Source organism: Beta vulgaris, chromosome 3, assembly GCF_026745355.1.
Source record: "Beta vulgaris subsp. vulgaris cultivar EL10 chromosome 3, EL10.2, whole genome shotgun sequence".
NCBI classification, from domain to species: Eukaryota; Viridiplantae; Streptophyta; class Magnoliopsida; order Caryophyllales; family Amaranthaceae; genus Beta; species Beta vulgaris.
Window position 1 is genome coordinate 44,305,137 of NC_079204.1, and position 72,089 is coordinate 44,377,225.

At 33.4% G+C, this 72,089-nt stretch overlaps 2 protein-coding genes across 2 annotated transcripts; one reads left to right on the top strand and one right to left on the bottom strand.

Annotated features, from left to right (window-relative positions):
- Nucleotides 1–3,895: 3,895 nt before the first annotated feature.
- Nucleotides 3,896–11,365, top strand: LOC104888739 (inosine triphosphate pyrophosphatase). The gene is made up of 8 exons (XM_010673788.3): nt 3,896–4,141; nt 4,238–4,302; nt 4,387–4,450; nt 4,608–4,617; nt 5,484–5,515; nt 5,613–5,725; nt 10,627–10,703; nt 11,002–11,365. The coding sequence occupies exons 1-8, from the start codon at nt 4,009–4,011 to the stop codon at nt 11,117–11,119; spliced, it is 612 nt and encodes a 203-aa protein (XP_010672090.2). The 5' UTR covers nt 3,896–4,008; the 3' UTR covers nt 11,120–11,365.
- An 8,599-nt stretch (nt 11,366–19,964) lies between these two features.
- On the bottom strand, nt 19,965–24,805 carry LOC104888738 (probable pectate lyase 1). The gene is made up of 7 exons (XM_010673787.3): nt 24,637–24,805; nt 24,378–24,431; nt 23,303–23,374; nt 21,451–22,093; nt 21,249–21,352; nt 20,884–21,022; nt 19,965–20,760 (listed from the first exon to the last, which is right to left on the bottom strand). The coding sequence occupies exons 1-7, from the start codon at nt 24,711–24,713 to the stop codon at nt 20,539–20,541; spliced, it is 1,311 nt and encodes a 436-aa protein (XP_010672089.1). The 5' UTR covers nt 24,714–24,805; the 3' UTR covers nt 19,965–20,538.
- Nucleotides 24,806–72,089: the final 47,284 nt, after the last annotated feature.

Below are 72,089 nucleotides of genomic sequence, written 5' to 3' on the forward strand. Positions count from 1 at the left end.
ACTAAGTTTCTATTAATCAAGACTAATGTTGGATCTACATTATGTTTCATGTTATAAAATGTTTAAGTTTATGATTTTATGTCGCCTTGTATTTTCCTTATGGAAAGTACGGTGGTAATGCGCCGACTATCTAGGCTCCGCTGCTAATAATCGATTAATTAACTTAACAACGGTGATTAGAGGTCGGGGCGTTACAGTAACATGATCTTCAATCACAACTTCATTCTCAACCCCGACATTCGACATATCAATCTCTAATGAGTTACTAGTGCCAACATCAACACTAATCCTATCCTGAGTATATTTTCCCTTCTCACCATGTCATAACCAAATATAATACTCAACCCTAAATCCATGGCGAATAATATGATCCATTATTGTCCTAATATCAGAACTCATATTCACATTGTAGCAATTAACATATAGACAATAAAGCTGAGCATCGCAAGTAAGTTGTTGATGTTCTACAGCACGTTTACAAAACTCATTGACACCTTGTATGAATACCAACTTATTCCACTTTCCATATATCCAACTTCGATCCATTTCGGAAAAAAACTCACACATACATACATACATACATACATACATACATACATACATACATACATACATACATAAAAATTTATTATCAATTAAAAAATTCACATAAATATAATGCAACAAACTAATATTCAATGCATGCTTCCATTGGGTCCTTATCACTCCAATCTAACCCATCCTTAAATGTCCAATCCCACTAGTGAATGCATGTATCATCATTGATTCTAAGTAAAATTCGGCAGCATTTTCCTTCAGTTCTCCAAGTACACGATAAAGATAATTGTTTATCTTATATGTACCCGGAGAACAAATTAGGGAAATGACTAATCGTATTTCACTTAGAATTACAGAATCAACACACATTCACCACCTAATTGAGATGTGACATTTAAGAACAGTCCTAAAACGGGGACTATTCAAGATTTACTCCTAATGATTAAGTCTTGAGCCGGTATCTAGGCAATATGATGTACATAAAACAATCGCATTCAAGCGATTCCAAGTCATCACCAAACAATAATCACATTCAAGCGATTTCAAATTATCACCAAACAACAAGTACCAAACCATTCCTTAGATTTCCCTTCCCCTCCCATTGGTGAGTCTATCAATATAAAGGCATTGCATATCACTTGAAATAAAGAATTGCAAAAACATCGCAAGAACTTAAGCAAAAACAATCCCGTATAACATTTTAGGGCATACAAAAACTTAAGCAAAATCATCACAAAATCAGTTTTAATACTCAAATCTTATAACTAATCATATACATACTTTATGTAAGCATTTTAAACTACAATTTAAGCCAAATTTTTCACTAAAAACACTATTAATTAAGAAAAAATAACAAAAAAAAAAACTAACCTAATATGATAAGGAGAGGGTGGCGCCGATGGTGAAGGAGTGGCGCCGGTGAAGGAAAAACGGAGGAGAGGCGGAGGAGAAACAGAGGAGGAAAAGTGAAGGAGATATCACAAACCCTCACCGGAAATTCGAAGCGATCCTTTCACCAAAAATTCGAAACAAACCCTCGCCGGAAAAGCACTGCAATCTCGCCAGAAATTATTGATACCCTTTTGCCGGATTATGAGAGTAGAGTGTGAGAGTGTGAGAGGAGAGAGAGAGTGTGTGTGTGTGTGTGAGAGGGTCAAGAATTGAAAGACTAAGGGAAAATGAAACCCACATGTTTTTTTTGGGAAAATGAAAGCATGATATATTGTTGCGGTTTCTAGGTCAGAAAATTTCAAAAAATATCCGTTGCGACCATATTGTTGCGTATGGGTAAAACCATAGCAATAAGCAATTATTCTACTAGTGATAATATATATATATATATATATATATATATATATATATATATATATTATATATATTATATATATATATATATATTACACGGTACACACACAACCTCTCATTTGAAATATGAGCACACTAACCACTAGTGTTGGTTTTTATGGGGATAAAAAAATTATAATATACATCTAATAAAAGCATTTAAAGATATGAAAACTAAAAAAAATAAAAAAATAAAAAATAAAATAAAATCCTACGTACAATATGATAATTTACAAAAGTTTTAAGTTCCCTCCATTAATTCCGTCGTTTTAATTTACTTGTCTACTAATTTATATAGCTGATTTTTTGTTTCTATTCAACCTTTCTACTATGGTCTTGCATTCGTTCATTTCCCATAAGTGAAGCCTCCTCCATTTCATCGTCTATAATACCATCTTTTGTAACTGATGTTGATACTATTTCCTTGTATACTAACTTATATATCTGATTACTTTTGGATTCACTATACAGTTGCTACATGATCTTAGCTTATTTTCACTTTAACTTGTTGGCTACGGTTTTCAAAATTGGTTTCCAAATTATAAATTGTCCGGTTTATTGTTTGCTACCGATTTTCTTATTTTTGTTAGGATTTTGATTGAAGTTATTTTGTCCTGGGTATCATAAAGTTAAAAAGTGTCACACATCTATATAAATATATTAAAAGGTGTGGTTGGCAACGTTTGTATGCCACGTGGTACCCTCAATTTGTCACTAGAAATTTGCCACGTGTCTTAACCAGCAATAAGTCAAGTGATCATTATTTAAAATAATATATATGTTGAAGTCTAGGCTCGAACTCCTGACCTCAAAGGATTTCCAAAAATTTACCATCCAATCTAACATTATTTTAGTGATTCATATTTCCACAAAATTATAGATATGTGTTATAAACAGTAATGTGGCAGTTAATGCCTACTTCTAGCCATAAAGTTTATTTTTTTTATTTTGATTTCTTTTTTGTAGTCATCTCCTTGCTCCATCTCTCCTTTCGAAATTCACCATGATCTTTAGAGTCCTGTACTTCATAATTAATGGGGTTGTGTTACAAATTATTCTTGATGCTAATCAAATTGTATTGTTGTTGTTCGAGAATACGAATCAGAAGATGAAGTTCAAAGGACCTATTAATAAGAATTAAGATACATTTACCACTACACCAAGTGATATATGTTGTAATCATTTTAAAATCAAATTATTAATAGATGAAAAATATAAGTACCCGGGGAATAGTCAGGGCCTAAAAACTAGTTACTCTTTACACTAGAGCAATGAAAATAAAAAATCATAACGCTCATCAATATTCACCATAAATATTACACTTTTAAGTTAACTTTTTAACACTTTTTAATGTTAATATATTGCGACACGCATCGCATGCATATAGTGCTAATCTCTATTTTATAAGGGAAGGGGGCTATGGTGTCTCTGAATGAAGAGACTATTTTACCCTCCTTCCCATTCTAAATTACAAATTCACTTACAAATCAAAAGGGGCTTCAAACAAAAATACCAAAAATATAATTATAACAATCACTCACAAGTCAAAAATCATAAAATTGCATAATTTACGTTATGCAGATCACTCAAATGAGGATACTTTACAAATACTTAAAAATTCACTTACAAATTACAATCTATAAAAAAATTGACTTGAAATCAAAGTGTCCACTTTCTTCACAATCTTTGAAGTAGTGTACTTAATTCAAAAATCAACTAAAATATTATAATATTATATATGATAAATAAATTCAATAAAATTTCTATTTTGTTCATAGAATTTACCTTTGAAAGTAAAAAAAAAAAAAAAAGAAAACTGGTGAAAGACTTAAGTGACAAAAACTAAACCATTCAAATTTTGCAAGTAAAAATAATTATACATCGTACGTCTCATGTTCAAATTTTGACTCTTATTTATATTTAAAAAAAATGAGTTTATATTTGGAAAAAAAAAAAAATCAAACACGCATCACGGACAAAAAATGCTAATATCCATAATACCTTAATAACATTCAAAGACCAAACTCCTTGGCCCAATAATGTTAAGCCTCCAATAAATCTCCTCTTCTCCTTCCATGCAACATAAGTTCGAGTCTTCTCTTCTAGTTGTAGCATAGCAGATAAACTATGGCGGGTTCAGCAGTAAGAGGGTTGATGTTACCAAAACCAGTAACTTTTGTTACTGGGAACCCTAAAAAGTTGGAGGAAGTTAAAGCAATTCTTGGCCAAACCATCCCTTTTCAATCTGTCAAACTCGACTGTAATTTCTGTTTTCCTGAAATTCCCACTTCTTTATCTCTTGAATTGTTTTTTTCATCGTTTTATTTTATTAAATTTTTATTTAAATTGAATGCAGTGCCAGAATTGCAAGGGGAACCTGAAGATATTTCTAAGGAAAAGGCTCGTTTGGCTGCTATTCAAGTATGTAAATCTCTTTTCCTCTTTATTTTGATTTCTGGGTATGAATGATTATGTGTTAAATTGTTAATTATGGTGATTTGGTAGGTTAATGGACCTGTTCTTGTTGAAGATACTTGTTTATGCTTCACTGCTCTTAAAGGGCTTCCAGGTATGCTCTTCCAAATTTCTTATTGTTAAATTAAAAGAAGAATCCCATTGTCTGTTTTTGTCTAAGTTTTATTTTTATGGATATTCTCAGTTTGGTTTAAATTTTAGTATTTTTTGTTTTATAATACCCTAATGTTTGCTAATTAATATAATTGCAGGGCCTTACATGTAAGTTTCTTCAATGATGTTGTGGAGTTAAGGTGCAGATTTCTTTCTCCTCCTTGTAATCTAAATGCTGTGGGTTTTTTAGGTATTGCATTTGTAATGTTGGGGTGGTGGGAAAAATGGGAATTGGTGGCGAGAACATGGTTAATTGGTGAAGTTGCTTGTTTGATTGGAACTTGGAAGATGTGAAATTTGTAGTTTAGAACAAGTTAGGGTGCATTCTTTCACCTTATTTTCCTCGAACCTATCTAGATTGAATTTATCGGAACATAATGGAACTTATCAAAGCTTATTTTGTATGTTGTGAGAAATTTATTTCAACTTATTGGAACTTATTAAACCTGATACTTTTTTTAAAAAGTGAAGAGAATGCACCCTTGGTTGGATTTATACTTCTTTTTTAATGTAAATCCTGCAAACCCTTGTGAAAGTTTTCAAATTACATTGATTGGTATTGCTAATTGCACAGTCAGACAGGTAAAAAAATCGAATTACTGATGTGTGTCAATGTGATTTTGAGTTTTAGTGAATTTCAGTCTTGTTTATAGAGTAGATGTCCTAGGCAATAGAAAGTGTGTTGTCTTTTGAACAACAAACACAGGTTCTCAAGTACACCTTAATAAATTGATCTAGAGATGGAATGAGACAAGTCTTGGGATTTAAATAATTTTATGTGGCCTGGCTATGACTATCCAGGGGTTTATGGTGATCTTCCTCTGCTTAGGATCATTTTACTAATACATAGCTGGTTGATCTCTTAGTTTGGAGATATTACATCTGACATTGCTGTTCTGCGTTCTTACTTGTTTGCCTTTTGATGTCTTTTTTGCTGATCACTCTGTGGGGCTCTTCAAATTATGCATCTGAAGCAAATGGTTTCTTGAGAAAATTGGTCATGAAGGTTGTTGATTCTGTCTCAATATGTTTATTTATTTTGTGCTCCATGGTCAATTTTATCTGGTTAATTTTGTTTATATTATGTTGGGAATTTCTTGTAGGTCTGAATAATTTATTGATGGCCTATGAAGATAAATCAGCATATGCTTTATGTGTATTCTCTCTTGCACTCGGACCAAGTGCAGATCCTATCACTTTTGTGGGTAAAACTATGGTATGTGCTTCTGTTTATTGATCTGCTGAAGTTTTAATCTTTACCACCTAAGATTCATGATTAATATGATTTAATTCTTTTTTACCAATATTGATGTTTAAGTGAACTAGATATCTACTACTCCACGGACATCTATCACTGTAGCTCTCATTTTTTCTTCGTCACTGATAAATTGTGCTTTATCTTTCTAATTCCAAGTGTTGTACTTGCTGAAAATCTGTTTTCTAAGATCTTAAGAAGCACTTGTCATTTATCAAATGGATATGTTACCTTTTGTTTTCTGTTAGAGCAATTCAGGTGCATCTGCATCAGAAAAAATGATGCTTTTTAAATGCAACTATGAGTTGATGCTTTTATAATTTAGAACGTATGACTTGATGATTTTCTAATTTGGAATGCTTCCTGATTTGGTTACATGCACTGTCAGTCTGTCAGACAGTTCTAATGCCCATGCGAAGCTGAAATGAACATTAGATCTATGTTTTTTTGGTCTATCCCTAAAGTCAACATAATTTCTCACAGTATATGTCGGTTTTTTCGACCCAAGAGTTTGTCACCTAAATCGGCAATTGCGATTAATTTACAACTGCAATAAGGTAAGTTAAGTTCAAATCAAATTCAGATGTAGCGTAAAAAGAAATTGAAGTGGATAGAGAAAGAACGTAGGTTAAGAAGGTGCTTAAATGATGGGAGAAAAACACTCAATTTGATAGCGAGGAAAAGTAACTTTAGCTTTTTAAAGAACACGAAAAGATTATTTTGAGACACCTTAAAAAGGGAAAGTGGGAAGATAAATAGGGGACAAAGGGAGTATAATAGAAGAACCTTTATGTCCCTTGAGAAGTACATAGACACAACTACTTTGTTTCTTTTTATTCTTTCTTTTTGAGTTGAGACACAATTGTTCACAAATTATTCTTTGTTTACATTCCTTGTGTCAAGCTCTTTGATCATTAATATATAAAGTAAAACACATTTTAAGTGCTAGTATGGTAATAATGTTGCTCTTTATGTTACTAGAATTACTTTCGCAATCACATTGGTATTTCCATTTCTTGATCAATATATATTGACAGATTTGGTGGTTGAAATTCACATTTGAAAAGTGGTGACAAATATTATGAACTAGAAAGAGTATTAATTGATGGTTATTCCTAAGATAGTGTAATAGATTTTTACAATGTTGGTCTGGCGGTTACTTTATAGTTACTGTACTAATTGTTGCTCTCATTTCAATGTTAGAGTAGTGTATATATATATATATATATATATATATATATATATATATATATAGAAGTGAGTTCATATGAGAATGCATACTTATATGAGAAATGAGAATGAACTTTACACGCTATAACTCTTATGAATAAGTGATGTAACTCTAATGAATAAGTGATGTAACTCCAAAAACAAAATATTTGAATTTTCAAAATTCAAAAAAAACAAAAAAAATTTGAATTCAAATTTTTTTTAGAGGGATATAACTCTAATGAATAAGTGTTGTAATTCTAAACCAATCGTGTGGTTGAGATTCATTCTCATTTCTCATGTAAGGAGCATTCTCATGTGATCTTGCCTCTCTCTCTCTCTCTCTCTATATATATATATATATATATATAATATGATGATGATGATGATGATGATGATCTGAAATGAACATGACGCCATGTGCGTTGAACCCCCTTAGCCTCTTCGGGGTGGGAGCCTCTTTTGAGTTTAAAGTAACATTAGTTTTGATTTCAAATGATCAATAGCAAGTATGACTATCTTTTAAAACATGCTATTGATTTCTTAATGTGCAATGAAATCTGTTTCTTCATTTAAGGTCAAACATAAACTATAAGCTTTACAAATACGAAAAGAAAAAGGCTAATAATATGAAAAAATGAAACACTCTGACACTGGATTTCATTGAGATAGTCCGGAGGGAAATACGATAGGATCAGTGTGGTAAAAAGTTGGGGTTGGCGACAAATAAATTAACCGTCTGATTTGCTTTACCCTCCGCCTCCAAAGGGGAATAGGGGATCTATTTTCAATAGGCGGGCTAGTTACTCCATGTCCAAACATTTTGGTGTCTCCCTGTCTAATCCTCAGGTTAAAGGGCCACTCTTAAAACACCAAATTTTTATGCACGTTGAGTTGAAATACACAGGGTTAACTTTCTATCAAAAATTTGAAAAAGAATTAATCCGTAACACTCCCTGAACCCAATGGCACTCAAATAGTTAGGTAATAAGCATCCTACCTCATGACCGATGATCATGTAGATGATGGCTTGGTCGAGCCTGCCCCGCGAGTCTACCGCAGGCGTGATCATCATAAGGCTGTAGGTTCTTACACGAGCCCACCTCGTTTTCGATCCTCTCCTGAAGCCGACTATGCCCGTATCTATGCTTATATTGATAGGTGATATGATAAAAGCACAAAGGTAGTGGAGTCCACCAACCAAGTCAACCATAAACTAATGATGAAGGGGAATTATTTGGGTTATGATTAAGGGGCGAAAATCATTAGATTATTCTCTCGGGCTAATTAAATAAGCTTATCATCATGGCATGAGCAATCAATTATGTCTTAATACATATTGATAGTCCGAAAACGTCTCTAGACTAGGAACTAAGAAGTCCTGGTCTTTCTAAGCTTATCATTTAACTTGGGTCAAACCTTAGTTACATCTCTGGATCCTTCACTAAAGGAAGCCTTTTAATGCTCAAATGGTGATTATCTATTTAAACATTCACTAAAATATTACGTCAATCAACCACTCTTTACCCAAAATTATATCCCCAGTACGACCTAAAGGTTCATGATTTTATTAATGGCTACATCCCGAGCTAGGGACTGCTGGGCCTTTTGTGTGAGAGGATTATAATGATAAGAGGATGGGACAAGGATAAGAAATTAATGGGAGAAATAAGGTGAAGATGAAGTATTTTCCTTGTTTTGTGGGGGTTGAGAAGAAGATTGGATGGGTGGCAAATTAACCAAAATACCCTTACTAACTATCTCCTTCCTTTTCATAGAGGGTAAAATCGTTTTTAATTTCTTTTTGTATCCCTCCCCCTCATAACAGCCCCTCCTAGGTACAGATTTAGTGGGATAAGGGGGTGTTTTGTTCCTATCTCTATCACAATCCCTATCCCCCCCCCCCCCTAATTTCCATGCCCCTAAACAAACACAACATTCCTTCTAATGAAACGCTCCATCATGGTAAAATAACTCAAATGCAACATAAATCAGAACATCAAGCAAATTTCCAACCTTAATTATTATTGAACTGCCTTTTCCCTCTAGAGAAATAAGTGCTTTCCTTTACCCAACAATACCAAAATTTCATCGAACTGCCTTTTTTTTTCAAAGTTGTTGCTCCAGAAGTACTTTGTTGTTGATATGTAAAGGTCAAAGAAGTTTGTTAAAGGTTTGATCTATGGAATTGCTTTTGCTCTAGCAACATCTTCTTATTGATTTGTAGAGCAAGATTTGTCAGCACTAGGCCACTAGATTCACATATATGAACTTTTTGCCTCTTAATAGAGAAGGCTAATAAAGGTTTTCTCCAATCATAATTTGTGGGATCATGTTGTGGGAGGCTCAGAATGCATTTTTATTATAATTATATTAGATATAGCTATCTTGCAACCATGCCCTACTGCAGAAAATCACTAGAAAAGCAAAAATCTTTTGTATATCCTTCATTGTGCTTCATTTGAGCTTATCGTTCTTCTGATTTGTCTGTGATGCTTATAATGTAATAGGATAATGATATCACGTAATGTTTGAACTATGTTGAAATGTGCGGAACTGGAAGTTATTTGATGATCCATCCATGGTCACTGAAACTGACAGTTCAGTTGCAGTTAGTGTTGCCCACTTGAACTGTGCTGTGTTGGATTGGGTGGAACCCATAATTTTCATCTCTTTGGTAGTACATAATAAAAGGTTGAGGGAGACGTGCTTTCCTATCTTCCTCTTTATAGACGGAAACTTAACCTAGTTGCCCATTTGAGAATAGGTAATTTTGAATTTTCCTCACCCTTCGTTTGCTGATATAGTTTCCTAGTAAATAAATTGTATCTCACTCCTTTGAGAAGGGTTATGTCATCAATCCTTTGTACAAAATGCATTCAGTTATCTTTTCTTTACCAGTTCAAAATTCATGTTAAGGCAGCAAACTTGGCTTCAGCTTAAGATCTATGATTTGTAATGTATTGGAAAATTCATGAGAAACAACCTAATAAATCACTTTTCTTTAAAAACTACTTTATAACAAAAATTTGTGGGAAACAACCTTTTGTGACATTTTCTTGGCAAAAAGGTACCAGTCACAGATTTCCAGCGCTAACTTTCTTTACTCTCAAGTGTTTCTTCCTTGTCCCTCCCCTTTTCCTTCACTTTGTCATTCCTTTTCACAAAACTTCTTCGGTCGCGGGTCCTTGCAGTTATAGTAGCCAATGCAGTCAATGTTGCAGCAATGCCTGTCATCGAGACAATAACATGGAACTAAAAATTATGCACTCTCCTCTTTCTTTCTTCAATTGCAAAAGAGAAATGAAATTTTAAAAAAAGGGAGGGAAAAGAGAAATAATAAGAATTCAAATGCCGGAGAGTATGGTCAACTGGCCAAACCGGTGGGTGATACATTTTTGCCAGCAAAATCACATAAAATAGGCAGTGTTCCACAAGGCTCTTTTAATAAGGTAATTTTTGACAAAACGAATGTTTTATATGGCTGTTTCTCACAAATTTTCCTTTAATCAATAGACCTTTTCTGCCACAATAAACTGTAACTTTGATTATTTTTTTTAACTCAGTAGTAAACGTGTAATACCTACTTAATAGTGAAAGTTTGGGCATTTCAGAAGACATATGACTTATATCTTGTTGTTGGCTTATGGCAGGGGAAGATTGTTACAGCCAGAGGGCCACACGATTTTGGTTGGGATCCAGTCTTTCAGCCTGATGGATATGAGCAGACGTAAGCTTCCTTTTGTCTGTTACATCTTGAGATTCTTTTTTGCAATTTATGCTAGATAACTATATCCTGTCTCAATATAGAAAGCTGTCTTTCTTAAACATGGATTTGATTGAAATTGGACTAAGAGTGAATATGCTATGTGTTCAATGTTCATCATAATATTTCATACGTATGATACTCATTATAAATAAGAATTATGTTCATTTGGAATAGATGCATAGTAATTTGGAATGCCATAGAACGATACTTTTATACTGGCTGTTTAATTAGCCTTTAATTGTAATTTGGTCGATTGCAGTTACGCTGAAATGCCAAAGGAAGAAAAAAACAAGATTTCTCATCGCTACAAAGCTCTTGCGTTGGTTAAATCCCATTTTGCTGAGGCTGGATACACTTTTCTCCCAGACTTTTCTTAGAATGTATTAGTTAACAAATTGCTTCTGTTGAGCTTTTTTGGGGTTGTCCTCCTTTTTTGGTCAAGGGTGTACAATTTGTTAGGTACACCTAGATGTACCTAATTAGATCAACACTATATTTATGTTTCAGAAGATGAATATAGTGATTTTACATCATAGAAGGTACATGATACATCCAAAACATTGTGTCTAACGTACCGGATAAATTGGGATGTACTCTACTATAAGAGATCGTATTTTGACTCATGCAGCCGACCACATCAACTCTAACATTGTTGTGGTTGCAATAGTATAGTGCCTCCTTTTCAGGCCAACAAGTATGCACCGACAGAAATCATTTGTATTTTGTGCAAAAATGAGCCCCAACACACTGATTTCATTATTATCTTTGTATCCTTAGAAAATACTTTTACTTTTAATACAGTTAAAAGGTACGAAAAGATGAGTGCTTCTTTTGTCCTCTTTAACTACCTTTTTTCTTTCCCTGCTTTATCTTTGCCTCTACCGTACCAGTTACCACGAGCTCGTGTGTTTAGTTTTTCTTGGAATAATGCTTTCTTACTAATACCCGAATGGCCAAAAGTCTCTATCGATCCAATTAGGTATCCGATAGACCCTATAGTGACCAATGAAGATAAATATTAAATCAAGCGAATCATTTGATGAGGAAATGAAATAAGGCTAACTTCTTGTATCTATATTTGATTTTGTTTTTAACAAAAATTTGGATTTTTTAAAAGATCAAATACCATAATACTTTTTCTTACAAAATGAAAAAAAATATGATGAAAGTTCAATTACTCTATAATGTTAGATCGAATCAAGTTAGACTAGATTTAATAATACTACAAAGCATAACACCTTATTTTGGACAAAGAGAAGTGAGGCTTAGCCATAAAAGGTGTTTTCTAATTAGTAATGTGAAAGGGATTCGAATTAAACAACATACATCTTTCCAAAAGTAATAGTAAATTAAATCGCATCATCCAAATATGTGGTTGTAAAAATTAAATTTATGATAAGTTTTGGGTTAGCTTGGTTTCATGGTTGACCTAATCACATAAATTTACTGCAAAATTTAAAATTCACTCGAAAACATGCCACTTGCCATCGTTAGATATCATGAATTATACTCCTTTATATTCTTTTTTATTTATACTATTTCACAACAATACATCATTTAAGGTTGTTCACTAAGGGTTTGGTAATTATCTTGGAACCCATATGATTCCATTAGAAATGAAAAATGGTTGAAGTATTAATAAGAGGTGCATTATTGACAAGTACAATAATTTTGTCATTAATGTGGGGAAAAGTTAGTAAGATAACCATGTGGTAGAACCATATAATTATATCCAAACAATCCAACAAGAACTTAATTAAAAACGTAACGAATAAATAATTTAAGGATAATTTTTTTGATTGTAGTCTTTGTTGTTAAAAGAGGGGTTAGGGACTTAGGGTGGTAAGAGGAGTTCCCTTCACACTCGACACCAGATATCAATTGACATCATAAGCGCCCCCTGGGCGTATGACCCTCCCACTTTCGAATATAGGCTTAGGGGAATGGGGCCACTATTGTACTAAAAGAAATTGTAGGTTTTATTTTTTTCAACATACAAAAATCTAAATTAATTAACTTAGATGAGTGATAATAGATTTAGATTAATTCTAATAAGACAATATCATATTAGCTAAATGAGGATCATTAGTATCTATTAGTCTCACCTTGAAGAATTGTCTTTCAAGAGAAACAAAATTCAAATTTATTTGTAGATTGAAGCCAAAGTTCATTTTAATTCTAATATGTTCAGATTATGGTTACAAATAAGGTAAGACATTGTCGGACATGTTCAAATACTTGAGATAAGGAGCAATAGTTCAGTTTCGTTATAGTATAGGTTCAAAACGAGAATTTACTTGAAAAGAAACCAAAGTTCAAATAAGTTCATATTAGGATTTTCAGTTCAAACCAAAATAATACCTAATCGCGAGAAAGCAATTAGCTCTCAATACGTTTATATAAGAAAATTCCTAAGTAGCGAAATCTCATGCAAATTAATTTTATCTTGTGTAAAACCCAATCAACTCACTGAAAAACGCAAGATAAAATTACAACTATCAAAAGTTACAACAGTAAAAATTTCCTATATAAATAAAGAGAATTAGCTAAAAAAAAAAACTAATTATTAGATATCTAATAATGAATCTATGAGATATTTTTGAGAATACACAATATTTTCTATCACACATTTAAATTTATGACAATCACTAGTTAAGGCTTGTTCATAAATAAATGAAATAAAGGATGAGGAGCTAGCTCATGTGGTAGAGCACTCCCCTCTGATCCTTGAGGTCAGGGGTTCGATTCTTACCCCCCAGCATTATGTTGGGGGTATTTCCTTAGCATGCTTTGCATGCTTTACCAGCCAATGTGCTGGTAGTTCCTACAAGGCTAGTAGCCTTGGTAGGGGTTAGCCTTTGAGCTGACTTAATTTCCCAATCAAATAAATAAATAAATAAATGAAATAAAAGTAGGCAAAAAAAAAAGTACCATATCTACTCAAGTACTCCACTCATTTAGTTCTAGGGGCCATGCCATGAGAAAGCAAGTTTACTTGATGAATCTCTTCGACTGTTGACTGTTGTGTGAACATACTGGACCCTCAATCCATGTGTAATTGGAAATTTGAAGGACCCATTTAATCAATCATCCTATCCAATAATCCAATCCCTCCATTATTTTCTCTTGCCGCCATCTGTATAATTGTCGCGCCTTAACTTGATCCTTAGAGAATGTGACGCATCGTAAGCTTTGAAAATAACTCATGCATGCATGTTGTGTTTTAATTCTTCTTCTTCTTTGTTCCTTCCTTGTTCAACAGCAATTGTATCCAAATGTTTGGTCTTCCAAACGAACTTTTTTTTTTTTTTTTTTGTTCTCGGACCATGATCAAACCTCTTACACCGAATTGCAACAATCTAAGGCTTCCAATAAATTCAGTGGCAGATCCTGGACCAAACACTTACTAGAGTCAATTTTAAAATACCCAACTTCTATATAAAAGTTGAATCTTTGACGATTATATCTCATTATATAAGTCAAGGGGGAGCAATGGTGTCCCCCTATGAATTTACATATTCAGGCTATGTTTAGTTCACCTGAAATTTTCTAATCTGAACTTATCTGATCTGATCTGAACTTATTTTTTCTGATCTGATCTGATCTGAACTTATTTTTTCTGATTACAAGATCTTATCTTTTAGATTTTTCTCAATATATAAGAAAAATATAGTCATGTGGGGTCTTGTTTGATTCGTCTCAATGAGTACTTTATTAATATTCAATTATTATAATTTTTACTAATATGTAATGAAAGTTATAATGATTTTTAAATATAAGCATGATCTGAACTGATCTGATCTGAACTTATTTTTTCTGATCTGATCTGATCTGATCTGATTAGATCTGAAATAAGCAAAAATAAGGTGAACTGAACATAGCCTCACTCTTTCACAACAAAAAAACCTTTACACGCATAAACTTAACAAAAAAAAATCATTCAAATCTCTATTAAACCCAATTAAATCATGTAATGGTCAATTACATAAACTTGCCAATAAAAAAGATTCAATCAAATTAAATTTACATCCAATCAAATAAAAAAAATCGTAATAAAAAACATACCAAAAATTAATACCACAAACAATAAAAAAACATAGCACTCTCATCACAAAGATAACTCATATACAAAATTATTCTGAAACATAGAACTCCAAAAAAAATTCAGTTTGCTTCATTACATAGATATGCAATTTCATCACTTATACTTATTTTTAAAATATTTTTAGATACTATTTGTAAGTATATAAATACTTCTTACTCACCAAACAGAGGTGATCTTAGATATATACTTTCATAATTTCATTTTTTATTTTATTTATTACTGAGCAATAGTTATATCTAAAACGTCAATACATACATAACATACAGAAAAAGCGAGTATATACATAATCCAGGATCTCAACTAAATTTATTTTACCAAAAAAAACAAAAAAAAATTATCGAATGTCAGTCCCCTACCAACCCTAACTAAGATTATCCCTTGCCAATAATTATTCTAAAATCACGAATATCAAACTCATCGTCGATTTTAACCTCGTCTATAGACAATGTATAAAAAAGTTATCGAGTACCGTCCCTAACTAAGATCGTCCCTTGCTAATAATTATTCTAAATTCACAAATACTCCCTCGGTTTCTTAAAGATCTTCCCTCTTTCTGTTTAAGTGCGTTTCCAAAAGATCTTCCCTCTTTTACTTTATTCCTTATTTGGAATTTTTTTTCCCCTTTTTACCCTCTTATGTCCCTATCATATGGTCCACCATTACATTATTAATTCAATTTTACTCCCTTTCTCTCTTCTACTTTAACCCCTTTTTATTTGTTTATTCATTTTAACCTCTTTCTTTCTCCTACTTTACCCACCCTACACCCCATACAAATTGATTCTTATTGGTATCTATAGTAACGGTAACAAAGAAGATCTTTAGGAAACGGAGGAAGTATCGAATTCACAGTCGATTTAAACCTCATCTGTAGACAATGTACCAATTAGTCTACTACGATACCTTGATAACAAACATTTTTGTACAATTGTACCCTTGTAGAATAAAACAGAACGCGGCAAGTTACCAGAAAAAGGTATAACTAATAATCATATCCATGATTTTATACCAACAGTCGACCATACTGTTTCATGACCCATAACTCGGGATAAAAACAAGCATTCGAAGCAAAATGAGCGCGGTTAGATATCCCATTCTTCATCATGGAGATCAAAGCTAGAAATTACATTGTTATGCTCCATGACAAAATGTAACAATTGTTTACAACGATACAGTAATTATGTTCCAACGTGTTCTTACATTTTGAGGCTCTAAGGGTTATCCACTTTCCTAAATTGAAGCAATAAATAGTTTTTTGAATTATTATAGCAGGATTTTTTGTCATATTTCCATGCCCAAATATACACAATTTTGAAATCGTCGTTTCTTTTCATCATAACCGAATCCTTAAACAACAGGGACAAAGAGGATGGTATTAAGCTTAAGATTGCTTATCTCATTGTCATTGGACAGTGAAAGGGCAGTGATTTTGAAACCGGTTGGGTTGATCACAAAATATGACCTAAAACACAACCTATCTCAATGCAGAATAGGTCGTTGCATGAGCTTACGAACGAACGTGAAGCAAGGTTGATAGGGTGAGGCAATGATATGTTAATGTCAAAGGACCAACTCAACCAAAAGGTTAAACTTATGATTGAGGTTCCAGGAATGGATTTATACTCTATCATGCTCCCTCACGCAAGAGCCTGTTAGCTTGAAGTGTGGATGCAGCACAAGCCCCCTCATACCTGACACTAAATATTCCACTGAAAAATGGATGAGATTCGAACCCATGACTTTTTTTTGTCACGTTGGCTCTGGTACCATGTCAAAGGACCAACTCAACCAAAAGGTTAATTTATGATTGAAGCCCTAAAAATAGATCTATACTCTATCAGTTAAGATCATTCAGTCAATAGTATTGTTGTCGAGCTCGTTGTGAATCATGACAGCATAAGGTTGAGCAGACAAACAGTAATTAGTTAATGTCATTGCTGGAATTATTTGTAAAGATATTCGATTATTGATTTTCTTGGTGTGCATAGTAAGCCGCAAAAAACAATGATGTAGATGAGGTTTGGACTTAAGTTTTGAATGTCCATTATTTAAACTTTACCTACTAAATTAGATGATATATTCTTGACATGAATTAAAATTAGTTAACTGATATTTAAATGACCCTGTTATTGTGGATTTACAGCCATAACGCAGATTCTGTTAAAGGTATCTTATAATATGCTGCTTTGAGTAAATTGATTATATAGATTAACCTAAAAATCTTCATCACATAATAGAGTAGATTTATGAACATTTCAAAGATGGGGTCAAAAGTGTTCTTTGATTACTGCTTTATAGCGGTAATTAACACTTGAAGTACTCAATAGAAAGATGAGAGGGATTACAAATTTGGGAGGTTGTTTATGACTTTATGGAAGTACGGGACACAATTTTTTTTTTTTCTATTACTAATTATTATAAGTGTGATTTCTGTAGGAATGTGCTAGTGATTTAATAACTAGAACATCTTTATAACTCCAAAATGTTTCAGTTTACGTTCCTAACTACTTTATTATCTAGACGATATATCAAGAAAGATGTACAATTTAATGAGACTAAGAGAAAATCAGCGTCGGTTGATGAGCTGGGATCTAAAGAAACAAAATGTAGGGAAGATGCCAGCGATTTTAGGCACATGGAATGATGGAAGGAGTTAGAAAAAAAAAATTCCATTATCGTGTCCAAGCCTATATAATTTTATCCTCTTAAGAATTTATTGTTGAACGGGATGGATGTCTGGTAATAATAGTTGAAACTTGAAATTGAACTGAGATTTATAAGTTAGCTCAATGATATGATAATTGAATTTGAGTCGGATTGGATCAGGTTTACAAATTTTGTATCTAATTTACTTTATACGGGCACAAAATTTTAAAGATTATTTTTCAAACTTGATTATATTTATTGGATTTATATCGGCTTTTTTTTTTGTCTTAGATAGAGTTAATTGAGTTGAATTAAAACTTAAGATCATGAAGTCAAAGTTTTAGATAACACTTGCAATATATTTAGGTTGATGACATTGTAAAATTATACTATTGACGTAAAATTAATCTCTAAGTTGATGGGGTGGTAGTAACCAAATTCATGTTAGATTTATAAGATCTTACATAACATCTACCTCCTATTAACATACATATCATATATTTCACTTTTCAGACTCCGTCGAACCAAGTCAGACTCAGATTCTAATTGATACGAAATTGTCATCCTAATTGAAATTACTAACGGCCCGTTCGTTATCGTTTTTTGTTTTCAGTTTTTTTTAAAACTAAAAACCAAAAACAGGAAACTAGAAAAAGTGGTTTTCACTTTTTAGTTGTCAGTTTTCAAACTCATCATGTTCCCAATAAATTTGACTAATTTTTTTTTCATTATTAGACATATATCATATAACTTTGTAAATCAAAAAACTAAAAAACAGAAAACCACAGTAATACCGAACGGACCCTAAGTTGCTGGAATTGATCGTTTTTAATATTTATATTTAGAAAACTAATTGTCAACCATTACAATTCGTTTATTTTTCTCCCCTAAAGACCCTTTATCTCAACTCATTTAGATACATGTGTGTTAAATAGAAGTTTAGAACTTATTTTGGTTAGTTAAATTATTGGATTGTTTTTCTGTGTACTGATTTGGAACTCATTCCAAACTTATTTTATTGAACTTTAATAAGGTGAAAGGAACGGGACTAATATGCTTGTTTAGTAAACTCCAAAATATCACCTCAAAAAGATATAATACTTCAAAAGATTTTAAGCTCGTATGTTATCTGGATTTTATATAAATCTTTTATGCAGCTCCTCAAGGTTTTTCTCTTCCTTTTTTCTTGGAGAGGAACTACGTCAGTTCTGTTTTCAGCTTTCATCATATCAAAATAGAAGTAGATCATTTTGTAATATTGATTCTAGGATTGGGATAAAAATAGAAATCTAGCACTACATGTTTACAATGTAATCGCTGAAGTTGGATTATAAACAAGGAACGAACGAATGAAAATGATAGCCAATTGCCAAAACCCAGAAGAGCATAATATCCAGAATTGCTGAGACATTAAGAGAGAATAATAAGGGACGACCTTCAAATACACACATTCAACACAAAATTATTAACACTTTTGAGCACACAACCTTAGCTTGTTATTTCTTAGCTTAAAATCATCCCACATTGACACATTCACATGTCAAATTGGACCTACCTCACATGCTGAGGAAAATTTTGAGGTTTCCATAACAAACTTTGCTGAATTCATCTGTTCACATCCCAAATAATTTCACCCACCTGTGTATTCAATACTAACATGCGGAGGGTGTGTTGAACCCATTAATTTCTCTCATCTCCACACTCTGATATGATCAGTTGTTATCGAGGTAGGTAACTAGACAAGATCTCGTTTAGCCCACTTACAAGCTAGGAGGTTCCATCCTAAAACCAATTGGTGATAGGAAGAGTAATTCCTAATCTTATAAAGTAGTTTATTCTCTCCTCTTTCTCCAATGTGGAACACTCATAAGTGGGTTTTCAATGGATTTCAACAACTACCTTATCTTTTCCATAATAAGGGGGCGTTTCATTCGCGTATGGGTAAGGGAAAGGAATCCCAAAAGGGTTACAAGGAGAAAGGAATTGGTGTCGGATTGTTATTTAAATATGTCGAATTGTGTCTTGTTAATGTGCTGATAATTTTGTGGTTTTAATGGAATTTATATCTCTTGTTTTCTTTTCTTAGTTTAAAAGATTAAATCAAGTCCCAAATTTATCTTCGTCATATAAGACCTCCATAATAATTGAACCACCCTTGTTCGTTGTGTTAAACAGTAAACACTGCCATACTCACATCCATGATCTCCTTCTCTGTCTTTCTCTTAAATGGTGTGGGGTGCCTAGTGCCTACCTGCTATTGATACAGACTGACTACCAATTTTTCCGAATACTTGTTTGTTTTCCTCTGAATACTTTTATTAAGAAAAGCAATTTGGCCTCTTTGAAATACTTCAGCATGGAGCATCAGTTGTTCAGCAGTATAAAGATAAATAAAACCCATCAACAGCATATTAGCCCAATTAATTAATTAATGCTGCTACTGCTATAATTTTCTGCAGTACACATTTCAATCTCTGAAAGTTTCTTCACATTCATAACTTTTTATAATAGAACTTGTGTACCTTGGACACTTACACAGTTACACTCACCAAAGAAAAGGGATAAAAGATTACAAACAATTCCAAATTCCTATGAATTAAAATGAGGACTCGGAAAAAAAAAAAGGCAAAGGTAGTTAAAATTTTGGATGTGGGTTGTTGTGTTTGGGAGGGAAAAGAAGAATATGAAGGGTAAAAAAAAATAAAAGAAGAAAGGAACAACGCTTCTGACCTTACTGTCATTACGAAGCTTTCTTCTGGAATGAAGCAGGTCGAGGTTGAGAAAATAAAACACACAATTGATTCAACAATAGATATATGAGGCTTCAATCATATCATATGATGACAATGTGTAAAAAAATGTACACTTGCCAAGATATGCAGAATGAACTGTGGAAACTGGTTCAATAAGGTATAAAAGGGTGACTTCATGGATCAATGCTATATGGTGGTAGATTCTATGGCAGGAAAAACCAAAAATGGCAAAAAATTAATGGGACAAATGGACTCTTTCCTATGAACACAAAGTAGTTCTAACTTGTATTGGCTAGCATTGGCGGCCCCTGCGGCAGGAGAGAGGGCCTGCATTAGCGGTGATAGTTCCAACCATGGAAGATGACTTAGCTCCCAAGCTTGAGGCTCTTGCATAACTAGCCGAGGCTCCAGCTCCAGATGCGGTGAAGTATGCACCATTCAACATGAGATCTCCCTCGGACCTCCAATTCCAACCCTTCCACTTATTGGCAGGCGTTTCCACCCTCTTTGTCACCTAAAAGTTCAGGAAAATATAACCCATTTTTGGTAAGGCATCAAAGTTGATATGCAATTCTGTGTCTCAATATTCATGAATCTTGTGTAAATCCAAGTTCATTTCAGAAATCAATGAGTTTACCTCCTTTGCGAAACGGTTAGCTGGGGCTAAATATCTGTTACCCTGGCTATTGATGGTGGGCTCTGCACTTCCACCAATTGCATACATTTCCCAGTGGGTGTAGTCATTGTTCACTACATGGAAATAACCATGACGACACCTGCATTTTCAAAGCAGCTTTCTGTTACTACTAAATATCATCAAATTCATTCACCATAAATAGCTATCATGACTTGAGTTACATCCTATGAAATACTGCAAGAAGCTATGTAATTCCAATGTTCTTTGCTGCTTTATCTCATGGATATTTTCTAAGAAACAAAACAGAAAATCAGGTTCACACACTACATAAAATGGAAACATCAGTGTATAGCTCCGTGCAGTACCTTGGCATTCTTTGCATTAGGCCTTTGCCAAAATGGTTGAATGCAATTGTAACTTGCATCGCCTTGTCTCTCACGTAAGAGTCACTATGCCCCAACAGCATCACCTTATTTTTCATAGCAGAAAAAAATATTAGCCTCCCCACCATCATGAATTTCCAATTTAAAGGAGAAGATAGAAGAAATATGCAGAATCTATATATACCTCATTGTGGTGTGCAAAGTGATTGTTGGAAATAGTGATGGCAGTTGAACCCATCACAGCATCGATAAGGCCATCAGCACAGTTAGAGAGAGAATTGTGATCAATCCAAATATGACTAGCACCAAAGATTGAGATGCCATCTCCATCAGCCATTGTTCGCCATCCAAAATGAGTAGTAGAACTTCTCACCATAGCATTACCAGTGGGTTTGCAGTCATGGACATGAATGCCATGGATGATGATGTTGGTCACATATTGAATTGTGATACAAGCTCTATTAGCAATGTGAACATTGGCTCCACGACCATCAATTGTTTTAAAGCTGTTCATTATGAGCTCTTCCTTCAACTGAATCACCATGTCACGCTGAAAAACAATCCAGAGTGGCTCTTCTTGGATAACTGCATGGCGAAGAGTTCCAGGCCTAGGGTTGACTGGGTCATCATCACGAGGGTCTGTCACAACATAGAAGCGGCCATTTTTGCCACCAATGGCATTTCTTCCAAACCCAATACCACAGTCAGCTAGGCGTTTACGGTTTTTGTGCCAATTGCGGTCACAACGCCAGCAATCATCTACAGGATTTCCTGTCCCACATGAGAAATAACCCAAATTCCTTCGCTGAGTGCTGTTGCGGATACTCCTGTAGAAAAAGACTATGTAATCAGCACAATTTGCAGCATGACAGCAGCGACACGTCAGGTTATCCAGTGTGACCCTTGACAATATTTGAAAATTTTTCATGATTTTTCTTATATATATTTCAGCCAATTCACGAACTATATTTATCCCACAATATTGACAAATTCCATGTTGCTCTTGCCTTGTAATGATCAGATTTACACGGCTTAATGTATATATTATTGCTCTTTACTTATTGGGGACTGTGGCTTCAGTTTGACAGTTATCACATTACAGTACTAACAGAACACAAGCACTTAATGAGCATGTATAGACAAATATTGCAATTATTGACAACATTCCTACTTCACCAAGTAAGATAAGATCGTATAGTCTAGGCGCATTGTAGAATACTCTTCAGATCAACAATCATATATCTAGTGAGTGACAAGATCATGTTAGACTGGGATAAAAAAAAGGCTCCATCATAATCAGTTACAGATCTAATGAAAGATTGTAGAATAAAGTCCAGAACAGCAATTATCAATCTAGTGAATGTGTTTTTTTGAGACAAGACACCTCCCATATGCTGATTGACTCCACCCACTTCTTTACAGCTACTGATCTGTACCATTGTACCCCCAATATGCACAAACAGCATCAATTCTTAATTCCTTTAACCCAATGAATTCGGTGGATCTCGTAATGACAAATCATAGCAATCAAAATATTTTCTTACTACATTTTCTTTCTATAGTCTTAACAAGAAAGATTCGCTTTCTAAAATCCGAAATCTACCACCGAAATTGAATGGAGGAACACATCGAATACGAGAATATGCAGTTACAATGTGGGTGATAACTGATAAAGGGATGACATTAAAACCATGACAGTCTGTTGGTGCAGAAATCACACACTACCATAAGCATAACCCAAGTACAAGGAACCCATTATGGACCATTTTTACTCCCAAAAGTTATGAAAAAGGCAAGTAAAGTGAAGAAAGTCATAAATCAAAACAACCAAGTATGAACAACACTTATGTCACCGGCAAATGAGTAGGTCACAATGTGTGATTATATCAAACAGCAATTATTTTAACCCCCAAGAATGGCAAGCTTTTTCAATTACCCATTACATCATACCAATCACCAAAAATAGATGAATTTCTGCAAAAAATTCTCCACAATAAAAAAAAAAAAAATTGTATTTAAGAGAGAGAAAAACATACATGTGTACCAAGGCAACAACCTCTTCAGGATCAGCAACAGCATGTTCGTTATATATCTCAACTTCATTCAACCTTGAAAAATAACAACAATCATAAAATGAAAGATTAATAACTCATTAACATAAAATTATAAATTATTTATATAATTTACTAAAAAAGGGCAAACAAACAAAGTGAAATCATCATTCTAAATCTCTAATGAGTCAATTAAAATTTAAAGCTAACCATACACATGGTGTGAAAAACTGAAAAAATCCCCATTTCTGTCACCATTAATGCAACAACCTAAGCTAGAATTTACCCACCATTGAATGAAGTGATAGTGACACCATTTTTGTTTAAAACCTTCAAACCCAGATTTTGTAACAAACCCATTTTTACAACTTCTTTGTTCTCCACATTCAACTATAATTACACACCCAGAACCCAATTTAAACCCACATTGAGTTTTTTTTTTATAAAAAATAAAAAAAATGAAAATCTATGGATTTCAATCCCCCATTTTTTTTCCCAAAAAAAAAACATAAAAAAGAAAAGGGAAAAAGAGGGGGGAAATTCGGAGGAAGGGACAAAATTGTCATTTAGGGTAGACACAAAATGATGGTAAAAAACAAAGGTAAAGTACGCAGGAGATTGCCACAGTGCTCGATAACAACTAACAACATTCACTAATCAGAAAAACAGGGAAGTACAAATTTTGCATTAACTCATACAGAAATGACAAAAATACCCTTGATTAGCCATCCATAACAAAAGCTTAGAATGTGATTAGTACTTTTAAGTGAAGGGTAATTGAGGAAAGTAGGAGAGAGAAAAAAAAGAATGAAAAAGGCAATCATACTTTTATTCATTAATATTTAATTATATTATGGTTTAATATCCAATGGAATCCTAAGAAATGGGGTAACAGTAAACTGAATAAACGGGTGTGATTAAGAGAGGAAGTTAAAAGATCTTAACGGTCACTGTTTGTTTTCAGAGAAGAATCTAACGGATGTGAATGATTTGACGTCGAGCTTATTATAACTGAAATGAATAAAAGTTGAATGTAATAAAAAAAATTAATACTACTCACTTTTCCGCCATTGTTATGTTCTTCAAGCTCTGTAACTCCTCTGTTTTTTCAGACCTGTAAGAATTGCACAAAAATTTAACCTCCATTTTCGTATTTCGCCATTATAGAAAAGAGAAAACAGAGAGATTTTGTAACGAGATTAAAGCAAAAATTGAGTAGAAAACTGAAATTTGAAGCTAAATTCGAAGTAAAAACTAAAATGTAGGTGAAAAACTTGAAAATTTGAGTGTTTCCGACAATGAGGAGAGAGAAAGAGTACCTAGGAGGAGTACGAAGAGCGGTGACAAGAGTGATGAAACAAAGAAGAAAAAGAAGAGAAACAGAAGAAACCGCCATTGTTAAATTCCTTAATTTCTTCAACTCTGAAAGTAGAATGTGAAAAATATAGAGAGAGATGAAGAAGAAGAGTATGTATAGAGTCAGAGAAACGGTTTAACGGAACGATTGATTTTATAGACTGGAAAAAAATAAGAGAGTGAGGAGAGAGAGAGAAAGGAAGATGGGCCCACATGCTGCTGTTGGTGCTCTTTTTAGTGTACTCACTCTTCACCTGCTAGTGTGATACTACTGCTGCTGCTGCTCTTTCTTTTTTCTTTTTTTTTTTTGAATTTACCTTTGGGAGGGAATTAGGGTTGTTTTCAATATTAACTACTTCCAACTAATCTAACTTTTTATTTTATTTTATTTTTTACTATAATTTTAGGTTTAGTTACTCTGAGATTTTTACACTTTTTTGAATGGGGGTAAAATTGTGAATGTGTGTTGTATGGTAATGTTTCCCCCGTTTTATTTATACAAAATTTAAGAATGTGAGTTTTGGAAAACTTAGGGATTATAATGTTGTTATTTTCTTTGATGATCAACTAATCTAGGATTGTTAGAATGTTAGCTATGTAGGTTTTTTTCCATGCAAATAATTTGGATATGGATATTTGAATCTGAATTTTAATTAAAGTATTTCAGAATTCCAACCTATTCAGATTCAACATAGTCGAATTATTAAACTAGTATTTTCATTTTTATGTGTATTTTGAAACATATTGGTGAATTCAAATCTAGTTCACTCTAATTAGTGTAGGTTGGACTATTGACTTTTTTCATTTTACTTATATCCTAACAGGCAATAGCTCATTTGTTTTTCTTTATTATTTTACAAAAATGCACAACATGCTAAGATATTTACGTTATTTTTACAGATTAATTTTTGTTCCAAGGTGTACAGTAGTGATGGCCACTGGTGCGGGTTGGGCGGGCCGTACCGTGGGCCGTAGTGACCGGCTCGTGAAATTCATGGGTTGTGTGGGCTGGTCCGCGGGCTGAAAATTTTTGGCCCACACCGGTCTGTTACCGGTTTTCACGATTCGTGGGTTGGTGGGTTGGACCGAGCTGACGGGCCAGCATGAGAATTTTTTTTCAGAATTATTTAACCATTGAAATTATTCATTATTGTTACATAAAATCTTTAAAATAAATTAAAAATATATACAAATATTAATATTAATGAATAATTTCATTATTTTTAAATTTGATTGAATTATAATATATGCAATTTGATTAAAATATATACAATTTGATTATAATATACACAATTTGGTTCAATATTTAGTTTGATTGGGCTGGTTTGGTTCATGGGTCGGGTTGGACCGGTTTCATGGTCCGGGCTGGGTGATTTTAGTAGTGGGCTTTACTGGGGTGGGCTCAACAAATTTGGCCCACGGCCCACCCACCAATTTCACGGTTCGAGTTTGGCTGGACTGGGCGTTCTGCTGGCCCGGCCCCACACGACCCACGAGGTGGGTTGAGCTATCTCTAGTGTATAGTGTACTCTTTTTTTTTAGGGAAAAGGTGTATAGTATAGTGTACTCAATATGGCCTAGATGTTAGTACATTTAATTTTTTTGGAGGCCCCTTTTCGAAAACTTATTAATGATAAGAAGAATTTGCCTTTGAGCTTCTCTCATATAGGGTCACAGACTCACAGGCCCAACAAGCCTAAGGCCCCCCTCCCCCCTTCCCAGCCACAAATCCACAACATTGAAATTATGCTTCCACCAATATTTCAACCTTGGTCTTCAATATCAGATAGAAAGTCGTATCATTGGACCTGGTTAAGAGTACTTGTGGCTTAGATGCTAGATGCCTTCTGGTTTTTTCTCATAGTGTAGAACATTATTATATACTCCATCTAATTTAAAATAAAAGTTTATAGTTGATATAAGTATGTCTGTGAAGGAAGAAAAGAGAGCTCAAAAGAGAAGGTTTTGTGAATAATCATGTGCCAATATATATGGTATGCATGTAAGGTTTTCTGTTTAATATCTATACGAAATATATTAAAAGACATTCTTAATGAAGCCTATGTGCCACGTCACAACCTGAATGCAAATGTTTTATGTTTATTTGAACTCTTCTTTTAAAAAATACTAGCATTTTTTGCACGCGATGTGTGCTTAGATTTCTTTCGAGATAAAAACTCGATTTTCTTCGGCATAAGTAAGAGTCAAAATTTGAGACATACGAAATATAATTATTTTTAGTCGTAAAATTTGATTGGTTTAGTCTTTGTTACTTAAGTCCCTCACCAGTCTTTTCTTTTTTTTACTTTTCAAAGTTAAATTCTATGAACAAAATAGAAATTTTATTAAATTTATTTATGGTTTCTAATATTATAATTTTTTTTGTTGATTTTGAATTAAGTACATTAATTCATAGATTGTGAAGAAAGTGAAAACTTTGATTTTAAGTCAATTTTTTGTGAATATTTTTGTGAGTACGTCTTGACGTTGTGGTGTATTTCATGTGAATATTTTTTGTGAGTATTTTTGTGAATATTTCATGTGAATATTTTTTTTTTAATATTTTTGTTGAAGTTGTGGTGTATTGGTTGCAGTTTGTAAGTGTATTTTTTAGTTTTTGTAAAGGATCCTCATTTGAGTGATTTGTATAATGTAAATTATGTAAGTGTATATTATGAAATTAAATGATTTTAGTTGATTTGTGAGTGATTGTTATACTTCCTCCAGTTTTTTTACATGTTACACTTTCCTTAAACGGGAAGGTGTAAAAATACATGTTACACTTTTTTTCCTTCCCCAAAATAGAAAGTTTTATGCTACAAAATCACCAATTTACCCTTACATATATATAACAATTGACCAAAATTAAACGTAATTAATTTAACCTTATTATATATACTAATTTTAATTAATTAAATCTCGTCTCTCTCTTCCACCACCCCTCCCCAACCCACCCCAGCAGCCCAACCCCTTCTCCCATCCTTTCCATCTCCCCTCCACCCAGCCCAGCCCCCACCCCTCCCTCTCCCCTCCACTCCACCGCCGCAGCCCCTCCTTGTCGATTTTCCCCTCCCCTTCCACCACCGCAGCCCCTCCCCGTCGATTTCCCCCTCCCCTTCCACCGCCGCAGTCCCTATAATCGATTTTCTCCTCCCCTTCCACCGTCGCAGTCCCTCCCTGTCGATTTCTCCCGTTGAATTCATTCATTTCAAATCAAAATCTGAAATCACAAAACCTAAAAAAAAAAACTTCACGAAATCAAGGATTGGAGTGCGAGGGTTGAGGAGGCGAGGTTAGATCTGGAATTCGAATGCGAGGAGAGGGGATGCTGCGGTGGAAGGGGAGGGGGTGTGGTGGTGCAGTGGTGGGGAGAGGGAGAGAGTGGGGGGCTGGGCTGGGGTGGAGGGGAGAGGGAAGGGATGGGGGAAGAGGTGGGGCTGCTGGGGTAGGTGTGGATGGGTGGTCCTTACTCCCTTAAATCCCCACCTTACTTTTACTAATCCCCAATTAAATTTTTACCTAGGTAACCACAATTTTCAAAAGTGTAACATGTGATAAAAAACGGCGGAAGTAAGTCTATTTCCAGTATTTTGTTTGAATCGCCCTTGGTTTTGTAAGTGATTTGTAATTTAGAGAGGAAAGTGGGATAAAATAGTCTATTCATTCGGGGACACCATATAGTTCCTCCCTTCCTCTATATAATAGATATAAATATTGTGTAATTGAAAGGTATCAAACACGTAACTCTGATAGGAAAAATGAGTGCTTATCCATCAATATACTATAACTTTATAATGGATCAAAAAATATACTAAACTTTATTGTCTAATATTTCAATTAAAAAATGATAAAATCTTATAATAATTATATTTAACTAAAAAGACTTAGACAAGTATTTAGATTTCTAACACTCTTATGACGGCATTACCGAAAGACTATTGATGACATACATTTTCTTACACCAAAATTTTTAATACATTATTTTCAAACTCAAACCTCAAATGTATTTTTTTTACTTATCATGTCATGACGCTAATTTTTCGATTTGTCAATAAACAAAAAATACGAAAAAATAACAAATTATAAATAAATTTTAAATTAATGAATAATAACATACTTTTTATTGTAATTGACCACAAATATCGCCTGGGTCAAAATTGCGGTTTTTTTTTCTTAATTTGGGATCCCACCCATTATTCGTCCACTATTTTTTACCCACTTTTGATTTTTCAGTCTTCTGCACCTTCTCGTCATTCATCATCCATATACTACCATTTACACCCATCTAACACCTTGCAAAAATGACCACTATATGTTTACTCTTTTATTTAATTAAAAAAGGGTAACCAATTGGTTGTTTGTACCAAAGCATTTTCCAGATGGAAAAACAAGTTTAACTTAATTATTTCACTATATGTTATTTATGAACTTATTTTGACTAAATTGAACTAAAATTAATTAAATTGAACTGAAATTAACTGAAAATAAGTCCAAAAGAATGTAGCCTAATTATATCCTTCATTTCTCTTGATAATGCACGCCTATGTTTTCTCGATATTTTTAACAGCTTAAATTTATAAGACACATGAAAGATAAAATTAGGAATAATTCAGCGGTACAAATTGATTTCGTTATAGACAATTTTCTTATAATAATATCAATTATTAATTATTCTTCAATAATTACAAGTATGAAAGATACCTTTCCACATTTGATTGATAGAATGTATAACTGGAACTTTTTTGTTTTGTTTGTAAAATATATAGTTTGATTCTTCATGCCATAATGTGGAGGGATTAAGTCATTCCTAAATAATTTAAACCAATCACCAAGTATATTAGAAATCACGTTTTATTCCCATCCATCCTGACTTTATTAAAAAATCCAAACTCGTAAACTTTAGTGAATCAAACGCATATACGCAAAGAAAATTATTTGTACTCAGCTTCCATCGACACTGACCATTAAAAAATCACCAAAACTAGTACAAAATTGAGCCAATCTTTATGATTATTATCATTACAAGACATTAAAGTGATTTATCTTAAGTTTTAAGTGAAATATGTTTTTGGGCATAAGAGAATTTAATTTTAGCCAAAGCTAAGGTAAATTGGTTATAATACTCCCTTGGTATGTTTTTCACTTGCAATCAATCAATCAATAACAATACATATAAATAAAGGAAGAACTTTTCGGGAGTATATAGAGCTCCTTGAGATTTCGAGACCATAGAGCGCGCCACGTAGGATTGTCATGTCATCAAGTTTTATTTTAATCTTTTACAAAAATAGAGTTCTACATAGATTTAAACACATATAAGGAGTTCTAGAAAAGCTAAAATTAGAGTTTGATTTTGCATGAACAGCCTAAATTATTATATTATGTAAATTGTGTATAACTTATGCTATGTAATTCGGAATATTATAATATTTGTTTCATTGGATAATGTTCGAAAAATGCTATGAAATAATATCCATTTACAATATAGTTCATGTCATCAAATTTTATTTTAATCTTTTACAAAAATAGAGTTCTATATAGATTTAAACACACCTCAGGAGTTTTAGATAAACTAAAATTAGAGTTTGATTTTGATTTTGCATGAACAACCTAAATTATTATATTATGTAAATTATGTATAACTCTTGCTATGTAATTCGAAATATTATAATTTTTGTTCCATTGGATAGTGCTCGAAATATGCTCTGAAATAAGATCCATTTACAATATAGTTCTACAACTTATGAAATAGAAAGCGTTGTGTAGGATTGTCATGTCACTAATTTTTTATTTTAAATATTTTTAAAAATAGAGTTCTACATAGATTTAAATACACCCTAAGAAGTTCTAGATAAGCTAAAATTAGAGTTTGATTTTGCATGAACAACCTAAATTGTTATATTATGTAAATTGTGTACAACTTTTGCTAGGTAATTTGGAATATTATAATTTTTATTCCATTGGATAATGCTCAAAATATGCTCCGAAATAAGATCCCTTTACAATATAGTTCTACAGCTTATGAAATAAAGAGCGCTACGTAGAATTGTCATGTCATTAACTTTTATTGTAAATATTTTACAAAATAGAGTCCTACATATATCTAATACATAAAAGAAGTTTTGGATAACGAGAAATTAGAGTTTGATTTTGAATAAACAACCTAAATTATTATATTATATATATTAATTGAATATAATTTTTGCTATCTAATTCAAAACGTATAATTTTTCACCATTTGATAGTGCTTGAAATATACTTCAAAATAAGACACATGTACAATATAGTTTTACAACTCATAAAAAAATATTTAAATAGATGAATGGTAAGCATTATTTAGTCTTTCTTTTAGATAAATATAATAATAGTTATAGCTATAGTGTACTATATGTGATTGTATCATTTCATCATAGGTTCAACTTACAGGATTAAACATTTTATCTTTCAAAATCTCAGTCTTACGACACTAGTAGAAAAAGGACGATTTGCGTCGCCCCATTTGCAAAACGACGCAAAAACATAATTTGCGTAGCATGCTATGAAGAGTGCGACGTAAAACATCCTTGCATAAGCACCAGATACGAGTTATATGCGTCGTACCCTATTGTTGTGTGACGCATATAACTCATGTGCATCGGACACTAAGGCCCATCCGACGCACATCGTTGCATCCAGGTGACAAAATTTGAAGCCCTATCTGCATCGCACTTAACAAATGTGCGTTACAAAAGGCAAATTTGCATCGGACCCCTTGGCCCATCCGATGCAGATCATCCCAAAAGCCCAACCCACTTTTTTTAAACCCTAGCGCATTTTAAATTATTCTCTTGTCTCTCTCTCACCCTCAAACCCTGAAAAACACGAGCAACGTCTCAAACCCTCTCGTCTCTCTCTCTCTCACACCCTCAAACCCTCTCTCTCTCTCTCTCTCTCTCTCTCACACCCTCTCTCTCTCTTCTCTCACTCTGAACAGCGAACAACAAACAAATAACAAAAACTATTAGAAACACTCTTTCTCCGGCGAACAACGACTATAATCGTGAACTGATATGAACGAACACTCTCTCTCCGATGACTTCGTCTCGCGTATTCCATCACCATGGATGAAACTCTTTCTCTCTCCTCGAAAACTAGCAGATCCAAATTCTTCGAGTTTGATATGAACGAACGCTCTTTCTCTCTCACTTTGACAGGTTCGTTTTTTTTTTCAATTTTTCAATCTGATTTTATAATTTCCCAGTCTACAATTTTCTCTTTTCAGATCTACAATTTCGTTTTTTTCATTTTTTAGATCTAATTTTCTGTTTTATTTTTGGCGTTTATTTTCGTTTTTAATTTTTTAGATCTAATTTTATGTTTTAACTTTAAATTATCAGATCTGAAAATTCATTTTTTCATTTTCATATCTGAAAAATAAAAACGTTCTAGATTCAATTCATGCATCTGAAAATTATGATCTTCTGTTTTTTTACATTTTATATCTGGTTTTTTATTTACTTTTTTTTGGCATTTCTTCTTGAAGTCTTCTTTGTCGGAAAATGTCGGCAACTGCTCAATTTCGTCCTCTATTATTTTCATTTTAGTTTTACATTTTTTTTTACATTTGCAATGTAATTTGTTTATATCTAGTTTACATATTTTTGTCTCTCATTCTAAATTTTGTAATACATATTTGACATTATTAATATAAAATACGTCTCTTCACATTACTAATGTTTGACATTTCTTCCAAATTCTTTACATTATTAATTTTCGTTTAGTTTAAGCATTAGTATATGAAAAAAAATATATATAAAGCTGAAAAAAAGCCAAAATATGAAGCTTAAAATTCATCTGCGTCACATGTTGTGTTGTGTGCGACAAGATGAATGCTGATGGTTGGCATGGTGTGTTGTGGCGTGGTTGGCATGGTTTCCTTGTTGGTACTTGGGATTTGCATCACATCTTGTGTAATGTGCGACGCAAATAGCTCTCTACGGTTATTTGCATCGCACCGTATGCTATGTGCGACGCAAATGGTTAAAAGATCTGCGTTGTTTCCTAATACGACGCAAATCACTTATTGGTCATTTGCGTCGAGACTTGTGCCCTCGGACCTATGTTCGACGCATATAGGGGTCCCAGGTCCGACGCAAATCGACCTTTCTCTACTAGTGTGAATCCATATCCTCTAGAGTTTTAATAAAATTATACAAGGTAGAGTTGTATATGAAACACACATTTAAAAAATTAAGAGCGTGTAGTGGTAAAAAGAGTGAAATAAGGGGGTTGATTTTGATGAGAAAAAATAGAGTGGGTTCTGGAAAGATAATACATGAGTTATTGATTTTTTATTCAATGGTTGATATTTGCTCAAACTCTACATTGTAGTGTTCTTTTTAGAACCCTAGAGGATCCAAACACCAACCTTACTCAACTGAACCAAAACAATTAGTATTCCAACAAAAATTATTAAGGAAATTTTGTTGTTACAACAAAAATAAAAATCTTTAGCGATATGATAAAAAAATTAGAGTATGATTTTACAAAAACAACCTTAGAATATTATAGAGAGCTCCACCTAAGCATGACATGTCATTGTTTTTAATTTTTATTTTTAAAAAAATAGTGTTTAACATAGATATAAATACATATGAGGTGTGTTTAATAAGTGAATATTACACTCTGATTTTGATAAATAACCTAAATTATTCAACTATGTAAATTGAATATAACTTTTGCTACATTATTCACAATATTTTTCTTTTACGAAATATGTTTCGACATAAGTTTCATATACACTATAATTTTACAACTTATGAAAATATATTTATTTAGATGAATAATAATATATTATTTAGTATTTATTTTAAATGCATATAAAATTAACTATTAAAATAGCGTATTATATGTAACAATAGCAATTATGCCTTTCAAAATCATACTTTTCAAAATTGAGTTATATAAATATAAAAAATACAAACATATAGTTTTGAATCTATAGCATACCATGATGACATTACATGAAGAATCAAATGAAAGTTTGTCAATGACATTGCAGAGATATTATGCCATTGACTAGTTATTTTTTTCCTAGAATATTTGTTGTATAAATAATTATTTGTATTTTTCTTTTTCATATATGTATATGTCAGATCTTATTCTTTTCTCAATAAACTTAATTCTACTAAAACTAATTGGAAAATTAAGGTTCGAGTTTCTATTCTATTTGAGGTTGTAGATCATAAAAATTGGGAAGTTTGATAAGTCTTGATATGATCATGGTTGATGAAGATATTTTTTCTCTTAAATAGTATTTTCGATTATTAATAGAGGTTAGTTTTGTATATAATTAAATTTATTCATGATACCATCATTAACTAGTAGAAAAAGAACGATTAGCGTCGCCCCATTTGCGTCGCATGAAAGGCAAAGCGATGCAAAAGCCTAATTTACGTCGCATGCTGTGAAGAGTGCGTCGCAAAACATCGTTGCATAAGCACCAGACCGAGCCATATGCATGCGTTGTACCCTATTGATGTGCGACGCATATAGCTCATGTGCATCGAACGATGAAGCCCACCCGACGCACATCGCTATATCCAAGTGACAAAATTTGAAGCCCTATCTGCGTCGCACTTAACTAATATGCGTTGCAAAAGGCTAATGTGCGTTGGATCCCTTGGCCCATCCGACGCAGATCAGCCCAACTCATTTTTTTTTATACCCTAGCGCCTCTCCCTCACATTCTCGCTGTCCTCACACGCCTCTCCCTCCCTCTCAACTCAGTGCCTCTCTCTCTCTCTCTCTCTCTCAACTCAGCGCCTCTCCTTTTCCTCTCTCTCTCTATCTCTCTCTCTCAACTCAGCGCCTCTCATCCTCTCCTCTAAACCCTAAAATCACCATTGAGATTCTCACACGCGTTCTTCCCATTTGAATGCAATTCTCTCTCTCTCTCTCTCCCAACAAGATGAGGCGTTGAACTCACAATCGCCATTGAAATTGCTATTGAAGAAAGTGATAATGGCAGAACACGCCCAAGGTAAATAATGGAGCACAACAGGTTCGATTTTTCCGATAAACACTCGAAATTGCCATTGAAGAAATTGATTCCAACTACTCGATTTGTCTTTTTTTCGGCGACTACACAGGTTCGATTTTTTTTCATTTTTCGATTTGGTTCGTTTAGGGTTTCATTTTTTCCATTTTTTAGATTTGATTTTCGATTTTAATTTTCAGATCTGAAAATTCATTTTTTCATTTTTAGATCTAAAAACTAAAAACTTTCTACTAATGACCTTTCGTTTTTTTCATTTTTCATTTTTTTTATTTTTTTCGTTTTTTTCATTTAAAAAACACAAGCAGCAGGTGAGGAGGAAGATTGAAACAACAACGCAAGCAACAACAACACAACAACAGTAGCGGCAGCAGCCACGAACAAAATGCGGTTTGCTGGTTCATGAAACAGAGCAACGAGCACTAGTAGAAAACAGACTATTTGTATTTCGTTCCTTAATTCGATCCAACTAGAACGATCTTGTATGTTCTTGTAATTTCGATTCAAATTTGCGTTCCTCGTTTCATTCTTGTACTTCTTTCGTTGTTTCGATTCAGATTAATGCATTCATGGTTTTGTTCTTATATTTCTTGTTTGTATGTAAAATTACTGTGTATTTCATTTTTAATTTGGATATGAGATTTTTTTTTGTAATAAAATTACCAATTTGCGTCGCACATTGAATACCATGCGACGCAGATTCTAGTTTTTTTTGTTTGATTTGCGTCGTACATCGCATACAATCCGACGTAGAAGCCTGATTTGCGTCGCACCCTGTGCAATGTGAGACGCAAATTCCCCTTATAGTTTGTATTTTGTGGAATGGGAAGAGCAATTTGCGTTGCACCGTATACGACGTACGACGCAAATAGCTAAAATATCTGCGTCGTTTCCGCAGACGACGCAAATCAATAATAGGTCATCTGCGTCGAGGGGTCCGACGCAAATAGGGGTCCCAGGTTCGACGCAAACACTAGTGGAAAAATAAGGAAGGGCTGCGCTAAAAAAGGCCCTTAGGGCTGCGCTTTTTGATAGCAGCCCTTTCAATAGCAGCCCTTCACTTTTTAAGTAGGGTTGCGCTTTTCAAGCGCAGCCCTTCAAGCTTAGAAGGGCTGCGGTTTTTAGGTAAAAGCGCAGCCCTTCTAAGCTAGAAGGGCTGCGCTTTTACCTAAAAAGCGCATCCCTTCCTACCAAAAAAAAAAAATTTTTTTTTGACATGTTTTTACTCATATATTAATCTCACATTTTCTAAATTTTAACATTTGCATTAAACTTTGAAGTAAACCATCCAAATCCAGAAGAGAAGAAATTATAGATCTACAATGCAACTAAACCCAAATATACAGAAGAGAAGAAATTATAGATCTACAATGCAACTAAACCCAAAACAAAAAAAAGAACGAAACGAAAATGAGAAAAAAGGAACAAAAACTAATATACAGAAGAGAAGAAATTATAGATCTGAAAATACAAGAACATTAATCAAAATAAAGATTAAGAAATTATAGATCTGAAAATACAAGAACATTAATCAAAAACTGCCTCCAAACATTGACCTAATAATGTTTAAATACGTAAAACAAAACCCTAATAAAAGATTAAGAAAATAACAAAATTCGGAGATACTTAAAATGCCTATTTGGAGCCTTAAACGAACTCGGATGGCTTAAAAAGCCTATACGTCACGGCATAGCGGTGAGTTTGACTCGTTGACCCGTTCCGCTTCCGAAAAGATATCACAATAAGCAATCGGACTCCGTCTGCATGATTAGTGCAAATCATTTCAGGCTTTTTGTCGCATTTCTGGGAGTTATTGAGAGAGAAGAGAGGATGAGAGAGAAGGAGGAAAGGGAGGAGGGACAGGAGAGAGGAGGAAAAGGGAGAAGGTACGTGAGAGAGGAGAGAGAGGGATAATATATTGAAGCCCGCTTAATATTTGAAGCCCGCGAATTTTTTATTTCAAATTTTTTAAAGAAGGGTTGCGCTTTTCTTCAAAAGTGCAGCCCTATATAACAGAAGGGATGCGCCTTTGAAGAAAAGCGCAACCCTTCACTTAGTAGGGCTGCGCTTGTAGAAAAGCACAGCCCTTCTGAGTGTGAGTAGGGTTGTGCTTTTCCTAAAAGCGCAGCCCTTCTGTTATGTAGGGCTGCGCTTTTAAGAAAAGCGCAACCCTTCCTTTTTTTTCCCCTAGTGAAATCGACTTTTCTCTATTATGATCTTCGTTTTTGCTTTCCCATCTTTTATTATACGTGCGTTAGTAAAAATGTGCTAATAATTAAACTTTGAAGTTGTGGCTGACACTCATATTTTTTTTCTCTACTCTTTATGTCCTACATCTATTAAATTTTTACCCTCTACTTTCTTAAAGTATAATTCAGGTATTTTTCATGTTAAAAATTTGTTAGTTATTGTTAGTCATACCAATTATTGGGATACTATTCAATAATAGACTTAGCCACAATATTCAACTGAACATTAAAAATATAAAATTTATATATTATAATAACAAATCTAGAAATTCAAGTATAACGACAAATACTTTTTCTGTCTTTTACTACTACAACAATGAATTTGGGCATGGTTTGTAAGAAAACAAAAAAAATGGTAGTTTAGCATAGAGGGATAAACTAGAGTAAGGGATGAGTAAATTCTTAATAATGTAAATACAACTTTATGAGACAATTTGAATAATTAATCATGATTTTATTAACATAAAGTAAAGACATGTTGTCAACTATATAGTTGCTTTTTTTTTTTACCAAAGTGAAATGATTCGAATAGATGAAACTAGTCAAAGTGGTAATTGTTGCAATAGAAAAAGAATGGAGAAATTATATAACAATTGTGTTGAAAAATCTCATTACACATCAACAAAAAAATCAACAAAGTTACCAAAAAATTTGCAAAAACGAAATAAATACGAGCTTCAAAACTAGTATTTCTTATTTTAGGAGGTTGCATATGTATTACTTGTAATATTGAACTTTTTAGAAATATATTCTCTCTTTCTCTATCTTATCACATGAGGTGCTTTATCAACTATTTAGGGGCGTGTTAAATTCAACTTATTTTTGCTTCTAAATTTATCTGCACTTGTTATGCTCTGTTCTATTCAACTTATTTTAGTGAACTTAATTTTATTAAACTTTTTTATGCTGAAACTTAGAGTAGACTTTTATTTAACATAACTTTTTTTTGTTGGACTTATGTTTACTTAACTTTTTTTTTCTTCTAAACTTAACCTATTTTTGCTGAATTTAACTTATTGTTGTTGAACTTAATTTAAAACATATCTTTGATAAACTTAACTTATTTCTGCTGAATTAAACTATATATTTAGTGAAACATATTTGAATAAGTTGAGGAGACAAAACATTAATCCTTATCTAAACTCATATAACCTTATTTTGTGAGAGTGTTATTTTAAAATATATTTTTGCTAAACTAAACTTATATAATTATTATACCTTATTTAAACTTATCTGACCTTATTTTTTCTGACAAAGACTTAAAATTAAGACGTACAGAGCATACCCTATATGGCTATATCTCTGCACTCCTCAATTAAAAGAAACGAAAAGTATAATGTTATCAATAATTACAAAACTAAATAAAAGAAAACAATTAGTGACAAGAAAAGTAAACAACAGTTTCTTTGTAGAGCTGATGCCCAATCCACATTCCACAAACAATCGCTATTTTCCTGGGGCCCCTTTTTTTTTGTTGGAAAATACATATTTTTCGGAGAGTATTCGTATTTGACAAAACCTGACAAAATCCTAACGTTTTTATTTTCTACTTTTTTAACGTGTGAATACGTAATAACCATTAACCAACCAGTGAGCAAATGGTAAATTCGTGATTGCAGGGTCCCGGGAAATGCCATGTCAGCCAACCGTTACGATTTGGGGACGTTAAGACGTGTTTGTCTCATTGTGAAATTAAGGAGCAGCACAAAGAAAGCATAATAAAGAAAGTAAGTACGTTATTTTCTATTCGTTGTTTTTGTTTTTCTGTAAGTGTTGAAGTTGAAATTACGGTGAGTTTTTTGCGATCGTTTTTTTGTTTTGTTATTTGGATGGGAATTACGGTGAGTTTGCGGAAATGTAGATAGAATAAAAGTGTGCATTAGGGAATTCTTTTAAGCTTTTCTTATGTAGGGTTGGGCAGTTGGGCTTCGGTGGAGTTTGGTTGAGATTTAATATTATTGACCAGGGAGAATCCTTGGGTTTACAATGTTAATTGTCACTCCATTAGGTGCAAAAAAACAAGTTAAAAAGAACACTGGCATATAATTTCCCTTGAAAAACAAAAGAAAAGAAAGACATGGGATGGAAGAGGAATTTCATGTAAATATTTATTAAAATCTATTTATTTCATTAAAATATAATTTAGAATTTATAATCATCTAGCATATTATTTATAGATTTGTCAATTGAGTCCATCAGTTTAGGTTTGGGTTGGGTTGGCTTTTTAGGTCATGAGTTATTACGAGTTAGGCCAACCTATGAAAGAAGTCGGAAATTTTTTGACCCTAACTTAGATTGGGTTCCGGTTATTTTGACGGGTCTAAGTGATTTTTTTTGTTGCCGTTTTGACTTATCTTTTATCGAAAGTTATCATTGAATAACGAATTTAAATCATAAAATTTGATTTTACGAAAAATAATCTAACAAAAGATTTATTTTGAAATTCAATTAATTATCATGAATAATTAATTGGGCTTGACATTGGATTTCCTCTTAAATGAGCTCTAAAAGATATTTGGACTCAAAAAAGGGTTTTGACCAAGGCTTTTTGATTGCCGCTCTTCAGTTCAGACCAAGTAGGATGACAATATGTTTTATCATCGGGTGCTAAAAGGGGAGACATATTTATGTTTCTACAAGCATATATTGTGTGCAATTCTCCAAAGTACTGGTTGTCAATGATGACTTATATTATTGTTGTGTTAACCTTGAGGAGCGTTTTGGTCATTGACGATTAACACATTGTTGGACTGTAATTGCTTGCAAATCAGTGGTCTCCTAGCATGAGATAACTCGAAAGGCTTATAGTTCAGAGCCATTGTTGTCCTTCTGTTCTAATAAAAATCACTAGAATTTTTTGCACGCGATGTGTGCTTCAATTTTTTTCGAAACAGAAACTCGATTTTCTTCGGCATAAGAATCAAAATTTGAACATTAGACATAGAAAGTATAATTTTTTTTTTTAGTTGCAAAATTTGATTGGTTTAGTTTTTGTCACTTAAGTCTCTCACCATTCTTTTTGTTTTTTTTTTTTTTACTTTTCAAAGTTAAATTCTATGAACAAAATAGAAATTCTATTGAATTTATTTATGATTTCTAATATTATAATTTTTTAGTTACTTTGATTTCAAGTCAATTTTTTCATAGGTTGTAGTTTGTAAGTGAATTTTTAAGTTTTTGTAAAGTTTTCTCATTTTAGTGATTTGCATACGTAAATTATGCAATTTTATGATTTTAGTTGACTTGTGAGTGATTGTTATAATTATATTTTTGGTATCTTTGTTTGAAGCCTCCTTTGATTTGTAAGTGAATTTGTAATTTAGAATGGGAAGGGGGTAACATAGTCTTTTCATTCGGGGACACCATAGCTCCCCCTTCCCTTATATAATAGAGAATTCTTGAATGATATTTTACATACATATACCTTTTTACCTTGATAATTAATCGCTATTATATAATAGAAAAAGATAGGTCCAAATATATGTAAAAGTTTCATTATATATAGGAAACACTGTAAAAAAAAGTAAATAATTTTTTTCCTTGTCTAACTTCTAAATTCTGATTTTGACTACAAATACACCTCTATTTTTTATCATGACACACCATTAATTGTGAATGGATCTTGAGAATAGTGATTTGTAAGTAAATTTTTGTAAATGTTTTTGTATGTATTGACATTTTAGGTTATTAGTTTTAGTTTGTATGTTAATTTTAAGTTTTAATAAAGTTTCCTGATTATTTGAGTGATTTGCGTGATTTTTATAACGTGATTTTGTCTATTGTATGAGTGATCGTAAAGTTTCTTCTTTTAAGTGATTTGTGAATGAGTGTTGTAAATTAATGTTCGGCAGTTTTCTTTGAGTGCCGATTTTGATTTTGACATTTCTTTTGTAATTTAGAAAGGGAAAAGGGGCAAAATAGGCATTTCAAAAGAGGACACCATTGCTCCTCCCTTCCCTTATATAATACTAGCATTTTTTGCACGCGATGCGTGCGGTAACATGTTTTTAGCTAGGCGAACTTTCGTAATCTTAAGCTGCTATCTAATTTCATATGCTCGCAATACGTCTAGTATTTTAGTTACTCATTTTTTTTTGAATTTTATTTTCTTTAAACTTTTTTTTTTTTTATCTTTTACCGTTTCCATTTGGTTAATTATTTACTCTGTATTTCTTTATTTTTATTAAATTTGAATTTATTATAAATATTTTTGTCAGTTATACTTGGGAGATGTCTTCTATTGTGTAATTTTTTGACTTTTGAATTGGATTTGTAAAAAAAACTAAGGACAATTTTATTTTTGTTAAGTTATTTATGTATGTATGAATATTGAAGGATAGATTTTAAACATGATTTTCTCAATTGTATGGGTGATTTGTAAAGATTCTTCTTTTAAATGATTTGTGAGTGAGTGTTGTAAGTTTATTTTCGATAGTTTTCTTTGAGTACCGATTTTGATTTTGACATTCGTTTTGTAATTTAGAAAGGGAAGAGGGGCAAAATAGGCGTTTCAAAAGAGGACACCACTGCTCCCCTCTTCCCTTATATATATATATATATATATATATATATATATATATATATATATATATATATATATATATATATATATATATATATATATATATATATATATATATATATATATAAAAGGCTTCTTAAAGCACATAATTCGATAAGACAATCCTCATAAATTAATTTATCAAGTTTGTATGAATTTGCTCACAATATTTAGGACGAGTCCGATCCGACAATACTTGATCATATTTATTTGTCAGTAAGGGTAACAATTAATCAAAAAATCAAGTAGACGAGGACAAAGATATATAACAAAATATAATTGGTTAAGTGAATCATATAGTTAAACAATAAGATGAGATATAAGGCTTAAGGGACTCTTGGTTAAAAAATAACTCTCTAGTATTTACTTTTATTTTTTATTTATAATTTCCTTCTCACATTAGTTGCTTGAAAAGATAATATCATTTTTTTTCCATTGACCCAATGTGCCGACCCTGAAAAACCCATAATTTTGACCTAATATTTTACGAGTTAACATTGGCGGATTATAGACATGGCGGGTGAGGGTGGCCCCCATAACTCTATAATAAGATAAGAATAAAAGAAACTACAATTTTTTTACACAAAACTAATGTTGGCACATGGCAGTAAAGCAAGGCGCAAAGAGAAAGTTGACAGTTTGGTACGAAGTTCGAACCTTACATCAACACAATCGAGCTAATTTTTTCCATCATTTAAAATGCTTTTCTTTTTTCTTCTTTTTCTCCCCTCTATCTTTGGCTTATATCCATTTGCCTAAATTAGAAAAATATTTTCCATTGGTTGTTACTATATTTTATTCTTCTTCTTTAAGAAAAAATTCCTTTTTTCTCAGCTATAATATTACTTTTTTTTCTCAAATCATATAAGATTATCTCTTTTTTTTTACTTAAGAAAGTGATTTGGTAATTGATTTAGTCGCTAATAAATTATTTCTTCAATTTCTTAAAAAATTAGTCAATTCCTTGAAGATTTCATAATGGTCAAACAAATAAATGAAAAAAATTGCTTAAAGATTGAAGCGTTGGAATTTAAATCGATGACATTAGCTACAAGCTCTTTGTTACATTTATATTTTGGTGTGCTTGTATTGGTATTTTTATTCATCATCTAGAATTTTCATGTAAAACTTCTAATTAAACGACTCTGCCACAGTAAAATAGTTGGCCAACATCCCCCACTGTGCGTTAGTACATGAGCTTACATTATTGCATATATGGGTTATTGAAAATACCGTGTGAAAAAATTAACGGGAACATCCACATTACATATACACCGGGTGGAGTTGAATATATAAGGTAACATGGAATTTATTAGAGACATGAAAAATTGTTGATTAAGGATAAAGGGAGTATAGTTTGTCGAGTTTGTCTTGTAAGAGACTATCTACTTTCTTATTAAAATTAGGCAATGGTAAACCTAATATTAAAAAGAGAATTAGTCCAATAGTGACTAAGTTAATTTCTTCCGGTGACTAGTTTAATCCAATGAGTGACTAGGTCGACTTTTATATTAAAACTAGTATTTAGACCTGGACGATGCCTCAGATTTTCTCTTTGCTACAATTTATTATTAGTTAAATAAGCATTTGCATACTCATTTTAAAAAGTCGTCTTATTCATTATATGTATTTCAAACGTTTTCCATTCATATGTCATCATTAATTTTGATTACAAAATCAATAATGATATGGTGGAGTAATGGTTGGATTTCTTACTTTCATACTTGAGGTTGTGGGTTCGAATATTTACGTAAACAATTCTTCTTTTTTTTTTTTTTACTATATGAGAAAGACGTGGATAGAATGCTATTGGATGAGGGAGGGTGACACGTGGCACATATACGTTCTTAGGAACGCCTTTTAATATATTAGTATAGATTAGACCGTCTCTTTTAATAATTTAATTTGTCTTGTAAGAGACCGCCTACTTTTAAATTAAAATTAGGCAATGGTAAGCCCAATATTAAAAAGAGAATTAGCCCAATAGTGACTAGGTTAATTTATTTCGGTGACTATTTAATCCATTTAATTACTAGGTCTACTTTTATATTAAAATTAGACCATCTCTTTTAATAATTTTTGATATAAATTTTCAAACATAACCATCTAATTAAGTGATGGAAAGACAATGAGAAGAAGACAACTAGTCAACTATTATAAATACTTCTCCCATTGTTTGAAAAATTGTCACATTTTGACTTTTTGAATATTGACCTATCTTACTTTGGTCATATATTTTTAGTAATTTATATAAATACATATCATTTTTTATTATAGAATATCTCTCAATGTGATTGATAATTTATGAAATATCCTTAAAAGGAAATTTGAAAGAACTTTATAAAATGAAGGGACTTAAATATACTACAAAATCATTATGATTGATTTCTTACTGCAAAATTATCAATTACACCATGTTACATGATTTTATGCATAAATCTTTTAATAACTAAAAGTTATACCACACTCCCATTCAAAAAAAAAGTTATACCATTCGTTCCCTTCTAATTGCAATATTAAATAGCACCCCTTCAGTTTTATTAGTTATCCACTTTATTGGGTATATGTTTAGGAGAAGTAGGTATGTGGGTTATAAAATGAAAGAGAGTAGTATTTTATTGGCATATTGTATATGATTATAATGTTATGGGTCAAGAAAAGTAAAGTGAATAATAAACAATTGGTGTGACCATTATTCAATGTAAAAATGAAATAAAAAAGTGGATAAAGTAATAAAAACCAGAATGAATATATTTATATAAATTATGAAAATCGTGTAGATAATATTTATGGTATGATTTGATCGATACATCTTTCAATAGTAAATACAAGTTGTTATATATGATTACCATTTGGTCATTTGGAATATCATGAAGTAATTATCTATTTATTAAGGATTGTTTATCGATCTACAATCTAATTATACATTTAGATTTCTAGTTATTTATTATATATTCTACAAATAAACTAATTAAACAAAATACATCTCGTTTATCATACACAGTCCGCAAACTAGTTCAATATGTAAGGTAACATAGAATTTATTAGTGGATTGTCCAAACAGGAAAAATTGTTCATTAAGTACAGAGTGAGTATTATATTTTCAAATATAACCCCTTCTAATTTAGTGAAGGAAAGAGAATGAGAATAAGACAACTAGTCAATTATTAAAAATACTTCTCCAAAATATTCATATTTCGAATTTTTTACTATTCACCTTATTTACTTTCATCATATATATATAGTAATTTATACAAATAATACATATCATTTTTTTATTATACTTCATCCTTTCTTTAATAATTACAACATATAGGGGGTTGCACATTTTATTCAGGCGATAAGAGAGATGAAACGGACCTGTGTGATAAGGAGAGAGATAGAGAGAAATCATAGTCAAATTAAGTAATGTTGCAATCAATATGAAACTTCCAAATAAGAAAAATGTTGTAATGATAGAAGAACGGAGAAAGTAGATTTTGTCTATATACTCAAAATATCATTATAAATTTTAACTAATAATTAGTTGATATTAATAAGGATTAAAGTTTTGTGTTGGTACTAAAATTGAAGTTTAAAGTGTTGTAAGGATAATAAAGTAGATAAAAAGTACTACCTCTGTCCCATTTTAATCGCAACATATTCTTATTAATAATGTTTCTGAAAGTAGATAATATGATACATAAATTTTATTATTAATTGTGAAATTTGATTTGACTAAAGATAATGTGTGTGTGTGAGAGAGAGGGAGAGAGAGAAAGATATTTTGTGTGATTTATGTATTTGGGTTATGGTTGGATGAGTGAGGTAAGTATTATTTTAATAATAATTCATCATTTTAAATAAAAGGTTTGAGGTATAAATTAAAAGTAGAGTGAGTTGATAAAATAATAGTAAGCTCATACTTACAATTGATATGAGATGACATGATATTTAAAGGTCCTGCTTGACAAATAGAGTTTAGAGTTTACCTGTTAGAGTTTAGAGTTTGCTGTTAGAGTTTTAACTTTTTGTTCAGCAGATTTGACTGCAGATTTGACAACTTTTTTTTATAAATGTGTTTGGTAACAATTAATGATTGCTAAAAGCTTATTGCCATTTGTTTGAGTAAAATGACATTTATATACATTTTAATATAATGTGTAGTAGTATTATTCGAGGCAAACAAGTCATTATACATATTTGTACCTAATCCTCTAAAGAAAAAGGTCCTATTAGGAGCTTTTTCATTTTGAGAATTTTCATTCCAAAACTCTCTCTAAAACTCTATTTTTACCAAACACTCTTTTTAGAATTTTTGACTAGTCAAAACTCTCAAAGTGGTCCAAAACTCTCTTTTTGCTCCAAAACTCTAATTGTCAAACACCCCCAAAGTATTTCATTTAATATGGAAATAAGAGAGTATTATGTTAGTAAAATCATGACATATTAGATTTGCCTCAACAAGCTTCTTGGCTTGTTAGGAAGATACTGGGAGCAATTCAGTGGTTTCATAAGATTCCTGGAGGTCATGATATGCTATACAAAGACACTAACTCAATCAGAAGCATATATAATCTCCTATTGGGTTCGAATGATAAAGTTACTTGGAAGCAAGTAGTATGCAACAACCCAGCACCTCCAAAATGTAATTTTATCACCTGGTTGGCCATCCTTGGTAGGCTTGCAACTTGTGACAAATTACAGAAAATAGGAGTGCTATGTGATTCTATGTGTAGTTTATGCAATGAAGCAGAAGAAACACAAGATCATCTTCTGTTTCAATGCAGATTTGCTGCTGAAGTTTGGGGGAAAATGCTTCAATGGATGGGTTATAATAGACAACGAGAAGCTTGGCTAGCTGAGTTATAAAGAAGAGAAATTCAAGGAAGCAGACCAAAACATATGTTCTATAGAATGGGATTCTCTATCTCAATCTATCTCATATGAAAGGCAAGAAACTACAAGCGATTTCAGAACATGATTGTTCAAGTGGATGACATTGTTAAACAAGCTCAAATTTTGATGTTTCAGAGATGTATAGGAGTAAAGAAAATGAGTAGCTATATTTTGTAGCCTGCTCCTTTTGTTTCTTGTTTGAGCTGTTTGTATGGTTGGATTTAACCATTTCTTTCTTTGGTAATAATATTTTCTATTTACCAAAAAAAAAAAAATCATGACATATTCTAGGCTATAACGAGATTGATCCACTCCGAATTACTTGAACCAAAACCTAATCCCCCCCCCCAACCCCAAGAAAATGGGAGTTAATCTAAAACTCAAAATGAAGGAATTTGACAAGAACAGACCCTAAAACGACTCGATTGGAATATGTCCTCGAACAAATGTTGACTAGTATATTAGTATAATCTCCTACTATATATGAATATTTATAAACATATACTTTATTTTTTAAAAACGTTTTGACTTTCAGGCTTGTCAATTTTACAACTTTGACAATTAATATCTCTCAAAGTATATATTTGTAAAAAATAAAAATAAAAAAAGTTAAAATCTTGTAAATATATATTGAGATAAATCCAATAGCACCTTACATGCTAAAATTTATAATGTATATTATTTGCTAATATCTAGTCCAAGTAAATCATAAATAATGTCAAAGTCAAAATATTACAAGAAAAAAGGGAAAGTATTTACATTGACCAAATAATTTACAATATCTAAAGTTGAAATGATTTTGAATTAAACTTGAAAATCCAAATGCTGACTGACTTCATTATTGACTGAAACTTAAAATTGAATTTAGCCTAGGTATAATAGACTTGAATCAAACTTGAAAGGAACCCAACATGACTAGAGCCACAACTAAAATATCAGACCTAAATTTGATCCAAATTAACTTTGAGATTACCGTCTCTACGTAATCTATATAAATATATAGAAAAATTGATAAGAACAATCCCAACTATAGGCGTTTCGCTATTTTCAATTCCAACTTTTGATTATTTTTTAGTGGTCCCAACTTTAGGATATGTTTTATGAAAATGGTCACAGCAGGTTAATGACCTTCTACAACAGGTAAACCCTCTAAAACTACCATCCTAGCCCCCCTCCCACAACATCAAAAATTATATCCCCTTTGAAACCCCCTTCCCTGCCTAAAGCATCAAACCATAAACATCTCTCTTCTCCCTACTGCTAGAACACCATTCAACGCAAAACCCGACCCGACGATAAATACCGTCCGTTTTTACTAATTTACCATCCGCCTATGTTAGCAGATGCTGATTACCGTCTGCCCCTTCATTTACCGTCTGCTAAAACGGACGTTAAAAAGGTCGTCAAATTTGTTTAAACAAATAAGTGGGTCGTTAATCCCTTGATATATATATTTGTTTCCCTTGTCACTCTCTCTGTTCCTCAAACGCAGTTTTTACTAATGCCTTCTCCATCTCTCTCTCTCTCTCATTCTCTAAATTCTAAGTTTCACTCTCTATCTCTCTCTTCAATCTTCTGACCCCAAACTCTCTGAAGCGCTTCTCAAACTTATCCTTTAAACCCAAACGCCAGTTGATTTCTTTTCTCCCTAATTTTACCCATTTCCCTCCCTTTTTCCCCCTTAATCACCAACTCATCTTTTCTTCCATCCCTTATGCGTCTTTACTCTCAACCCAAATTCCTCATCTTCTCTTTTTGTAATTGTTGCCGAGCAAAGTTCACTTGTAACTGTGAGATGCCATGATCTTATCTTGCTATTTTAAAGGATTGGTTAGGAATTTTGAACCTCCAAAAACTCCCATTCCAACTCCATTGTGGACTCCTCAAGCCCATCTCCACCAGCACCACCTTTCCTCCGCCGTCAGATTCTCTCTCCTCAACTGCGACTTCCATAGCCAACCTGATCTTCTCCATAGAAGACTCAAAAACCCTGCTCTCATCCCTAGATTTTGTCTTCTCCGAACCTCTTGTCAATCAAACTCTAAAACTCCTCTGGAACCATGGCCCAAAAGACCTTTAATTCTTCACCATCCTCGAAAACCACCTGCATTACTCCCACTCTCTCTGTTGGTTTATGCGACTTCACCACCTGCAATACCCTTCTTGATATACTCTCTAAATCCAAAAGGGTTGAGAAAGCTCATGTTTTGTTTAAGGAGTTTAACGGGAAATCGACTTTAGCCTTAGAAAAATGAGGATCTGAATTTGCAAACTTAAGAGAGAAGATGAGGAATTGGGGTTGGGAGTACTAATGCATAAGGGAGGGAAGGAAAGATGGGAGGGAAGAAAAGATGGGAGGGTGATTAAGGGGGAAAAGGTTGGGAAACAAGTAAAATTAGGGAGAAAAGAGATCATGTGAGGGGCACATGATCGTTTAAGTAAGGTCAACACCGGTTTCCGACGAGTCAACGCCGGAATGTCGGTCAAGTTTGTTTTTGACAAAAAAAATTTCATTAAGGTTTGAAGTTGCCCAATTTTTTTTAAAAGGTTGTCTTTCACAAAAAAGTATATATAAACTAATAAAAGGTTGTCTTTGACAAAAAACTCTAATATTTAAACAATAATAATATGAATATTAAATAATAATTATAATGATAATTAATAGTAATGAATAATTAATAATGAATAATAATAATAGTATTTTGGATATTTTTAAATGATATTTATAAATAAATAATATTAATAATTATAAATTAAATAATTAATGATAATTAATAATAATTATTTTATATTATTTGTATTAATATACTCCCTCCGTTTCCTAAAGATCTTCTCACTTACTGTTCCTACAGATACCAAGGAAAATCAAGTTGTGTGGGGCATGGTGTGAGTAAAGTAGGAGAGAGAAAGGGGTTAAGATAAATAAACAAATAAAAAGGGGTTAAAGTAGGAGAGAGAAAGGGAGTAAAATTGAATTAATAATGTAATGGTGGACCATATGATAGTGACATGAGAGGGTAATAGGGAAATTTGTTTTGCCAAATAAGGAATAAAGCAAAAGAGGGAAGATCTTTTGGAAACACCCTTAAACGGGAAGAGGGAAGATCTTTAGGAAACGGAGGGAGTATTAATACTTGATGATAATTATATAATAACAATAATGTCTAAGAAGTAAATTAATATTACTATTTTAATAATTAAATTTAATAATATTTAGTAATAAAAATAATGATTGGGTCGGACCGCGCAAAATTGCATCATAAATCGTTTTGATGCGATTGATTGGTTTATATGCTAAAAAACGTGGGTTTATTTGTGCTTTTGACCTAAACCATGTTCCTCATAATAATAATAGTAATAATAATGAGTAAAACTATAATAAACAAAAACTATATAGAAATTATAATAATAATACTTAATAATAATGATATAAAAATAAATTAATAATAATAATAAGAGTAATTAATAAAATAAATTAGACCAACATAATAATAATATTTAACAAAATGGTTATGAAAGAATGGAGCTGAACTGAAAATAAGTTGGAGAGAACAGGCCCTTAGTTCATGTAATCTATGTACAATAAAAAAATTTAGAAATTGCGTAGTATAGGGTTTGATCCCGAGACCTCAAGTACATATACTAAAGTCATAACCACTAGACTAAGTTGTATTTAGTGTTATTATCATAAAGTATTATATTAATAAATGAACTTTTTTCTTACCCGGGGCATAGCCCGAGCCTAATAACTAGTGTCTAACTATAAAACGTTAAAAATATGATATTTAATTACAAACCCATATACTACTAATTGACAACATAAGTTACTCCGTCCATTCCAAATTGGATTCATTTTGTGTTTCAAAGTTAAACTTCATCAACTTTGACCATATTTTCTCACTAATGTATAAGAAATAAAAGTATTATGTAGTATTTTGTTACTATATATCGTCTGAATTCATATTTTTGAAATATTAATTTTAGAATTTGTTATTGTTAATTATGTGATTAGAGATATTCATGGTGTATTTTTGAAACCATATAAAAAAAACAAAAAAAAGATCCATTTGTTAGGACTTGGGACGAAGGGAGTGATGAGGAAGTGTTAGTATTTATGAAAATTCTAAGGTGATCATAGTTGAAATATGATCACCCAAAAAGTAGGCCTCAAGTGCATGTGAGCCACAAGTTTGCAATGACCCATTTTATATTTCTTTTACTAAAAAATATTTGTATCATTTATGAAAATACCCTAAATTGATTTATGAAAATCCTCAAAAATACCAAAAATTATAAAAAAGATACACAAAAAGATTCTGAAATAAAATAATAATTTCGAAAAGTTATTTTTCTGGAATTTTTTTTTTAATTTGGGGGGTATTTTCTCTCTCTTCTTCTTTCGACTTCCTGCGGTTCCTTTTTCACAATTGTGAAATTCTCCTATCCCCCACGGAAGGAATCTTTACTTTTGTGCCGGCGTCGATGAATGATGCTAGGTTGTCGACGATGACTGATGCTCGACCACCGACGATGACTGATGCTCGTGGAAGTAGATTTCTTTGCGTCGTTTTCTAGTCTGTCATTTCCTTCCCGTATCCCTATATGCCCCAATCAAAACCTTGCACCGGCAACACCGACCTCCACGTCTTCTATGGTTTTTGCACCAAATATTTTAGATTGTAGCTAGAGATATGTTATCGGCGACAAACTGATTTAGTATATCAGATTTCTTCGACAGAAGAAAAAAGAAAAAAAGTAGGACATGACCCCAAACTTTATGTCATGCCATTAGGTGAAGACCCAACCTTTAACACTTGGTTGATTTCTAGGACAGGAGCCAGAATTTTAGGATTAGGGCATGCCCCAAACTTCATGTCATTATAGTGATGGCCACTGGTGCGGGCTGGGTGGGCCGGACCGTGGGCCGTAGTGGGCTGGGCTGAGATTTCACGGCCCAGGACCGCACCGTGAAATTCATGGGTTGGGCGGGCTGGTCTGCGGGCTGAAAAATCTTGGCACACATCGGTCTGTCACCGGTTTTCACGGTTCGTGGGTCTAATGGGCTGGACCGGCCTGACGGGCCGGCATGAAATTTTTTTTTTCAAAATTATTTAATCATTAAAATTATTCATTATTGTTACATAAAATCTTTAAAATGAATTAAAAATATATATAAATATTGATATTAATGAATAATTTCATTATTTTTAAATTTAATTGAATTATAATATATGCAATTTGATTAGAATATATACAATTTGATTAAAATATACACAATTTGGTTAAATATTTACTTGGATTGGGCTGGTTTGGTGCATGGGTCGAGTTGGACCGGTTTCATGGTCCGGACTGGGCATTTTTAGTAGTGGGCTTTAGTGGGTTGGGCTCAAGAAATCTGGCCCACGGCCCACCCACCAATTTCACGGTTCGAGCTGGGCTGGACCGGGCTTTTTGCTCGCCCGGCCCACACGGCCCACGAGGTGGACTGGGCTGGATTGGCCCGCACTGTTGGCCATCTCTACATGTCAATTGTCATGCCATAAATATTATAGGTCACGAGTTCACGACCTAATTTATTTTGCGTTAGGTCGATTTCCTCGATTTTCTAGGTTTATGACATGACCCAACTTTAGTCATTTAGGACATGATCCAACTTTAGCCATTTAGGACACGATCCAACTTTAGCCATTTAAGACATGAGACACAGTTATTCTGGAATACAACCAATATCTGACCCAAATGATCCATGGAAAACCTCTGTCATATACTCGAATATAATATTATTGTACTATATAATCAACTGATTACTCTTGTTATAACCATTGAATAATCATCCTAACGCGCGAAGATAGTATCTCACATCAATAAAATATTGGTTACTTTGAGGACATGAGCTAAGAAGATAAAGTATCTCGCACCAATAAAATATTATTTACTTTGAGGACATGAGCTAAGAAGATTAGGACATAAACTATACATGATTGTTTGAAGAGCGTTTGATATTGTAAATAGGTCGTTCTTGGAGACAAAACATTATACACAACACAATGACTCTTTGATCTCACTATGGATGAAACCCCCAGACCATATTAGCTCACTATTGGATAAGCCGATAAGGTACGAGATCTAGATGAGGTTATTATATTTCTTGGAATGATTTATAATCAATTTAGAGAGAACCATTGAGACAAATTATAAACGATCAATAAGCCCTCCAACGCTCTGTATCTTGGCCATATTTGATTGGATGAAACCTTCTAACCACTAATTTGAATGAAATAATATCCAATAATCACCGTTGGTGTCTCTTAATTAGAAAAAAATAGACATTACATTGGTCGATTTAAGCACATGAATCAACACTTGAGGCTTAGAATAGCGCACGACTTAATGTGGAAATTAAATTATTTTTTGTGGAGATAATAACAAATTTGGTAAAGCTATCTTGTGTGAAGTCGAGTCATTTATTGAAATTAAACAACGTTTTATATTTTAATAAATATTGATACGAAAAGTTAAATCTTTATTTTACTAGATATTTGAAAGCGTGTTTTAGCTATCCTACATGCAAAGTTAAACATTATTCTGTATCAAAATTGTTTTCCTGTTAGCAAATATCAAAATACGCGTATCTTATGTTTGTCGTGAATTTGTGAACAATATTACATAATCAATTAGGAAGAACAGTTGGACGTTCTAATACCCCCCGTCTCCGTGGTAACTAGTCCTGATAGGGGTTTAAGTTCGATTTTCAGTTTGGTTTTAGAACAAAACTAAACTAAGTCAAAATTAATTTGAATTTAGAATTTTCAATCTAAATCCAAATCGGACTTTGTCTCAATCCAAACAAAACAGGAATTCGAAAGCCAAAATCAAACCACATCGAATTTTTCAATGTTCCAAAATCCAAACTAAACCAAACCAAACCAAATTATTTTTAGTGGTGGCTTACTGACTAGGACTTAGGAGAGAGGAGCAAGAAATACCAACTTACTGATTTACATCTTAGAGGCTTTGGGATTATGAGAAAGGAAAACTCAAAGTGGCAAAAGCTCATATTTTTCGAGAGTTGGACTATGATGCGTATGGAGCATAAAAAATGCACAATCCTAGTTTTGTTAGGATTCGAACATAGTATTCTAGTTCTGTTAGAATTCTATGTAAATTAAGGTTTTATTTTAACTAAGTGTTTAAGTGATAAAGGAATCCTATGATACTTAGGAGTCTCATTCCTTATCGTTGAGTCTTATTAGGAGTCTTAATAATTAGTAACTATCTTATGTTAGGCGTGTGATAATGTTAGTTTGTTATTTATTATCTTTAAGCTTTATTAGTCCTAGTAGGTTTAGGAAATCTTGTAGTATATATAGGATATTTCGGCCATCATAATAAAAAGAGTGTTTTGTTTTGAGTTTAATCTATTCCTTGTGGAATTAAAGTTTTAGGAGTGAATCCAAAGTTTAAGCAGTGAATGCAAACCCCAGTTATTATCAAACCTTGGTTAGGAGTTGATAATTTCATATCTTGAATTTCGTGTGTGTGACGCATAGGAAGTTCGAACCTAAGTCTTGAATTAACATTCAAGATTCACTTTCTTGGTTAAAGAATCGATCAAGAAACAAAAAAAGATACATTCTTTCATTCAAGATTCATTCAAGAAACCATAAAGAACCTATCTTTAAATCAAGAACTTGAATATAGCCTTCAATTTCACATCAGAATAGGGATGGGGACCTACATTTCTATATTTCGGTTTGGATCGGGTTTTTTCGATTTTCCAAAATTAGAACAGTACCAAACTGAAAAAACAATTTTAGAATGCAAACCAAACTGATTTCACAAAAAATCCAAACCAAATTACTAATTCGATTTGGTTAAGTTTGGTTTTCGGTTATTAACAAAATAACTTACACCCCTAAGTTTTGAAACGAAACTCATATGCAACTATGCGGTGCGTGTTCGATTCCTCTTGAAGGCGAGTAGCATATGTCGCTTTTTGCAATTTTTTTAGGGCAACGTATGACTTTTATTAGATCAAATGATAAACCATACATATTGTTACTAATACTCCCTCCGTTTTTTTTAGATGTAACATATTGACTTTGGGCACTATTCATGCAATACACTTTGACCACTAATTGTTATTTATACATAAGAAAAAATATAGTCATGTGGGATCTTGTTTGATTCGTCACGGTATACACTTTCCAAATATATATATATTTTTTATAATTTTTACTTTTATACAATTGGAGATATTATTGGTCAAAGTTGTGCCTTGGCAAATGTGAAAAGTCCAATGTTACATCTAAAAAAAAACGGAGGGAGTAATATTTTTATCCCCAAACATGACAGTTTTTTCAAAAATAATTCCTAGCATTTTAATTTAGTATTTGTCATAAATTTTAATTTAGATAATTAAACTAATTAACTTCCTAAAACATGATTACTGTTAGTGGGACAATATTTGAAAAAGCTACTACTATTTACATTGTTCATTTGAATCCAGATAACAATAAAACCATTCAGATAGGACGTATATGCACTAGCAAGTCCAATCTCCTGGAGTAATTAATTTGGTTGGTTGATGCACAAACACCTGAACAAAGTGGTGCTACATATGAACATGATAGCTGAAACTTTCTTTGTTATTGGAACATAATAAAAACAATTGAAATAAGACTTTTCCCCAAAACCAAAACCCTAGATATGTAAAGAAGATTGAAATCAAGCTTTCACTAAAAGCACACTTCCACTAAAAGCACACTTCCACCCTTGGTGTTTGTGTAAAGAAGATTCACTTGTGAGTGAAGAGTAGAGTAACAAAAGAGCAGTTGATTGATCGAAAAGGGTCGAGAAAGGAGATGAGGTGGGTGGAGAAAGAAGGTAGGGAAGGAAGAAGGATGAAATCGGGGTTCAGGGGAAAAAGAGGAGAGAAAAAAAGATGGGAAAAAATAAAATATTAATTTTTTAGGATTTTCTTATTTTTTGAAATTTACAAATTTATATTGAGTATTTATCAAAAATATTTCTGTTTTTAACAAAACAAATGAAAAAGAAAAGGGGTGGCTAATGTGTGTTTGCAAGGGCATCTGACTTCAGTTGACTTCAGTCATAATATTTTTGGTATGATTACTGAAGAATCATCATAGCATTTAACTCTGGAAGACATTTTGAAACTCTATCTCCATACCATTTGTTTTCCTAATAATAATTATATCAACATACACTATTGCAGGCTTGTAGCTCTGAAAATACTCACGTATAATTTGGTAATCAGAGCTCTTCCGGAAATAGTAGTCACATTAGTACTCCCTCCATTTTTTTATTTGCTATATTGTTTTTGCATGATTTTCAAGTCGTTTCTTAAATCTTAATACCTCTTATTTCTTTTAAGTAAAAATTATATATAATTCTTTTCAAAAAAAAATTATATATATTTGATATTATCAATACATTGAGAAGAATATAACAAGATCACACATGATTATATTTTTACTTATAAAATAACTAAAGTAACATGTCAAAGTGAATAGTTTGATTTTCGAAAATAGAAATGATCAAATAAAAAAATAGAGGGACTATATTTTGCAACTTTTACGTTTTTTATGAGAAGACGTCACTTGTGAATATCAATCTAATCTATCTTAATTCTTATAGAGTCTAATTTATATAATCAAGCATATAGATACTACCTAGCTATAAAAAAAATCTCCACTGTTAAATGGTTTAGATAGTTAAAATGTAAAGATTCCCTGGTAGCTTTATTAGGCATTAGCCATGCAAAAGTAGCATCATAGTGGTGGTTGACGAGAGAGTGTGGTCACACTGGTGGTTATACTTTACGCTACGGTTTGCACAGCAAAATTTACGGCGGATGAAAATATGTGGAATCGAGGGAATAATGTTGATTGTTACTTTGTCAATGTCGTAAGAAATTAATTGGAGTGATATTAGCTGGGAGTCATCAGATCACCATAGAAAAGGAGTAGTAAATCATTATTTAATTATTATGTCAATTTGTTTTTGGTGTTTGGTCTATCATAACTTTTATTTATTAGGACTTAAGGACTTGGGAGTTGCTTTATAATCCTACAATAGGTTTACACTCTAATCAAGAATGTCTTGGCCTAGTGGTTAAGATTGAGGTGCTGTGAACGATAGGTTATAGGTTTGAATCCCCCATTCCCTTCTTTGTACTTAATGAAGGGTAAATTCGTCTTTTAACATAACCATAAATAATCCCCTCCTTAATACCTGGCCCCATGTCTTATTTTGATGGTATGGGGGGTTTAATCCCATTGCCGTTCACATAGAAATTTAGATATCCCCTCAAACAAACATGAGATATCTACCCATGGGAATATAATATCCCATTCCCACACCCCCTAATCCCCGTAAACAAACACCCACTTTGTACAGCTTACGCTAGAAGTCTAGAGCTAATTTCTAGGGTGAAATCGAGGAGTGATTGCACCAAAACAAAAGCAACATATATAGGGCGACGAAGAGTCGACGACCGTATGGTGATTTGATTTAGCCGTGAACCAAAATCTTGAGCAGAATGTCTAACTATTGAAAAATGCTGCATGCCTTATTTTTTTTTATCGGGAATTATTAAATTTGATTTAGCCGTGAACCAAAATCTTGAGCAGAATTATTAAATCAAATAACACAAGTACTTTCAATAATGGGGGCATTTTTTTATGGTCAACATCTAGTAAATTTCATTTATATTTTTTTCCGTTTTTATTATAGATGCTATATTTTTTTAAATGAAAATGTCATAATAGATGCTACATAGTATAATTGGATCCCTTTTCACCATAACTATCTTAAAATATTATTAAAAAATTGGTGGTCCCCCACCTTTTCCTTTAAAATACTTATATTTTTTCCTTAACAAATATTTCTTTATTCAAAAAGTGGTGGTCCCCTACTTTCCCTCTCTACATTTCTTAAAAACCCTCCACTTTCTCTATGTAGCATGTATAAAAAACGAAGTATGAATTTATTATGACTTAGGGTAAGTTTATTGCAAGACTTTAAAGGCCTGTTCTCCCCAACTTTTTTTCAGTTCAATTCAGTTCAGTTCAATTCAGTTAAGCTCAGATTAATTTAGTTCAGTTCAGCTCTGGACAATACTTTTACTCTCACATATCACTATTCATTTCAGTTCAATTCAGTTCAGTTTAGTTCAATTCAGTTCAATTTAGCTGTTTTATGTCGAAGAGAACAGACCCTAAGACTATACTTCAGACTCTGCCACATCAGCTTTCCACTAACTCATACTCATTTCAGACTCATTTTAATTTTATACTTTATCCCCAAACTATTATCAAGACTCACTTTTTTTTATTAATCAGAATTTTTTTATTTGGGCTTTTTTAAAAAAAAAGTAAAATTCCAATAGAATTGAGACAAGGGGAGTCTTGAGTTGAGTTTTGGAAATCAAAACTCACTTTAAAACTCTATGGAGTCTTAGAGTAGTTTATTGCACAAGATCCACAAAAGTCTCAAGTCAAGACTCCTTTCAAGACTCCTTTCAAGACTTGCAATAAACTTACCCTTATCAAAATTCAAAACTTACTGTAATAATGAATTGACTTGTTTAGCTTTTGCAAAAGCTCGTATAAACTCATTCTTCATTAACTATTGTACACACTGAAATCCTATTATGTAAGTTTTGTTATTGATTAATTATTTTAAAGGATAGTCGACAAAAAGGAGTCCAAATCTTATATCCCATATTTCATGTACCACTTATGAGCTGTTGTTTTCCCTTTTTTTATTCAAAAGAGAAGGCTCCAAATGAAGGAAATACAAATAAAACTAAACTACAACGAACAAAGTTATGGAAGGACAAGACATGAGAAAGCCACACCTCTACAATCCTCCTATAAAACGCGACAAAGTTCTAAAGGAATTCTATTAAAGTAAAAGATGACTATTATGAGAGATGTCATGGTTGTTTGTCCACCGCCCACTCCCTTCGCAGAAATATGGAAAACCTTCGCTTACCTATCGAATTTGTTAAGCATGTCTTGACAATATATAGTTAAGTTCATGATACAATAACCACTGGCTTGTTTATTCCTGCCTAGTATTTGCACACATGTTAGGTTGTTTAAGTGGATTTTCAACTTCTTGATTTACAGATTGCGTGCTAGCTAGGTGTACCCTTGGTTAAATCCATGGCTTTAGCACGAAGAGCATTACAATAATGACAAAAATTAGTTGATAGGGCAGATATCATGTCACCACCATTATCACGAATGATTCGTGCTCCTCCTCGGGCAGGTCTAGGAGATCCCTTAGCAGCTCCATCACAATTCAAATATCATCAGAAGGAGGAGCTTGCCATGATATATGTTCTTGAACTTTTTTCTTAACTAGGACACCACCAAGGTCATGTAGGCTATGTAAAGCTTCATTAAATCTAACTTGGAGAAAAGCACCAATATCAACTGGGATTGGGAGTTTTTCCCGAAATGAAAATAATTTCGCCAACTCCAAATCCACCAAAGAGATATATTATTACTAGTTGTGCATTAGTACCTCTTTGTATTTTAATAGTGATTCATTGTTTCAAGAAATGTGGGAGGAATTGTTGCTCGAGTGCTGGACCACCTAATTAAAGTAAGCCACACAACTTTGGCAACAGGACAATCTCTAAGAGTATATAACATTTGGGATCATCTTTCATGTTACTTGTAGAACATTTGGGATCATGGCAGGCAAGCCATACAATGGCACAAATCCTTTATTGAACTGGTGCATTCTGCACAACATCCCAACACATATTCTATCAAGTCTTCTCCATGGCGCATAATCCTAATGGCATATTTGATAGAAAATTTTCCTTTAACATCACCTTGCTGTAGATTATTAGGTTATCTAAATTAGGATTTTGTTTAACTCCATAAGCTTGAATAAGCTTCAGAGTACCTGGATGTAAATTAAGCGCAAAGATACCTCATTTTCATCCTCGATCATGTTCCTGCATTTCCTCACTTGTAGCTCCATAAATAGCCATGGACACTTCCATAATAGAAATCACAAATGGTTTAGATGATCATAAAGTTTTTTAAATTTAATTTTAAAGTTATCACAAGCCATAGTAATCAGTAAACTAATAAGAATCAGTAGCATATAAGTGGTGCAGTGATACACAAAAAGTGTGATAGGATTTTTTTTTGTGGTAAAACTGTAAGTATATTACCAAAAAGCAATTAAAAATCTTCAACACAGCCTAAGCAACAACAGTTGCTAACAACATACTTCAACAAAACAACAAACACAACACAAAACCAACAAGATACAAAGAAACTATCCAGCCTCCATACACAAATTACTAAACCATTCTCTTTCTCGTATGCTCCATTTATCTGAGAGTTTACTCTTAACTCCTACACATACATCAGCCTGGATTTGCTTGATTAAAACCTATAATCTCATAAATGCATCATGCCATTATGAGTGGTTTCTTGCTTTCCAGATGTTGTACACTTGGCTGCTAAACTAACATAGCTCACTTGCTATTGCTTCTTTGATTTATATGCGCCCCCACTTCTTCCACATAGAGTACAAATTCTCCTGTTGGCCATGTCCGATCTGAAGCCAATACATGACTCTACTACCTACCTGAATCCCAAACTGACATTGAAAAATAGGTGCAGACAAGAGTCTTTACCCTGATCACATAAAAAGCAACTTTGTTGTAATCTTTGTCTTATTTTTAATCTTTCTCCTAGCTGCTAGCCATGAAATAAAAACATGCTTATAAATATTAGCCTTACTCCAAAGCCAATAATACCAGTCTACTTTCTCTTGCTCTTCAACTAACCAATTGTAATCTTTTCTAACTGTATAGCTCTTTAAGCCATCAAGCAATTTGTTCTGGATATATTATGCTTATTTAAAATGCTCTTTTACACTAAAAATCATTTTCCATGACGAGCTTGCAGACTTTAGATCTACATAATCCCACCAACTAAAATCCTTAATATTTACACAATTAACCTATTTTATCCAATGTACATCTTCCATCTGAGCAATTTACCAAACAAACTTACTTATGACAGCCCTATTCCACCTATAGCAATCCCTGATGCCCAATCCTCTTTTTTTCTTAGTTTACAAACCCATTCCCAAGATATAGCAGAATGTTTATGGAGGTGAGACTTACCTTCCATAAAAAGGCCCTATAGATTTGCACTAATTTATCCATCACTTTTTTTAGGCAAAAGGAATATTTGAGCCCAATAAGTGTGGATACTTAATAGCACAACATTCTCAAGCACATATCTTGCAACATAGAATAAGTTTCTTGAAGACCAATAAAGCACTCTTTTGACAATTTTACCAACCAACACATCACAATCAGTTCCTGTAAGTCTTCTACCTGAAATAGGTATCAAGGTATCTGAATGGATGATCACCTTTAGCAAAACATGAAACTTAGAGATCATGTGCTGCACATCATCTTTCACATTGCCAAAATAAACAGCTGAATTTTCGTTGTTAGCATACAGACATGAGGCTAAAGAGAAAGTTTTAAAAGCTCTCATCATCATCATGATAAAACATACATTGCCTTTACAGAACAACATTAAGTCATCTGCAAAGACTAAATGAGTCAAAGCCATTGGTGCACGTCTATTATGAAACTTAAAACCATTTTTCTTGCTCATGTTCTTCAACACTCTATTGAGATACTCCATCACAATAACTAAAAGCACTGGAGATATCTGATCACCTTGACTCAAAATCTTTTACCTCTAAAAAAACCAAAGGTATTACCATTGATGCTCAGAGAGAAAGAGGAAGTGGTAATACAGCTCACAATCCACTGAATGAAAGGCTCGAGAAATTGCAGTTGCTTCAACAAATCACCAATAAACTACTAGTGCACTGAATCATGAGCCTTTCTAAGGTCTATCTTCTTAGTACATCTTGTAGGGAGGCTATTACTTCTATATTGCTTCAACATATCATGACAGATGAGGATATTATGCGTAATCATCCTCTTCTCTATGAAAGCACTCTGCACTTAATCCACAATGGAAGGCGGCACCACTTTCAATCTTGTACAAATCATCTTAGAAATCACTTTATAGATCACATTGTAGCAGGCAATGAGTCTAAACTGAGTAACACTTTCAGGTTGCTTACATCTAGGGATTAAGCATAATGTTGTGCAATTATCTGTTTCAAGATTTTCCAAGAATGGAAAAAATCAAGCACATCAAGCACAACCTACACCACATCATTACCTATATTTGGTCATGCTTTCTTAAAGAAAGCACTAGAATAGCCTTTAGGGCCAACAACTTTTGTATCATCAATGTTAAACAAAGCTTGCTTCACATCATCACTATTGAAAGGATCACATAAAATCACATGTTGCTTAGCAGACAACACAATCCCCTCACTAACAATACTGGTACTCACATGACAAGCAGTGCTATCGTCAGTCCCCAACAATCTTTCATACTAATCAATGGATGCATCATCAACCCTTATATCCTTTTTCCATTCCCCTGCTGTATTCTTAATTCTATACACTTGGTTCTGCAGTCTTCTTTTCCTAAGACAAGCATGAAAATATGCTGTATTTTCATCTCCATCCTTCAACCAGTTATTCTTTTCTGTTTCAAGAAGCACATTCTAGCCTTGTTCATCACTCCAGCATAGCAACCTCTTCCATGTTATGAATTTCTTCATTCAAAGGTTGAGAGTGAATTTCTTACTGAATTTCCACCAATTTTGAAAAGACTCGCATAGCTTTATTTTCTATATTAGAAAATTTAGTTATGTTTAGCTGCTTCAAACCTTTCATCAAACTTTTTAACTTGATCACCAACTGATACATAGGCACTCGTTGAACACCTTACTACCAATAATCATTCACAACATTTATAAACTCATCTGCTAAATCCCACATGTTACAATACTTAAATGATCTAGCTCTTTTCATAGCAGTACTATCTAGCTTGATAATACATGGACTATGATCAGAACTACTTTCACTTAAGAAAGTAGCATTTACATCCCCAAATCTTTGATGCATGCCATAATGCATGAATGAATAAGCTAGTGGTGATTGTGCGATGGTCTATTTATGCTTAGTCAAATGCTTATACATAAGCAGTGGCGGATCCAGCATGGGTTCAGTGGGTTCAACTGAACCCACGCGGATCCTCAAAAGAAACTGACCTTAGAGGACAAAAAAAAGGACTTATAACAAACAACCGCCAAATAATGGAAATGATGACAAGTTGGCTCAGTGGTGAGCTTCGCGTAAATGATAATGCCTTGCATGCAAGGTCGCGGCATCGAATCCTACCAAATACCTTGTTCTATCTTTTTCTTCTTTCTTTTTTTCCCCTCCTTTTCTTTTTTATTAATTCAACTTATGTTTTTTTTCTTGGTTTTATTTTTCTTTCGATCCTCCATTTTCTAGCTTTCTTTCTTCACAAATAATCCTCTCCAACCAAGTAGTAATATATTAATAGGAAATGAATCTGGTTTAATTTCCCTTTACTTCGAATGAACTTGCTCAAATAATCAATTATTGATAGCATTAATAACTATAAGCAAAACTATATTACAAAGACCTTGATGTTGGAGTCGTAATTATTAGTAGCATTAAAAATTTATTAGTCAACATGTATAAATATTATTTAACACCTTGTATTAACAGTAAAAATTTGCCGCACGCTTCGCGTGCATATAAGGCCAGTATTTGTTCTATGTTTAAAAAAGTTCGAACCCACGTTGTTCAATTTCTGGATCCGCCACTGTACATAAGTATCTTATCTTAAAAGTGATTAGCTAAAAAGAAAAACATCAACCAGGAGATCAAACTCTTTATTTTCTTTCTTCATCTTCTTTAAACAACACCATTTGTTTTTTTACAAGGCTCTTTTGCTACCTTTGGCAGTCGCGTGGGAGCTCGATACGTATAACTTGTACCCTAGCTTTACCCTTTTCCTTGTTAGATGACACATCATATAGTTACGGTATAACTTCCCCTACTTGTCATTACCTTATATAAAAAGAAAATTAATACATGGATCATATACATAAATGTAGTCATTAAGTCATACATACCTGACTACCAAAACAATTAAAGCAATTAAAAATACGAGAAACCTATTAGTAACATAGTACGTATTATGGTGATACCTTTCTTCCTTTTGGGATAACAATTAGTAAGACGTGAGACTGTAAGTATGCATCAACCCAAAAAAGTGTAAAGTGACACAATTATTTTGACATTTTTTGAGCCCCCCTCAGCAATCTTAAGTTTCACCCACCACTTAGTTAAGCTAATATTAAGCAGCTTTCTGGAGGCAAGATTATGTATGTTCTCACATGCATGCAACAATACTAGTGCTTTCCATCATTAACATCATTTCATGCGTCTAAACCTCCTGTGCTATTTTGATTCTTTTTACTATTTTACCCTCTTATCTATTTGTTAAATTAATAAAAAGTTTACCTTACAACAAAATCATGATCTTTTCCTACCAACGAACCATTGATTATTTTCCATCAATTTGGATTTCTTTATTGCCTTTAATTTTCCCCCTAACTGGAAACCAATCTTAGATGTCAAAGAAAAAATGGAAACCAATCTTGAATTTTTGCTACGTTTGTATAAGTAGTGCTCATCATTGGATAGCATGATATAGCTTTTTTTTAATCTTTATTGCATGTATATTATGCTTCACACAGAGTGATACTACTTTCATTAATTTAGTTTTTCGTTTCGAATGAACCATATTTAGGATGATACTACCATTGAAGATAACATTATCCTAGTTGATAGAATATCATATATGATAGTATTGTGATAATAGAAGTTTAGTAGTACTATGATAATATTTCCATAAGATAATAATATAGCCTAAACATATTATCATATCTTTTGTTATAACGGACGTGAGAGAGAAACAAATTATGAATGCAAAAAGCGATAAAAACAGACAACAGATTTATGTGGTTCACCAATTTGGCCACATCCACGGCAGAGAGAGAATAATTTATTATGTGAGGAAAACCAGATTACAGAGAGAATAGAGACTAATTCGTACTCTAAAATCCTAAGATATAAATACATATTTATACCGCCGTTCAGAAAACGCGTTTCTGCCTTACCCGGTCAGCCGCCCGATCGGGCGAGACCCGCCCGATCGGGCGCTTAACGCTTGAAGAATTTTGCTCCCGGGCCCGATCGGGCAAGGAACGCCCATGTCGTAATTCGGCCTGCCGCCCGATCGGGCAAGATGGCCCGATGCCATCGGGCGAGCCACAAACACACGCTGCCCAGCAAACCGTTGCGGGCCCGATCGGGCTTCCTCGCCCAACCCGATCGGGCGAGACTTAAAACAGCTATAACTTCTGCGTTTCTTATCGGAATCGGGCATATGACCTATCGTTGGAAAGCTCTCGGAACAAGCTATCACCTACACTTTGAATCACCTCAAAATCATTTCTAGATTGAGAGATATGTCCATTCAAAGTTAGCCTTATGTCATTCCTTCTTCACGCATTCTACCAAACACCTTCAAGACACCATTCAAGTCACTATTCTTACATCTTTGCTATACCCTAATATTCCTAATATAAACTCTATATTATCTGTAAGAGAAACTTAATTATCAAAAATTTGATGGATAAAATATCATATAATTAATAAACATAAAGGATTATTAACATTTAACCGCTTGTATATAACTATCACAAATTTGGTTGGTAACTAAAATTCCATCATCAATTTTTTTGGGAAAGTACATGTAGGGGATGTGCGACTAATTTAATTACCAATCTAAAATTTATAGACCCACTCAATTGCAAGTCTAAAACTTTTTTTTTCTGACATCGGAAAAATTTGCATTAAATAGAACTCAAATTACACACCAAAGAGCAAACTAAAACTACACAATTAAGTCATTACGAACAAGATTATTAGCTACAAAACATGAGGGGAATGGGCATAACTAGGAGTGCTAATCGAGGCGAGCACCTCATGAGCAACTCGAGCTCGACTCAGTCAACTCTTGGTCAAAGCTCGACTCGAGTTGGCTCGACTCGAACTCAACTCGGCTCGATTTCTTAATGATTAGCACTAGTCGAACAGGGTCCTGCTCAAGTCGTTAAACTCGCGAGCAGCTCGATAATTTTTTCTTATATTTTTTTCTAAGAATTTATTTATTTGATATAAGTTTTTTAAAATTTTTGAGAAATAAGGTTCAAGTTACCAAGCCCAATTAAAATTTGCCTCATGGTCCATGATCATACTTAATAAACTAGTAACCTGTGATAAAGAAATAACAAATAAAAGAATTATTTTCGAGTAGTTGAGTCGAGCTGATCGAGCTCAATTCTAGCTAATCTAGTTCAAATCGAGCTGCAAAAAAAAATTAACGAGCACGAGTCGAGTAAGAGTTTGGTGAGCTTAAAGAATTTTCGAGTCGAGTTGAGCAGGGCCCTACTCGCGATTGACTCGCTCAATTAGCATCCATAGGCATAACATTTCTCCTGCAAGTCGAACTTGTGAGATAGGAGATGGAGGTGAAGTCCTCACAAACATTGGTACTGGGACGAGTAATTAAATTTTAAGCTTCTAATTAATTAAATTCTTGTAATAATGTTAGTGAGGTATGTGTCAAATGTCAATCAAATTCGAGCTGATAAAATGTTAACATCTCTCATTATATGGTGAAGTTTGAGTTTTGATAAAAGCAGAAAACAAAGTAATACAATGGAAAAGATCTATCCAACAAGCAAAATTACGCTTTAGCTAAAAGGCAGTAAAACTAATCAGCTAGCTAGCAAATTTGTACTAAAAAATTCATAACGAAACAAAAATTATTGCGTCTAATGGAAGTTCCTTTTGTTAAGGAATTAAAGAGTACTACTCCTATATCCATGTGGTTGAATGTAATTAGCATAATTACAATAATGATGATGATCTTCTTTGAGTAAATCCAACAGCTATTAGCAACTCCCTTAATTGGTTCTACTTTACTAATTGCTTCTGTTGACATTTTCATTGTACAAGCTCATATGTTAGTACATTTTTTGGGCATCATTTTTGTATGTAGGTTCCACATAACTATCAACTATATCAACCAACCAATTTCCTACCTTAACATACACGCCAAAAGGTCAGAGAGAGCTGAGAAAAGAGGGACAAACTACTCTTTTTTTGCACTTTTCACTCAATTAGATCTTTACAAAATGAAAGCAAAAGCAAGATTTAGTAGGCCAAATTTTGCTATTGCAAAATCTGGCTGGTCTCAGCTCAGCCCTCTTAATTTCTCTTTTAATTTACACAAACTAAAAATCCAAGACCTACAAACTTTTTCGAGTCATACTTTCTTTAGTCAGGTATAGAGTTGCTCTTTCTTTTAAATTTGTTTGAAGATAGATGACCGATTTTTCCTCTAAATTTAAGATAAATGCAATGTGCATGCAAGATAAAACTATCTTTGTCAATTTAATAATACCTTGTATGAGAATTATTCTTCTTTACTATTTTTTTTAAGGTATGATGAATATTCTTTGCAGATGGAATTTAGAAATTCCATTTTACAAGGGGTAAAAAATTGAACACTTGTCACAAGGGTGGAAAGAGAGCTTCCAACTAACTTGGTCAGTCTTGATTCTTGAGAATCATTCTTCTTTACGTATTGTAGAGTATAGTTTTGTCTTTTGGAATTTATTACTTTTTTCTTTATATAAAGGCAAGCTCATCTAAGACCTTTCTTTTGGAGGTACTGGAGTTGAACGAAACCAAATTGAATTTAAAAACTAAAATAATATTAATAATGATAGCACCAATTATCATAGCATAATAAAAAATAAAATTGTAATCTAAACATAATAATTATACTGATAAATAAGAATAGAAATAAATTTGGTAATTATAAAAAAAGTTATAATTATAATTATAATAATAATCTTTGACCCTTAGAGTTCCTTGTAAACTATTATGTTAATATAGATAAAATTTGTACGCATACATAACTTGTCTTTATCAACTTTACAAGACGAAGAAAACACATAACTTTACCTAATCAAATGATTATATAAGTGACAAAATAATGTGCATAAAGTATTCAGGACTAGTTTATCTTATAATTATACTTTAACCTTTAATTATATCACTACTATATTATTAGTACTAATATATTTATAATATAGTACTTCCTCCATTTTCTAAAAGATGCAACAATTGTCTTGTAAACGCTATCCAATTTACAACTTTGATCCTTAATATCTTTAATTATCGTGTATAAGTAAAAATCATAAAAAGTTGATATTATGAAAGTATATATCAAGACGAATCAAATAAGATGCCACTTGACCATGTTTTTTCTTATACGTTTTTGAGAAAATATATAAGGTTGATATATGAATAGTAGTCATAATATAAATGTTGCCTCCTTTGAAGAACAAAGGAAGTATTTTTTTCTCTTGTTAGTAGAAAGTAAAGAGAAGGAATCTGGTTGTGAAGCCGGTCATTCAAAATTATTTTCGGGGATCTGAGTATTTATAGGTGGGTATATTGTTCTAATAAGCACATGACATGAAAACAAGTGAAAATTTTTAGACAAGGTGTTGCCCTTTCTCTTATTTACTTTGGTGATTTTTATGAAATTGTGAGCAACCGTAAACTGTTTTTGTATTTTCTTTCTACCCTTCCATTTTTTTGGGGTATATCAGAACATGATGTTGCATGTGCTATGCATAGTTTTGCAAAGAACTCTCTGCATTTCATATCATCAAATTCTAGATCATTATCAGATTTAATATGCTTTACTCTCTTACGAAAGTAATTATCAGCAAACTTCACAAACATGGCAATGAAATCAAATGATTTAGACTTGCACTTCAAGAACTGCACCAATGTAGCCCGAAAATAGTCATGAACTATTTTTTTGAAGTACCGTGTTTGTGTTTGGTACTCACTCCGTATGATCCCCATGCATCCAAGTGAATCAACTCAAATTGAGAAATAGCACAAGATTACTAGCAGTGAATGACAATTTACAAAACATAGCCATAGGGTAAGTTAGACAAACACCTTCAACATCACCAGTATTAGCGATACAACCAATTTGTTTAAGTTTCTCAAAAGGAGCATGTTATAGTCTATTGCGCCATGCCACAACAAACACTCATTGGTCTTAGAGACATCCAGACTAACATGTTTTGATCTCTATATATGGGCAGTATCCCAAATCTACTGTCGTACAAATCTTATTGTCCGCCATAAAATTCTCTAGGACGCGAACTCACTAAACCATATCAAGCCGTCCAAGGTAATTGATCGGGATAACACTCGCAGCCACGAAAAGGACAAAATAAGGGAATCTTCCATCCAGTCAGACTCATTTTAGTCGTACATGTGTCACAAGATTACACATCCTATCAGATGAATAATACTCCTATAAATTGCCAAATGGTACTATTTTGTAGGTACATTCTCTCACATACTAAAAATAGATTATCTCTCTCTAAATCCTTAGCAGACACTTACTGACTTGAGCATCGGAGGGGGTTTCCTTGCATCCACCCCCCCGAGAGTAGCTCACGTTTGTTCTCTTCCAGCTCATCAATCTCGGATAACCCTCAATCATTAATGAACTTTTCAACGGTCCACCACCATATCAACACCAAAACAACTTAGCGCTAGAAGGAGGGGACCTCCCATATTTTGTGACAACAATCATAGGTAACGCAAACAACAACACTAGTCATGGACCGCAAGGATTTGAAACCGGATAAGGGACTTCCCACCCCTTATTACCGGACCCATAAAAGCACCTGAGTTCTACTTCAGGACACCAGAGAATGAGGAACAAACTCCCAACAACAATGTTCCATTCCGTCTGGCTCAACTGAGTCAATTCTCCCCAGAGCAGCTTCAAACTGCAGCATCCTTCATTCAAATGTTAATAAGCGCTCCCCAGCCTAATAACAATCCACCCTCTCATAATGCTGAAGTCGGGAACCGTAAGCAACCAGTGGTTTTGGCCAGTAGGAACGCCAATGGAACATCGATAAGGAAAATATGTACCTTCACCAAAGAGGGACGACAACTTAACCAGTCAGGGTACGAGGAACCTTTACTGGAAACAAAAGAACTCTACTATTTGAAGGAGGGAGAAGATCAAGTTTATTCCCGTTGTGAGTACAGCACCAATGGTGCTAGTAACTATTCGGCCGGGGACACCTGCTGATAAAACTAAAACTCTCCCCCTTCATTCCGAAGATCTCGAATCATCCCATGCCCCGGATCAAGATGCCGTCTTGCAAGTGTGACAGCACCTCTGATCCAGACAATTATATGTCGCATCGTACGAAGGTCACATGTTTCTCCACACTCAGGTGGACGTCGTCTGGTGTAAGGTGTTCCCGTCCACCCTCACCGGAGTTGCTCAAACATAGCTTAAAACCAAGCATCATTTCTGGCTTTTCCCAGATGAATTCCACATTCATCACTCATTTGTAAGCAACAGGCTCCATGAGCGCACTACCAGAGAGTTACTATCTATTAAGCAAGGCGAGATAGAGAGCCTGCGGGATTTCATCGGCCGTTTTAATGTGGAAAGGTATACATTCCATGCCTCCAGCAGGATGTGGTTGTCTTGGCTTTGATAACCGAGTTGAGAGAGGGGTCGGTTTTGAGAAGCTATCTAGGCTGTAAGACCCTCACATCTCTCGAACCTGTTCAGGGAAAAGCGAGTGATTTTATAAGGGAGAAGAATTCGACAGGGCCACGAACAGCCAGCATCGCAATCCCGATAAAAGGAAGGAGGAGAAACAAAGAAAGGATAAGGGGCGTGAAATTGATCGTGTCCGTAGGAAAGAAAGTAGGAATCCAATAATGGTCAAGAGAGGAAATGACCGTGAGAAAGGGGAACGTAAAGAAAAGTTTGATGCGTATACCCAGCTCACAACCTCAAGGGCGCAGATATACACTATGAACAAAGATAGTGATAAATGGCAGCGTCCGAAACAGATGTTCTATAAGAATCGTGCCGAAAACAAGTGGTGTGATTTCCACGGAGATTACGGACACTTGACAGAGGATTGCATGCACTTGAAAGACAACCTGGAAGATTTGATAAGAAGAGGTTACTTTACTTAGTACAAGGCTCAAACCAGGGATGCGGATCTAAAAAACCAACGACGCAGAATGTATAGTCATAAATAGGCGAAAATCACGTAATAAGTTGCGGCCCCATTCATGGGGGCAACATGAATGGAGCTAAGGTGAGTTTGAAGGAGTTCCGACATCAAGTGAACTTCAATGAAAGAATGCAATGGAGAAGGTCACCTATAATGCCGGCTATGTGGCTCACATTGGAAGATGCTAAACACGTCATTTACCCTCATGATGACCCTCTGGTGGTCACATTGAACGTATCAAACTGCGTGATCTACAGAATCCTTGTAGACGGAGGTAGCTCCACCAAAATACTTTTACTTTTCAACATTTGAAAAACTTATGATTGGCCGAGAGCACTTGAAGCCGGTCCGATATCCAGTGATAAGATTCACAGGGGCGTCAGTGGTGCCGGAAGGGCTTATAATGCTACCGGTCAGAGTTAGAGAAAATGAGGAGGCTAGGGATGTCATGGCGGAATTCTTAGTAGTAGATGTGCCGGGAGCGAACAATGCTATAATAGGACGCCCTTTTATCCATGATGTTTAAGGAATTCTGTCTACATATCACTTGACAATGATGTACATCTCTAACGGAGGGACGACATCAAAGTTGAAAGGGAATCAGGAGATGCTAGGTCATGCTACCTTATAGCCTTAAAACAACCTGCCAGAAGAATTCTAATAGAAGACTTAAGTCCGCCAATGCGGAAGTAGAAGAGAGCTCAGAGAAAAGCTCAAGCACAAGAAGCAAAGCCTAAAAAGGAGGAAGAAGAGGAAATGATGGAGATCTCCATGGAGGATTTGGAGTCTCGGCCTGATGATATGCCCAGACCTAAGCCTGACGGGGAAACGAAGCAAGAGATGCTAGCTGATGACCCGACACGAACGGTCGTTGTCGAGACGGACATGGAACCAGAGGTCAGAGTCAACCTGGTGACTCTCCTCTGAGAAAACGCTGAGATCTTCACTTTCTCGCCGGATGAGATGCCGGGAATAGACCTTGTCAAGCAAAAAAAGTGAGCTTTTCCGCAGAGAAAAACAAGGACATTAAAGAGGAATTAGACAAGCCGTTGGCGGCCGACTTCATTGAGTCGTGTGATTATCCGGAGTGGTTGTCCAATGTCTTCATGGTCAAAAAAGCTAATGGTCAATGGAGGATGTGTATAGACTTCACAAATCTGAACAGAGCCTGCCCGAAAGACTGCTATCCTCTACCAAGAATAGATAAGCTGGTGGACTCCACTAGCGGGAATGCATTGTTGAGGTTCATGAATGCATTCTTAAGGTACCACCAGATCAGCAAGCTGGAGGTTGGCAGAAGAAAAACAGTGTTCATAACAGACTGCGGGGTATATAATTACAAGGCGATGCCATTTGGACTCAGAAATGCAGGAGCCACATAGCAGAAGCTGGTTGATATGGTGTTCGCAGACAAGAAGGGGAGAAACATAGAAGTATATATGGATGAATCCATCATTAAAAGCAAAACGGACCGCGAGCATT

Excerpts from the sequence above, each read along its gene's own strand:
- LOC104888739 (XM_010673788.3), top strand. The coding sequence starts at position 4,009 with ATGGCGGGTTCAGCAGTAAGAGGGTTGATGTTACCAAAACCAGTAACT. Across the intron at positions 4,303-4,386 it reads CTCGTTTGGCTGCTATTCAA|GTTAATGGACCTGTTCTTGT; the intron begins GTATGTAAATCT and ends GTGATTTGGTAG. Across the intron at positions 5,516-5,612 it reads TGAGAAAATTGGTCATGAAG|GTCTGAATAATTTATTGATG; the intron begins GTTGTTGATTCT and ends AATTTCTTGTAG.
- LOC104888738 (XM_010673787.3), bottom strand. The coding sequence starts at position 24,713 with ATGGCGGTTTCTTCTGTTTCTCTTCTTTTTCTTCTTTGTTTCATCACT. Across the intron at positions 24,432-24,636 it reads GCTCTTCGTACTCCTCCTAG|GTCTGAAAAAACAGAGGAGT; the intron begins GTACTCTTTCTC and ends CAATTCTTACAG. Across the intron at positions 21,023-21,248 it reads CTAATGCAAAGAATGCCAAG|GTGTCGTCATGGTTATTTCC; the intron begins GTACTGCACGGA and ends TTGAAAATGCAG.